Source organism: Triticum urartu, chromosome 5A, assembly GCF_056163025.1.
Source record: "Triticum urartu cultivar PI428250 chromosome 5A, HENAU_Tu73, whole genome shotgun sequence".
In the NCBI taxonomy this organism is placed as follows: domain Eukaryota; kingdom Viridiplantae; phylum Streptophyta; class Magnoliopsida; order Poales; family Poaceae; genus Triticum; species Triticum urartu.
In genome coordinates, this window is record NC_141877.1 from 678,468,494 (window position 1) to 678,539,300 (window position 70,807).

The 70,807-nt window shown below is 46.1% G+C and overlaps 5 protein-coding genes and 1 long non-coding RNA gene across 6 annotated transcripts; 2 read left to right on the forward strand and 4 right to left on the reverse strand.

The window, feature by feature from the left end:
* Nucleotides 1-4,998: 4,998 nt before the first annotated feature.
* LOC147974062 (xyloglucan endotransglucosylase/hydrolase protein 31-like) lies at nt 4,999-6,616 on the forward strand. Its single transcript, XM_087522353.1, has 3 exons — nt 4,999-5,345; nt 5,491-5,591; nt 5,690-6,616. Exons 1-3 carry the CDS (start codon nt 5,093-5,095, stop codon nt 6,263-6,265), a joined length of 930 nt encoding a protein of 309 aa, XP_087378479.1. The 5' UTR covers nt 4,999-5,092; the 3' UTR covers nt 6,266-6,616.
* A 1,680-nt stretch (nt 6,617-8,296) lies between these two features.
* Nucleotides 8,297-10,186, forward strand: LOC147974063 (uncharacterized). Its single transcript, XR_015603719.1, has 3 exons — nt 8,297-8,634; nt 9,751-9,796; nt 9,889-10,186. It is a non-coding gene; the product is annotated as an uncharacterized LOC147974063 (long non-coding RNA).
* Nucleotides 10,187-14,052: 3,866 nt separating this feature from the next.
* LOC147974064 (uncharacterized) lies at nt 14,053-24,867 on the reverse strand. The gene is made up of 5 exons (XM_087524897.1): nt 24,281-24,867; nt 23,920-24,130; nt 14,913-15,584; nt 14,606-14,797; nt 14,053-14,256 (listed from the first exon to the last, which is right to left on the reverse strand). Exons 1-5 carry the CDS (start codon nt 24,865-24,867, stop codon nt 14,053-14,055), a joined length of 1,866 nt encoding a protein of 621 aa, XP_087381023.1.
* Nucleotides 24,868-32,932: 8,065 nt separating this feature from the next.
* Nucleotides 32,933-44,400, reverse strand: LOC125530527 (F-box/LRR-repeat protein 13-like). Its single transcript, XM_087525159.1, has 4 exons — nt 43,799-44,400; nt 34,189-34,509; nt 33,869-34,085; nt 32,933-33,232 (listed from the first exon to the last, which is right to left on the reverse strand). The coding sequence occupies exons 1-4, from the start codon at nt 44,398-44,400 to the stop codon at nt 32,933-32,935; spliced, it is 1,440 nt and encodes a 479-aa protein (XP_087381285.1).
* Nucleotides 44,401-46,887: 2,487 nt separating this feature from the next.
* LOC147974065 (uncharacterized) lies at nt 46,888-48,584 on the reverse strand. Its single transcript, XM_087524898.1, has 2 exons — nt 48,015-48,584; nt 46,888-47,010 (listed from the first exon to the last, which is right to left on the reverse strand). The coding sequence occupies exons 1-2, from the start codon at nt 48,582-48,584 to the stop codon at nt 46,888-46,890; spliced, it is 693 nt and encodes a 230-aa protein (XP_087381024.1).
* A 20,013-nt stretch (nt 48,585-68,597) lies between these two features.
* On the reverse strand, nt 68,598-69,423 carry LOC147974066 (uncharacterized). Its single transcript, XM_087524899.1, has 3 exons — nt 69,362-69,423; nt 68,989-69,272; nt 68,598-68,896 (listed from the first exon to the last, which is right to left on the reverse strand). Exons 1-3 carry the CDS (start codon nt 69,421-69,423, stop codon nt 68,598-68,600), a joined length of 645 nt encoding a protein of 214 aa, XP_087381025.1.
* Between the last annotated feature and the right edge of the window lie 1,384 nt (nt 69,424-70,807).

Sequence of the window (70,807 nt, forward strand, 5' to 3'; positions counted from 1 at the left end):
CCCCTATGTATTAACATTCCGGACACAAAGAAAGAAAAATACTTTACCCGGTTTCGAAGAGCACATCGGATGGTTAGAGTAAGTACAATAGTGGGCTTATAGCCCACTCACATGACACTTTTGACTATACGGAGGAGACAGATGTGAAAAGGTAAAGGGAGTGGACTCTCATGCAAGAGCCTAGCTTAAGGAATGGTTGGTGACCCCCTCTCGTGACCCCGCCGCGACCTCCGTGTCGCCTTCCCCGGCGGCAGCAGCGGAACCCTAGCCGCGCCGCCGCGGCCCCCTCCCCACCTCGCCCCATCTCCTTGCCGCCGCCTGAGGCAGCCGCCGGGCAAGCCCGGGGCGCCAAGGATGGTGGCGACGGGGTCTCGGCTGCCCTGCCTCTGCATGGGGAGTCCCAGATCTGGAGCGGCGGCTCCTTTGGCGAGGCACGGCAGGCTCCGGCGAGTAGCCGTGTGGGCGGTGGATCTAGCGTCCTGGCCGCACGGGTGGCGGGATCCCGGTGGTCGTTGGCGGCTGGCGGCGGCTTCTGTGGCGGTCGGTGCGCGCGATCTGGCGCCTCCCCTCCTCGCCTGTTCAGCGTGCGGGCTAGCCTGGTCAGGCCACACTTCCCTTGATCGCCGGTTCTGTATAGGAGGCGCTGCTGGTGGCGGGGATCTAGTTCAGACAAAATCCCTGGTCGGCCATGGCTAGCCGCGCCGCCGCCGCCACCTTGGGCATTGTTCCCCTCCTTGGAGGCGTCGGTATGGACTGATCTCCTCACTTCCCCTTCCCTAGGTCTCCCAGTGAAAGCCCTAACTTTGTTGGGTGGCGCCGGCGCTCACGGCGTAGTTCCCTTCTTGAAGGCGCCGCTTTGGGAACCTTGGGGTTGGGTGGCTCTTGTGGGTGGTGGGTGACGGCGGTGGTGTAGACCTATCCTAGCATGGATATACGTCTGTTGCTTGGAGATGGAGTCGCGTAGGTGGAGGTCGTCGTTTGGTGTCGTGGTGGCGTCCATGGCGGAGGACCTACCAAGGCTCATGTAGGTGGAGGTCGTTGTTTGGTGTCGTGGTGGCGTGGATGGCGGAGGACCTGCCAAGGTTGACACCTCAATCTGCTCTAAAGATGGACCAGTGGAAGATGGCGACGACGACACATGTGAGTGCGTCAGACTGGTTTGTGCCCCGGACCCGGTAGATGGCTCGGTCGGCGCCTCCGGCTTTAGATGTTAGGCTTATGTGAGAGGTCTGGGTATGTGGCCTGGCTTGCACCCCTTCATTATATGGATATGAGTAGCGGCAGATGTTGCCAAGATGGCGGATTCAGGTATATTGTTGTTTTGCTTTGTAAGCTCCTCGAGAATAATCAATAAAATAGCCGCATGCATCTCCCAGATGTAGAGGCCGGGGGTCATCCTCTTTTTCTAAAAAAATGCAAGAGCCTAGCTATATACACATTCCTAGATAAATGTAATAAATGTGAAAAAGGTGATAGGGCCAGTTCTTTTGGGTAATTTTCCCAGAATTGACCCCCTCCACAGCTTCTCCCAGAATCGCCACTTAATTTTTTTTACAATTCCTAGCTAGTTAAGGTCTAATTAGGTAGGAATTGCAAAAAAAAGTGGCAATTCTGGAAGAAACTGGGGAGGGGGTCAATTCTGGAAGAATTGGCTAAAAGAACTGGCCCATAGAAAGAAGATGAAAAAGTACTAATGTAATAGCCAACCTCTCGAATTAGGCTTTCGTCCCGCTTTATAGATAAAGAAAACATCCGTACATCCAAGTAGCATCCATGAAAACAAAACCGATGGCTGGGGCCATAGCACAGTCAAACCCAATAAAGAGAAAAGAAACAGAAAAAAGCTACCTGGTGGCGACCTCCAGAACGATCCTGTGGCGCGGACAAACGACGCGCAAAAGCCATAAGCCCATCCAACATCGCCCCAAGGTGGTCACGATCCCGCCGTCTAGCAAGCGGGTGTCATAGCTGCAAGAAGGCAAGAAATTTGAAAAACGCGTCAAAGGTCCGTCTCGTTGTATGAGTGCATATAGATGATGACTAAAGATAACATGGCGGTTCCTTATAGCCATGAGCTGACTATATTATTAACCATGCTCTTATTAGTGTCGACTTCGTCCAGTCGCATGAGAAATACTTCCTTTAATCTATGAATTGTGGTTGATTTAGTATAAAGTTATACTAATGCTGCAAGATCTTAGGGAGTAACCAAAGTGTCGTAACAAACTCAGCAAGTGGGGAAGCCAGCCCATGTCGTCGTACATAGTGGGTTGATATACCAAATCCTAGGTAGGTAGGTTGTCAGTTAGGTTCGGTTAGTTAGTTGCATGGCATGGCAAGCATGTGCAACGGCTTTTGCGTGCGCTCTACCTTGCAGAAAGGGATGATTGACGAAGCTGCACTGCGCTGCTGCACATATAGTTCCATCTACAATGTAATTATTGGGCACCAGAAAGTGGTGGTGCTACCTTTAATTTAGGAGGGAGGTCATTGTCCAAATCAGTCAAGTACCCACCCGCTAGGTGCCGTGCGGGTGTACGTATACATATATGCATGTGGATCAAGCAATTAATAGCGAGGAAGAATTCCCACTACAATTTCTATAAAATCATTTAAGCATATGAACGTACAGGACGGATGGAACTACAATTTCTATAAAGCATTCAAGTATATGCACATAAATCTCTGATGGAACAACAATTTCTATAAAATCATCCAAGTATATGTATGTACAGGGCGGGTGAAAAACCAATTTCTATAAACTCATTTAAGGATATGTACGTATAGAACGGATGGAACTACAATTTCTATAATATCATTCAAGTATCTGCACGTACATGACGGATCACAGATGGAACACCAATTTCTACCAAATCATTCAAGTATATGTAGGTACAGGACGGATAAAACTACAATTTCTATAAAATCATTCAAGGATATGTGCGTACAGGACGGATGTAGCTAATAAATTAAACACAATATTTCGGACTTGATTTGACACGCATCAATAAAGAATGGATGTCCATACATGCACAGTGCATGGCAGACACTTCAGAACAAAACACACAATACATGCCGACACAAATAGGTAAGTACATCAATGAAGCATAGTTTAAAAAACCAAACCAGCAACCGAAATGGTGAGGCTGTTGGTTCAGGATTTTACTGATCGGACCGGCCGTTCACCGGTTCATTTGCGACAGAAGTTCATAATATTTAAGATAATTTTTCAACAAATTGAGCTCACATGAAATGGAAACATATAATATTGGACGCAAACCAATAAGAATCATATATTGTTATCTTTGCAAAAAAAGAATCATATATTGTTAGTTATATAAATGGTCAAAGTTCAAATAAAAATATGAAAGGGCCAATAAAACTGAATCGAGGAAGTAAATATTAACATGCGTTGTTAGTGCCATATATAATACTAATATTGTGTACGGTCTGCGCCGCTAGCACTGTACATAAAGAGGCGGTACATCTGCATATGGATGGTCGTGGCTCATCCAACGTCGGTCATACTAGTACCAGCTTATAGGTAGGGTACTAGCTAGATCGATGATGAACATGGTCTATTGGTACGACTCTCCTCTAATTTCCACGCTAGCGACGTGTAGCTAGGTGCATGTGATGGGTGTGACCACGACGCGCCACCACGGCGCGCCAACACATTCATTAGCTTCAATTCAATTCAGATGTTATATACTACTCCCTACATTTCATAATGTAGTGCGCCTGCGTTTTTTAAGATTCAAATTTGAACGTAAATTTAACTACCGAAACCGACTGCGGCAGGAGCAAAAATTATATCACTGAATTCGTATTTCCGATATGAACTCAGTGATATAATATTTGCTCCCGCCGCATTCGGTCTCGTTGGTTAAATTTACAGACAAATTTGGATCTCCAAAATCGCAGGCTCACTACATTATAGAATGAAGGAAGCAGTTTCTTTGTTTGTAATTAGTTAACGCTCAAATGAATGTATCTAAATGTATTTAAATGCTAGTAGTATTTTCGTTTGAGCGTCAACTAATTTCGGACGAAGAAAATAGTAATATTTGCTAACTAATTATATATTTACTAAATTTAGATGGAGTACATGCTAGTAACAATGGATGTTTCTTCTGCCAGAAGCGATGCCACGCTAATGGAAAAAGTCCAAATTGGTGGATCAAGCAGCTGATTAATTCCGGCGCGCGTTTAAGTCTAGCGTAGGCTCCATTGCACAAAAAAAGGCACAAAAAAGGTCCAGGCTAGGCTAAGGTAGTGCAGTACTCTTGTATGTACCGGCCGGCCACTAACCGAATTTCAGCCGCTCAGGTCAGCCAGGCCTTAACCAGCAGACAAGTTAGGTTGGCCACTTGCAAAAAAGTTTTTGCCGTCAAACCAGCATTATTAGCTGCCGAAAACATGGGGATTGGATCCTGTGACTTATTTGCATATATTCTTTTCGCGAGGAGGAGGCAATCCTGCGATTTGCATACGATGACAGTTCCTTAATTTGGGATGGGTGTTTAAAATGGTCAAATGTTCAGGCCAATTCCCCTGAATTTGGTCCATCTAGGCAAATTAAAATTACATTAGCTGGAAAGTATTCCCTCCGTCTCAAATGTAGTACTAAGACGGTTTTTAGGCTTAGACTAAGCCTCAAAAAATCAAGTTGGCGCAATTTTTTGGTCGATTGAAGTAATATTTTTCTCAATCATCCTAGCTAGCTACTTTTACAATAGACGATCTTGCAACCACTGGATTGTCTTTTTCTCTAGAGTAGCAGCAAGATCATCACACCCGATTCTGCGCGTACCATCCATAAAATAAAATGAAATCCTCATGCGTCAACTAGTAATAAATGAAAGCTCATCATCAGTCTCAGCGATCACAAGTGTATAACTAACTCCAATTAGCAACCAACCACTCCTGAGATTAGCACCCATGCGGGGCCCACCCCACTCCTACAAACATTACATATAGCCCCATGCGTGAAGGCAGCTCAATCGGAGTAGAACCACACACACACACACACACACACACACACACACACACACACACACACACACACAACTCCACTCCACTGGAGCAGAAGATGATGACGATGATGATGCAGATTAGGCCTCATATTGCCATCTCTCATCTCATGGTGGTGGTAGGAGCCGTGATGCTGCTGCTGCTGCAGCAGGGTCGTTGGGCTGAGGCGCAGCCCTCTCCCGGCTACTACCCGAGCTCCAAGGTGAGCTCAATGCCCTTCTCGCAGTGGTACAGCAACCTGTGGGGCGCCCAGCACCAGTCCCTCTCCCCAGACCAGACCTCCCTCACCCTCTGGATGGACCGCAGCTCGGGTCAGTCACGATGCACTAATGTTTTTTGCATGATTACTCATATGTACGTAGTCCTCAAGTTTGCAATAGTTGGATGATTGATTAATCCATTTCACCTAACAAATCATGCTGCTAATTAGTTCGTTCTTCGTTGCCGATTTCTCAGGGAGCGGGTTCAAGTCGAAGCGGGCGTACCGGAACGGCTACTTCGGCGTCTCCATGAAGGTCCAGCCCGGCTACACCGCCGGCGTCAACACCGCCTTCTACGTCAGTATATACCTCCCTTCTTCCTCCCCTCCGACGACCATTTTTCCTTGTTGGATCGATCTTAAGTTCTTAACTGATGCAAGCAAAAATGCATGCAGCTGTCCAACAACGAGGCGTACCCGGGGTACCACGACGAGATCGACGTGGAGCTGCTGGGCACCGTCCCCGGCGAGCCCTACACGCTGCAGACCAACGTGTACGTCCGCGGCACGGGCGACGCCCACCCCATCGTCGGCCGGGAGATGCGGTTCCACCTCTGGTTCGACCCCGCCGCGGCCTTCCACCACTACGCCGTGCTCTGGAACCCCGACGAGATCGTCTTCCTCGTCGACGACGTGCCCGTGCGCCGCTACCAGAAGAAGGTGGAGGCCACGTTCCCCGAGCGCGAGATGTGGGCCTACGGCTCCGTCTGGGACGCCTCCGACTGGGCCACCGACGGCGGCCGCTACAGGTCCGACTACCGCTACCAGCCCTTTGTGTCCGGGTTCAAGGATTTCAAGGTTGCCGGCTGCGAGGTCGGCGCGCCGGCGTCGTGCAGCCCCGTGCCGGCGGGCCCCGGAGGCGGGCTGAGCGCGCAGCAGACCGCCGCCATGAGCTGGGCGCAGCAGCGGGCCATGGTCTACTACTACTGCCAGGATAGCTCCAAGGACCGCTCCAACTACCCCGAGTGCTAGCCTGCTAGCTTATATATACATATAAGATGAGGAAGCTCCGAGTTCGAGCCAGCGGCAATGGTGGCGCCGCGCTGCCCTTCCATTCTAGTGATGGTTGAGGCGTACCCGTATGTATACGGTCAGTATACGGTATACGATGTATAGTGTGATCGATACGGTGATTTCTGTCACGTATGTGTGTGAGAGTCTGAGTGCGAGCAGCTGCTGCAATCAATTAAAGTCTAGCAGGCTGACAGCGTACTCTGTCTAAGTTATTGCTATTTGTGAGACACTTGTCCAACTATGGATGATGGACATTTGGACCTGTAATCTGCACCTTTTGATACAGAGAAAAAGGTTCGAATTTTAGTACACCACCTTTTGACGTATACTATGTATCGTTTTAGTACCACGTTTGCTATTTTCAGATGTCTGAATTCTTCCTCTCTCACTCGATTTGGATGGCTTGTGCTTTTGGTGGCTGGATTGGTTACCTTTTGTGCCAGACTTCTTTTTGTGCCAGACTTCTGAGTGAAGCAAGAGGTGGAGTTGAAGCAAGAGGTGCTTCACATGAAGAAGCATGGGAAGGGAGTGCGTGTGGGAAAGTATCTGCAGAGGGGCCGCCTTCTTTTCATTCTTTTAAAATGATGAAACTTTAATTAGCTCACAGACAGACACACAAACATTTGGATTCGAATCCGAAACATTGCTCCAAAAACAGAAATTACAAACTTGCTGTCAATAGCGAGATAATGGGCCAATTTAAGCCCAACTTACATTAGACACTATTCAGTGTGAGATTTGTTGATTTTTCTATCGACTCGTGTTACGAATTTTAATTTGAATTTTCATGACAACGTAGATTCATGTTGTGTCAAAGACTGTGGATGCATGAATGATACTCCCTCTATAAAGAAATATAACAGCGTTTAGATCACTAGAGAGAGTAGAAAATACAGTCCGCCCATGTGTCACTCGTACTTGGCAAATTAATGCATAACTTGTAAAATCCCCAATGTATATTCATAAGGAACATCTGGCTTTCAGCAGACAAATAATACTCTTCTATGCAATAATGTAAGCATGTCTTAATTCCCATGCCACATGAAAATGATTTAACCACATAAAACAGACATCTGAGTACACCAATTCTAAAGGCAACGACTAAATGATGATGACTGAAGCAGCGCTTGTCACGGGGATCCCGTCGTGGTGCCGCCAAACAACCCAGAAAAGCTACCATGGAGAAGCAGGCGAAGAGCACCAGCAGCAGCGGCGTCATCGTCGTTCCAGAGAGGTCGGCTGGTGTGCCGGAGGAGCTCGCTCCCATGCCGCTGCCTGTACTAGCCGACGCAGGGTATTGGCAGCTTCCGGAGCCTGCCAGATCAAGTTTGTCAAGGCAAACAACCGTGCGATCAGATCAAATAGGGTAAGACGACCGACGTGCAGGTTAATTACGGTAGATGGAAGAAGAGGTTACTTGGGTCTGTGGAGGTGAGGGCGCCGCTGGCCTTGGCCATGGCGTTGTGGTAGTAGCTGTTGCCTGTTGGTGGCATAGGAGCAGCGCGTCGCCACCGTGTCCGTGTCGGTGTGGCAGCTCTAGTTTGCACACGTACCAGCTGCTACCTGCAGCCGATGACGCTTCCACCAAGAGCAGGAAGATCGAGAGTGCTGGAGTCGCCGCCATGGATCGGTTTTCGGCTTCTGCTGCTCGTAAACTTTTTGGTTGATTATGTAGTGCACGGGCTCGAGGCGAACTTGCCTGCTTGCTCCGGGTCAGATTCAATCTAAACCCAAATACTTGAGAGTGCACGCGCACTATCTCGGCGAAACGAGCGGCCGAACACGAGCCGCTCGATCAGCCCAGATCGTGCGGTCCTCGGCGTCAGGTGGTACCTGGTCGGGAGGCGATCGAACGCACACGTGGCTGGGCCCGCCCGCAAGCGCCGCTCTCCTGCTCCAGACGGTTCGCGTCGCGTAGGAAGCACCCTTGGCACGGGCCTCTGTCTACTTCCCTGATCCATTTCCCTCTCTCCTCGCCCTGTTCGTTCCCCAAATCTGACGGCGAGAAACAACCGCTGCCGCGACGCAGCCGAAGACGGGGGCAGGGAAGGGGAAGGGCTGGAGCGCGGCGGGGACCCGCTTCTCCCCATCGCCGTTGTTCCCCACCGTCGTCGACGGGATGCGACCGTCGTCTACTTCCTCTGGCTCCGACTGAGTCCACTGCGTCCCAGATGGCAGGGGTGGAGGATCCTCTGGTCGCGGTGGCGTGTGATGTGGGCGTCACACGATGGCAGAGATGGGGCAACCTCCGATGGTAGTCTGATATGAGCGTCTAATGTGGTCTTTCCGGCGTCATGATCTGTTGGGCCTAGGTGCAGCAATGTCAGGTACAGACGCCGGCAGCGTTTCTGGGCTGATTCGGGCAGAGGGGTCCCATGGGAGAGCGTTGCATTCGCTCGGCTGCGAGAGCTTCTCGTCAGAAATTCTTTGCTTGGACCGTCATATCCTAGCAATATCTACTGCGAAAGCACAATGTTCAGAGGCACCGGTGTATTTCTGGGTGCCTGCATGTTAATACAATCTAGTACAGTATAGTAGTATTTTGCTAGTAAACCTGGCACACAAGTCTAGTTTGTCTTTACATCTTTAATTAATGTTTAATTTCCTCTTCTAATTTAGTGCTAGTCTGCTAGAGTACATGATGATAGTTGCTGAAGCAAACCAATCCAACTCTATATATGTTTCATCTTCCTTGCAAAAACTTATCAATGAGTGGATGATTGGGTGGTGAAATTAGTGTTTTTTTAGTCAGCTAACGTTCAATGATTGGGTGGTGAAATACGTGTTCTCTTTAGTTGGCTAACACTGTGACGCTTGTATGTTCTATAGATTATCAATCTTGAATTTTTTGAAGAGCATAGAAAGAGTTGCACAATCATATTTTCAGAGTTGCACATTGACTACCATGCAGTTGGTCGAGGATGTTATCAAAGTTGCACATCCTATTGGAAGGAGTTGCTTAAGTCGATCTATTTTTGCTAGTCACACTTTTCTGTTGGCATCTGCAGTATTGTAGTTGCACATATAGTAGTTTTCAGTTGGATATGACCATTGAAAACTTGTACAACACTAATGTAAACTAGAAGCTTGTCGTCCTACAAGTAGGCCTCATCACTCACCTTTTTTGCAACTAGGCAGGTCCCCTTATCCAATTTGTTTTGATTGGTTTGCCAACCAAGTAGTATAATTATTTCTGGATGGCAGTTTTTTCGCTCAAGAAATTCATGTGCAACTTTCTTTTTGATTCTTGTGTAACTTGTTACCTTGAGTTGCCAACTTCATATGAAGAGTAACCATTTTTTCATTTTTTTTCTACCCGTGTGCAACTTGTTAATTTAAGTTGCCAACTTCATATGTAAATGTAGCCTACCCACCCCCATTTTGTTGCCACCAGTGCAATCTTGTTAATTTTGACTAATATGTTTATTCTTTCTGTTTTGCAGAGACAAAATGGTTGGTGAAGGAGATGTGCCTGGCAGTGAAACAGAGGTTCATATTTTATTTTAATTTTATCCTATGACCATTTATTATGCTCCTTTCTTTTCTCCTCTCAACATTTCAATCTTTTTTGTTCACTGTAGGGTTCTCCAAATAGGACCTCTCGGTGGAACTCAAAACGGGCTGCTAAGCGGCAACTATGTGGCGCTGATAATGACGGGGATGGAGAGGATGATGACGTATCCCAAAGAGTATCTAAATGAGCTGGCATCCTCGGGCTTTTCTAGTTGCACAAGAGTACCTGATTAGTTGGCATCCTCAGTATTTCTAGTTGGACAATTCAATCCAACTAGTTGACATCCTCAGTCTTTTTTAAGCTGCGTTGACACCCTCGGCATTTTCTTCTAGAAGCCTGAAACCTGAATGTGCAATTCTGATTAATCATGCAAGTGCTGAATATTTCATTTTTCAAGAGTATCTAATTAATTGGCATCCTCAAGATTTTTAGTTGCACACGGGTATTCAATTAGTTGGCATCCTTAGCATTTCTACTTGCACAAACAGTATCCAACTAATTGACATCCTCAACCTTTCTAGTTGCACAAGAGTAACTATTTTTTAGTCCCATCTTCAAATTTTTGAGGGTTGCCCAAGAGTATATAATGACTTGGCACCCTCAGCCTTTCTAGTTCCACATGAGTATTTAATTAGTTGGCATCCTGAGCATTTTCTAGTTACACAATAGCATCTAACTAGTTGACATCCTCAGCCTTTCTAGTTGCACAAGAGTAACTATTTTAGTTGGCATCCTCTGCATTTTGTAGTTGCACGACTAACATAATATCAAGTTGGCATCGTCGACCTTTTTTATCTAGTTGTTCTGAAGAACAACAAATATTTTGTATGTAGTGTTAACTAATCACCTTTGGCACCTTATGTTTGCAAAACCTCAGGTGATCACGTCGGAATGTGATCACCTTTGGGCTTTGGCACCTTTTTCTAATGACAGAAATATAATTTCATCTTCTTTTCTGTTTCACTTTTAGTATATAAAACATCCTATATAGCATATTTCCCCTATTGCAATTTGTGTGAGACAAGACTATTTGTACGCTCGTTTTTAATACTGTTCTTGTGCTTTTTCTAGTCTAGTTTCTTTGTTGCACACATTTACAGCAAAAGTTGGCTTTGGATACAAGTTTACTGGCACAATCACATGTTTATATTTGCACAGACAGCAAATTCAGTTTTTTTTAGTTTCATCTAGTCTGTGTGTTGGTTGCACACATTTTTTGCAGGAAAAGATAGCCTGAATGTAGTGTCTATGCAAATAGAAGCCCATATTTGTGCCAACTAAACATGGATCCAAAACCATATTTTCTTGCAATATGTGCAACCAACAGCCAAAAGACTAGAACATATGGACTCTAGTCTGGGCTGTATTGTTGCACACATTTGCATAAAAATGTTGGCTTGGACCCATGCTTAGTTCCACAAATATGTTCTTTTTGCAGAAACACTACACCCACTTCATCTTTTTAGTTGCACAAATATGTGCTTCTTTTTGCACAAACAGTACACCCAGTTCATCTTTCTAGTCCGGGCTGTTTGTTGCATACATTTTGCAGGAAAGTTGTCCTTGGATTAATGCTTAGTGTGCACATATATTTACTTTTTTATAGTGTTCGTTGTTGGTTGCACACATTGCAGGAAAATTTGGCTTGGATCCATGATTTAGTTGCACAAATATGTGCTTCTATTTGCACAGACACTACATCCACTTCATGTTTCTAGTCTAGGCTGTTTTGTTGCACATTTTTTGTAAAACTAATCCTTTGTATCTATTTGCACACATCCAGGCAGAAGTTGGTTTTGCTACTGGGTCTAGTTGCACAGGGTGGTGTTTAATTACAGAGACATCATATTACTATTGCTACTCCCTCCAATTATGGAGAAGACCGGTGGAAGATCCAGAGGCAAAGGGGAAGGGAAAGTACAGAAGGGAGGATCAGGAGCCAGAAGTGAACTTACTTTGATTGATGCTACCTGGTATGCTTCTTCTCCTCCCTCCTATTACCACTTTAGTTCTTGTCAAAAAAATCAGCTTGTTTGGTTTGCCATGGCAGCTCTGTAGGTTTTTGGATCCAGGATGGGATCCCCTTTCTTTCATGGAGAAGGAGATGCCTTGGAGGAGGAAGTGTAGTTGAGGGAGGCGTGAGAGGCTTCTGGAGGGTAGTGGGGTCATGTGATAGCCACCAGGCCTTGGGTTTATGTTTCCGTTTCGTTGTTTTTGCTGGTTGGAAGCACACATCCATGTCTGTGTGTGTTGGTTGCACACATTTACAGCAAAAGTTGGCTTTTGGATCCATGATTAGTTTGCACATCTCTTTTCTAGTCTTGACTGTTTGGTTGCACACATAGCAGGAAAAGTTGGTTTTGGATCCATGTTTTAGTTGGCAGAAATATAGGCTTCTATTTGCACACATGGCATAAAAAGGTTTCTTTGGGAACCCATGCCTTTTTAGTTGCGCAAATATGTGCTTCTTTCTGCACAAACAGTACATCCAGTCCATATTTTCTAGTATTTTGGCTGTTTGGTTGCACACATTGCACAAAAAGTTGGCATTGTTGGAACTGTGATTAGTTGCACAAACAGGAACATCCGGTCCATGTTTCTAGTTTGGGCTATCTGCAAAACTACTCCCTTGTGTCTATTTGCACACATCCAGGCAAAAGTTGGTTTTACTACAGGGTCTAGTTGCACAAAGTGGTGTTTAATTAAACAAAGATCAAATTTTCTCTTTTTTTGTTACTTCCTTGTGTCTATTTGCAGACATCCAGGCAAAAGTTGGTTTTACTATAGGGTATAGTTGCACAGAGTGGTGTTTAATTATACAGAGATCAGATTTTCTCCTTTTTTTGGCTTCTTGGTTTGCTACTCCCTCCAACTATGGAGAAGATCGATGGCAGATCCACAGGCAAGGTGAAGGGAAAGTGGAGAAGAAGGAGACCCGTGGAGGAGGAAGTGTGGACGTGGGGGCGTGGGGGGATTTTTCTAGAGAGTACTGGGGTCACGTGATAGCGACTGGGCCTTGTTTTCTGTTTGGTGGACTTGTCTGGCTGACGGCCGCTTGCGAGCGCTACTGAGCCAATGGATTTTGCGGGTCGGAAGGAGGCCTTCCTTTCTCAGAACGGGGGACATAATTTTCCTTTTCTGGCTGGCCGCTAGCTACTGCTAGCGAGCCAACGGCCGCCAGCCAGATGCGTCCCAATCTAAAACGAGGGTTTAGAGTCCAAGCACATAATGGATTGGATTGTTTTATTTGGAAAAACGCAATTCTGAAACAAGATACAACGCGATCATGACCATAGTATGCCAATTTGAGTTGGAAAAATCTTTTTAAAAAATAACACATAGACAAGACATGAATCCATGGTGTCACAATAATTTGAAACATTGCTTCGAAAACAAAAAATACAATTTTGCTGTCAGTAGCAATAATGGGCCAAATTCCAAGCCCAATTTACATTAGAATCACTATTCATTGTCAGATTTGTCAATTTTTCTCTCGACTTGTGTTACGAATTTTGATTTGAATATATTACAGCAGATTAATGCCGTCTCTACGTGCTAACTTTTGTTCATGGTTTTTTGAAAAACCTTCAAAAGCATTTCTATTATTTCTTTCTGTGATGTTGTTAACTGTGGGTTGGTTACATCAGCATCCCATATGAAAACCAAGCTTTCGTGATTAAAAAACACGAAAATCTCATCTCAATCATCATTTGTCGCTGCTTCTGATTTAGCAGTGAGTTCTTTGGCTTGGACATGATATTTAGTTCATATCCGCATCTCAAAATACTAACTAATGATAGTCCCCACATGTTCTAAGATTTAGTTTATGAAACTTGGTAGATTTTATCGTTTATTTCTACTAAGTTTTATAGTAGTCATTAAACTTAGTGAAGTTTTAAAAACCCGTCAAAATGTATTTCTAATGGATCTTATTTCAAAGCCCTCCTCACAAGAAACACAAATATCCAAACAAAACTTAATTTGAACTTTTGGTTCAAAAGATACAAAAGATTCAAATGTGAAATAAAAAAAGGAGTCGGTGCCCCCCGCCCCTGCGTGCATCAAATCATCTCTCAAGACGATCCCTTATTTACAAGTAGTGCTTGATCAGACATAGCATTTTTAGTGTTCATTCTCTCAACATGAAACCGTTTGAAATTGCGGTGTAACAATAGCAACAAGGTAGTTGAATCCATATGCTAGAACAGGAGTGGTGAATGCATGACTACCATTAGTAAGGGTGTCGTATCAATCTCACATTTGTACTTTTAAGCATTGGCGAGCATTTGAATATCATTGTTACAAAATCGTGCTCATGATCCTCCCCAGTGAAGCCATGGATTTCCACTTCTTCAAGACGTGTACAGAAGACACTTTGGCATCTCCAATTCTCGGGCATATGACAAGGACAATTTCCTTTGCATGCTTCTCTTGCCTATAGGAAATGATGAGCATGGCAATATATTAATTAATTACTCTGCACTAGCTTCTCGGTTCTGACCTTATCACAAACACTGTTCAAGATATCTTTCGATATTTCGATAAATCGTCCGATTTATCGCTTACCGGTGTCTGACCGATAAGATAAATTTGCCGATAAATTAGTCGATATGGTGATAAATAGGGCGAGATGCCGATAAACTGGGCGATTTACCGCTTATTATGGGTCGACCGATAAGTTACCGATAAGCGGTATCCCCAACATTGATCACAAACAGCGTAGAGAAATTATGTCGACCATGCATTATCTATGTATAAGATGTATAAATACGGCGAAGAATTACCTTGGAAACCCTTGGCAGGACGACCTTAAGCTTTTTCGTAGCGGCACGAATCCGATGCATTCGAAGGAGTTGTAATACAAGTGCTCCGTAAACATGGCATGCCCGTTCAAAATTTAGCTCCAACGCAGAGAAATTGGTGACTGGAAGTTTCTCTATCTCTTCAGCAAAGTCCATCTGTGGATCCAAATGATTCTACGAACAAATTGGGAAAAGATATCATGCATGCATGCAGAGAACCAACTAAAGTTTGGTGCGTAAATCTATCACTAGTAGTTTGAAGTTTGAACTGAACAGATAAGAGGCATACCCCATCATTCAGGTTCAAGCGGAGCTCATGTTCCCGATTGTCTACGTCGCTCTTCTCTATGGTATGTACCCTCATCTCCTGTAAACGCCAAGAACCATAAGAAAGAGGCACTGCATAGCAGCTCCGCCAAAAGAACTCCTCTAGCACTTCCGCCGAGATGGAGACACCGGTGTCCCTACCAGCGCAGACATTCAGATGCAGTTGCTTGAGCACAGGAGCTACAATGTCAATGTTCTGACATTCTATCCGGACATCCAAATTCACAGTAAGTTTCTGCAGCGACGGCGAGTGGACCGTGATGTTGCCCGTAGCTGTGGCTATGTTGATCTTTAGCACGCGAAGGCGCGGGCAACGCTTGACCAAGCTACCAACATCGATGGTGCTGCAGCACCCAGTTAGGGACAGATTCTTGAGCGCGGGGAACTCATACATCGGCAGCGATGTGAAGCGTACATGTTGCCAGCTCATCTCGATGGAGGTGGTATGCCCGAAGCAGGGAAGGTCCGCATTTATCTGTTTGTTAGCACACGCCATGCTGAAGCTATCAGCGAGGACGAGCTCCTGCGGCGACAGCCTCGCTGTGGTTTGGAGAAGAGAGGCTAAGGAAGCGGCGTTGACATTGTCCTCCCAAGGAATGCTGATGTCGAGGAGGGACACTGGTAGAAAAAGGGCCTATAGTCCCGGTTCGTAAGGGCCTTTAGTCCCGGTTCCGGAACCGGGACTAAAGTGTCGGTACTAATACCTTCCCCCTTTAGTCCCGGTTCAATCCAGAATCGGGACTAAAGGCCCTCCACGTGGGCATTGCGCAGAGCCCAGTCAGAAGGCCCTTTGGTCCCGGTTGGTGGCATCAACCGGGACAAATAGGCATCCACGCGTCAGCATTTCTGTGGCTGGGGTTTTTGTTTTTTTTTTGAAAGGAGGGTTGGGGGTTTTGCGGGGTTAATTTAGGTGTTTCATATATTGTGTTAGCTAGTTATAATTAATAGAGAGAAGTGTCCTCTCTTATGTCCGTGCTTAGTCGACGCTACGTACTATACATACGTATATAGAGAGGACTAGACACGCTAGCTAGCTAGTAAGCAAACGAAGGAAACAGAAGATCGTCATGAACATATATGCATATATACAGAGAGAAGTGATATCGACCACCTCTCCTTCTCCGAGAGATTGGTCGAACAACAAGTTCTCGTATATTTATCTGACACTACCGGCTACATATATACAATAATTATCTCTTACAAATGTAATCATACGAACTCAGGGTCCACATAGAATTCTCCGTCTTCAGGGATCACGTGGTCAAGAAAGAATGCCGCCAATTCCTCTTGAATTGCTCGCATGCGAGCTGGTGTTAGGAGTTCATCCCGCTTCCGAAACATCTAATTTGAAGAAGGGGGTCAATACATATACATATATATATATATATATATATATATATATATATATAAATGAATGAAACTCAACACAAATGATGGTAATAAAATAAAATTGTGAATGTTGTTATTTACGTACTTCATATTGTTCGTTAGAGTACCCGCCCCGCTCACAGGTCGTGTGGCGAATGGACTCGCAGATGTAGTATCCACAGAAATCATTCCCTTGTTCCTGCCACAACCACTTTACAAGAAATAGAGGTCAATCAAACTGATAAGTAAGAATGCTAAATGGTATTGATGAAACTAGCGCTTGAATCACTAGGAGATGCGCGGAACATGCTACTATAGTACTTACTTTCGGGTGTCTAAATTCCAGCTCCTTCGGCAGTCCCGGAACTGTTTTGGTGAATTTTCTTCAAACCCTGCCGGACAAAGAAAACAATTACTTGATATCAGGAAATGAACAAAGTTGCTGATATGGTGGATAATGATCGATTTAACTTACTTCTTGAGGATTTCAGTCATGTCCGCATACTCCTTGGGATCTTTTCGTTTAGAGTCCAAGACGGTTACTACTCCCTGCTCAAGCTTAATCTCTAGGAGAATATAGTGGTAACTGCACACACATGCATAACTCATCAATTACATTACTATAACCTTGACTAATATATAAGGGAAACCGAATACGCACAAGACAGTAACACTCACCTGAAGTTGTAAGGAAAGAGTATTATATCTTTGTTTTGATTTATTACGAACGATCGTAGCAAGCTGGCCTCGGTAGCTGTGGCATGAAGTTTAACCTAAGTTGCATCTATGAGATATGTGTTAATGAACCCAATATCACCGACTTGTCTTTTCTTTAATTCGATGATCTTCAATCTGCATAATATAGTGAGGATGATTATAAATACATGCAATGAAAGAGCTAAGCTATATAGAGAAACTTAATGACAGAAGTAGTACTACTTACAGACAGTAGCAGGCGACCGTTATTTTATCGAGGGCCAATTGATTGAAGAACTGATAGAACTCCTCAAATGGAACAGGCAACAGATCAATTCCAACGAGGTCATGCTCCGGTTTAACTCTCGCATACAAAGTACTCCTCCCCCCAGAGTCTCTGCAGATTTTCAAGTACCAATCATGCAATCTTCGCATCATCGTTGATAGAGATCTTTCATCTTTGACGAGAGGCTTCCCGTACTCGTATCTTTGTATTTGAACGTCCATGGGTTCATAATGTACTTCGTCGGGCAGGTAATCTGCAAGATTGCTATAACCGGGCACCATCCTCGGATCATTATCGACGTTGTGGCTAGGCACCTTGAGCGGGGGGCACGATTGCTTCGCTTGTTCGCCGAGCTGGGCAATTTGTTTCCCAGCTCGTCGTTCTTTCAGCCTTTCATCACTGACAGTACTTCCCGACCGCTCCGCTTCGGCAAATTCCTTTCCAATAATGCGATCATAGTTTCCTTTCGGCGAATCAGACTTCGGTGGTTTTGTCAGGGCAGCCAGAGTGCGCTTCACTTTCACCCGATCTACCTTCTCCTCCGGAGGTGGATGTTTCTTTGCTTTCACCCCTTCAAAGAATTTCTTCACTTCTTCTCGCGCGATCTTGGCGTTCTCCTCCTGGGTCCTCTCGTATGGTAACTTCTCTGGAGTCTTCAAAGAAGGACCGAATCTGTATATCCTCCCACCTCTGGTTGTACTGCTAGACGCCGACCGAGCAGACGTAGCGGTTGTCTTCTTTACTTGCTTAAGAGGCGGAGGAGAAGGACTACGACGCGCCGGAGCAGCTGGAGCGGCGGCAGGTCTCTTCCACCCTTGCTGACGAGGCGGAGAAGGAGGAGGCTGGCTGCTCGGGCGCGTCGGCGCAGGTGGAGAAGGAGGCGGAGTGCCGCCGCGCGCCGGAGAAGGAGCCGGCCGAGGGCCCTGATCGTCACTCGCCGGAGGAGGAGGCGGTGGAGGCGGAGTGCCCTGACTCGCCGGAGGAGGAGGAGGAGGAGGCGGTGGCGTCCAGTTCGGAAGGTTGATGAGCTCCTTCCGCCATAGGCATGGAGTCTTCAGAGTAGACCCCAGCCGAGTCTCCCCTTCACCGGTAGGGTGGTCAAGCTGGAGGTCCTCAAATCCCTCCGTTATCTCATCCACCATCACCCTAGCATATCCTTCTGGAATCGGCCGGCAGTGAAAAGTTGCGCCGGGTTCAGTAGGAAAAACAGAGCCAACAGCTGCCTTGACCTTCAAATTCATCTATTGCGTCATAAGGTGGCAATTTTGAGACTCTATTATAGCATCCATGGGATAGCTGGCAGGAGCCGTCAAGTCATGCTCTGGCTGAAGCAGCTCGGTGGAAGCCACGCTGCTTCTGCGCTGAGATGGCGGGGTAGCTTCGGGGGAGGCTTCGACAGTACGTTTGCTGCGATTTGCTTCTCGTTCCTCTATCGCGTCTACCCTTACTTGCAGCGCCTGCATTTGGGTCTGCTGCACTTTTTTCCTCCTCTCATGGGATTTGTAACTGCCTGCGTCCGGAAACCCAACCTTCCACGGAATGGAGCCTGGCGTGCCTCGTGTCCGTCCAGGGTGCTCAGGATTCCCGAGGGCCATTGTGAGCTCGTCGTTCTCTCTGTCCGGAAAGAACGTCCCTTCCTGCGCTGCTTCGATATACTGCTTAAGCTTACTGACTGGTATGTCCATTTGATCGTTCGTCCAAATGCACTTCCCTGTTACAGGGTCCAGTGTTCCGCCAGCCCCGAAGAACCAAGTCCGGCAACGGTCTGGCCAGTTAATTGTCTCTGGTTCGATCCCTTTATGAACCAGATCATTCTCAGTCTTGGACCACTTAGGCCGGGCTACGAGGTAGCCACCTGACCCCGTGCGATGGTGAAGCTTCTTCTTCGCAGCATTTTGCTTGTTTGTCGCCAACATCTTCTTACTCTTTTCCGATGTCTTGTGGGCCACAAATGCGGGCCAGTGATCTCTGATATTCTCATATCTGCCCTTAAATTCTGGTGTCTCATTATTTTCGACAAACTTATTCAGCTCTTTCTTCCACCTCCTGAATAGTTCTGCCATCCTCTTCAGAGCAAAAGACTTGATTAATTTCTCTTTAACTGGGTTCTCTGGATTATCCTCAGGCGGTAGGGTGAAATTTGACTTCAGCTCAGTCCAAAGATCATTTTTCTGCATATCATTGACATAAGAGACCTCAGGGTCTTCTGTAGCCGGCTTAAACCATTGCTGGATGCTTATCGGGATCTTGTCCCTAACCAGAACCCCGCACTGAGCAACAAATGCGCTCTTTGTCCGGAGGGGTTCAATAGGTTGGCCGTCGGGTGCGATTGCTATGATTTCAAACTTTTCATCCGAGCTCAACTTTTTCTTCGGGCCTCGTCTCTTTACCGAAGTTGTGCTCGATCCGGAGGGCTAGAAAAAAGAACAAAGACTTAATTAATATGTGTACATACCAAAACAATGAATGCATCAATCAGCTAGTCAGCATAGGCTTAACTAATATATATACCTGGCCGGACTCGGTTCGGTCACCGGAGCCGTCCTCATGTTCTTCTTCTTGCACCGGCATTAGGTCACCGTAGCCAGCTTGTTCACCCTCTCCTTCCAGACCATCGGTTTCGTTGAGAAACAACGAGATGGCATCACTTCCTTCTGCGATTATGTCCCTCAACAACGCTTCTTTTGTTGCTTTGTCTAGGGCAGTGTCCATAGTTTCTACAAATATTTACAACATGGCAATTATTATTCAAACTATATAGATGGATATATTAGTGCCAAACGTAGAACTAGCTACCTAATCATAGTAAGCTATCGGGAGGGGGTATATATCGACAACGACGACACTACATCTATGTCCCTCGACGACCCTCGTTCCCGATAAAAAAAAGAGGAAGAAGAAGAAAAATAAGAGGAGAAGAAAGAATAGAGGAGAAGATCTCCTCTATTCTTTCTTCTCCTCTTTTTTTCTTCTTCCTCTTCTTTTTTTATCCTCTTCTTCCTCTCATGTTCGATAGGATCGCCGAGGGGTCGGGAGGTTGCGTAGTGTCTCAGGATTCAACAAAACCATGTCTTCATCATTAGGCGAAAGTAACATGTGCATGATGGTACGAAGCTCTTCAAAGTTGTTCTGGAACGGACTCCCAGATAGGATAATCCGCCTTTTGGTACAAAGTTCAGCAAGAGCCTTCCGAATATCGCTATTTGGAAGGCCTTTGCTGAATTGGTACCAAAAGGCGGATTATTCTATCTGGGACTCCATTCCAAAACAACTTTGCAGAACTTCGTACCAAAATGCCCTGGTTACTTCCGGCTAATGATGAAGGCATGGATTTCTTCAATCTTTGACACTAGGAAACCTCTCTCTACTTCCGGCTAATAAGAATAATTAGAAGAAGAAGAATAAGAAGAAGAAAAGAAGAAAAAAAAGAGAAGAGGAGATCCTTCCGGCTAATATATTCTATTTTCTCTTTTCTCCACTATTCCTTTCTTCTTCTCCTCTTCTTTTTTCTTCTTCTTATTTATTTCTCCTCTTCTTTTCGGTAGAGGAAACCCTAAATAGCTAGCAAGTTTCGTGGGTGTGAGATACATGTGGCCTTCGGTGTCGGACACTACATCCACGTCCCACAAGTGACGTGGGCGTCGAAGCCCGCGCCACTTGTGGGATGTGGGTGTAGTGTCCGACACCGACGGTACATGTATCTCACACCGACGATACTTTCTATTTAGGGTTTCTCCTCTACCACTCCTCGACCTCTCAACGACCCTCGTTCCCGATAAAATAAAGAGGAAGAAGAAGAAGAAAAAAGAAGAGAAGAAAGAATAGAGGAGAAGACTTCCTCTTCTTCCTCTCCTCTTCTTCTCCCTCTTCTTCCCCTTCTTCTTCGCCTCTCTCATGAATGTCCGACGTTCTCGACCCCCCCCCACGTGTCGAAGAAAAATAAGAAGAAAAAAAATAGGAGAAGAAGAAAGGAATAGAGGAGAAAAGAGAAAATAGAATATATATTCTATTTTTCTCTTCTTCTCCCCTATTCCTTTCTTCTTCTCCTCTTCTTTTTCTTCTTTTTTCTTCTTCTTATTTATTTCTCCCCGTTTTCCTCTCCCCTCTCGGCGACCCTAGACCCCCTCTCGACCCTCGACCCCTAGGCGACCGTCGACCCCTCTCTTTTTTTTTTCTTCCTCTTCTTTTTTATCCTCTTCTTCCTCTACCGCTCGGCGACCCTCGACGACCCTCGTTCCCGATAAAAAAAAGAGGAAGAAGAAGAAAAAAAAGAGGAGAAGAAAGAATAGAGGAGATCTTCTCCTCTATTCTTTCTTCTCCTCTTTTTTCTTTTCTTATTCCTCTTCTTTTTTTATCCTCTTCCTCCTATCATGTTCGACGACCCTCGACCCCTCGGCGACCCTAGACCCCCTCTCGACCCCCTCTTCTTCCCCTTCTTTCCCGCCTAAAATGACCTAAAATGAAAATAACCTAAAATTCACTAAAGTTATCGATGATCCTCTCGACACACCCACGAATAAGAAAATATATCATCTTCTTCATCTCCTCTTCTTTGCATATTCACATAGCCACATACACATACATAGCCACATACATATAGAACTTTTCGGAACATATATATATATAGCCACATTCATATAGAACTTTTCTGAACATATATAGATGATTTTCTAAAAAAAGTAACTTTTGCATATATGAACAGAGAGCAGCGGCGGCAATGGGTGGCATCGTCGGCGACGGGGATGGGAAAGGGGGGAGCTCACTGGGGGCGGGCGGCGACGGGGAGAGGAGGCCAGCGACGGGAAAGGAGCTACGGCGGGCTCGGGGATGCCGGCGACGGGGACGGCGTGCGCCGGGCGATGGGGAGACGGGGACGGCCGCGGGCTCGGGGCGGCACACGGCGACGGGGACGATCGAGGAGGCGGGGCTCGGGGCAGGGCGGACGGCAGCGAGCTCGGGGCGGCACACGGCGGCGACGGGGACGATCGAGTAGGCGGGGCTCGGGGCATGGCGGACGGCGGCGACGAGGAGGACGATCGAGGAGGCGGGGCTCGGGGCACGGCGACGGCGACGGCGATGGGGCAGGGCGCAGCGACGGTGACGAGGAGGACGAGCAGCCGCCGGGCGTCGGCGATGGGGAATGGAGCAGTTGGTGAAAATTTCGCAAGGGTTGTATATATAGCCAGAGCAATGGTCCCGGTTTGTGGCACAAACCGTGACCAATGCCCACCTTTAGTCCCGGTTGGTGCCACCAACCGGGACCAAAGGCCGCCGCTTCCTGCCCTTTGGGCTGCTGAAAATTGGCCTTTGGTCCCGGTTGGTGGCACCAACCGGGACCAAAGGGGGGCATTGGTCACGGTTGGTGCCACGAACCGGGACCAATGCCCCCTTTAGTCCCGGTTGGTGCCACCAACCGGGACCAATGCCCTTGTGCTGCCAGTGCCCAAAAGTTTAGTCCCACATCGCTAGCTGAAGGGCGCCGGCACTGGTTTATAAGCCCTGCTGTGCCTCCCCATTCGAGCTCCTCTCTAATGCAGGCTTTCAAGCCTAAACTTGCTACTGCCTGTGGGCCTATTGGGCCTCTGCGGGCCTGAATCCTGGCCCATGTAGGGTTTCTAGTCGTATTCAGGCCGTGGAGGCCCAGTAGGAGGGATTTTTTTTTGGTTTTTTCTTTTTTTATTTCTACATTTTTTTGGTTTTTTCTTTTTTTATTTCTACTTAAAACTAAATATTTATAGTTTTTTAGTGATTTCTTTTTGCTTTTAGGTCACAAAAATTATAAACTTTCTGTTAGTGCCATTAGTTTTAAGTTTTGAATAGTTTAAATTTGAATTTTTAAATATTTGTGTGAATCACTAGTTTATGAATAACTTTACTATAAAAATAGAATTTTTTTTTCTATTTATTTTTTATTTATACTTACAACTAAATACTTATAGTTTTTTAGTGATTTCTTTTTTGCTTTCAGGTCACAAAAATTATAAACTTTCTGTTAGTGCCATTAGTTTTAAAATTTTGAATAGTTTAAATTGGAATTTTATAAAATTTGTGTGAATCACTAGTTTATGAATAACTTTACTATAAAAATAGAATTTTTTTTCTTCTTTGCTATTTATTTTTTATGGAGCTTGGAGGTCGAGCTTCGAGAGGAGAAAGTTTAAGTAGTGTGGCTCGGGCATTCCATCGAACACCTCATGTGCATAGGAGGTGAGCTAGAGCACCACAAACCCCTCCCCTCGCCGGCCAGAGAAAAACAGAGCATTGGAGTGCTCTGCTCGCGGGCGAGGGTATATATAGGCACCTCATTGGTCCCGGTTTGTGGCAAGAACCGGGACTAAAGGGGAGCCTTTGGCCCCGGTTCAGGCCACCAACCGGGACCAATGGTGGTGGGCCAGGAGCGAGGCCCATTGGTCTCGATTCGTCCCACCAATCGAGACCAAAAGGTCCAGACGAACCGGGACCAATGGCCCACGTGGCCCGGCCGGCCCCCTGGGCTCACGAACCGGGACCAATGCCCACATTAGTCCCGGTTCTACACTGAACCGGGACTAATGGGCTGAGCCGGCCTGCACCATAGCCCTGTTTTCTACTGGTGGGACAATGTGAGGCCAGGCGATGCTGCTGCCTCTTCGAGCGTGACGAGCGCCGCTTTGATGGAACGGAGCGGCATCCCACGGAAGGTGGCGCTGAGCATGCGCAGACATGGGCATTGCTTGAGCAAGGTGCCAAGGTAAGCGATGTTGCCGCAGAGGGACAGCTTCTCGAGTCTGACGAACGGGCCGGCGGGTGGCAGCGTGAGCTCTTGTGAGTCGAGGTGGGTGACGCTGAGGCTGAGCACGCGCAGGCACTAGCAGCCGTTGAGCAAGGAGCCAAGGCCGGCGATTTCTCCTGTGAGGGACAGACTCTCGAGCATAGGGAACACGCTGTTCGCCGGCAGCGTGATGGGGATGACATGCTTGTGTGGGGAGGTGATGCTGAGCGCACGCAGACGGGGGCAGCGGTTGAGCAGCGCGCCAAGGTTGAAGATGTAGCACGAGAGGGAAAGCCTCTCAAGCGAGGTGAACTCGTGATCGGGGGTCAACGATGGCACGATACGGACACGTCTGAAACTATAGATGCCCAGCTCGATGGAGGTGGTGCAGTCAAAACAGGGCAGCTTGATGTCGGCCGACTCTCCCATGTTCATTAGACAGGTGAAGACTAGCTCCCTCGGCGAGAGACGTGCGGCGGCGCGCAGCAACGAGCTGGCGAATTTGGCGGTGTAGTGTTCCGTTGGAAGGCAGATGTTCAGGGTAGACATTGCCGGTGTCGAAGCAGCGAAGCGGGCGAGCGCAGCTGTGATCATGGCGGGCTTCTCGAGGCCGCGGAAGGTGAGGTCGGCGAGGCCGGTCCAGAGGCCGCGCCATCGGCGAGAGAGGAGGCCGGTCTGCACGGCGGTCCGGACGCAGCGTAGGCGTGCGAGGATCAATAGAAGTATCTCGTCCGGGAGGGCGCTGATGAGATCCATGCACCGTTGCTGCGGCAGCGGCGTCGAGTGTTGGAGATCATGCCCCGATCGCAATTCCATCGGGAGTTAGGAACATAATAAATACATCGACACCCAGGTTTTATGGCGTCACCCAGCCCAGCCCAAGAGAGCCCAACTATGTCTAGCCCGTTGTGAACTCGTGATAGAATAGGATGTTTTTTTTTTTGCAAGGTTGATAGAATAGAATATGAACTTTTTTCGTTCCGTGAAACAGGGAGCACATCTACAATCTACGACTATAAAAAGGCTGTCTGCTACGAGTACGAGGTCAAAGCAAAACAAAGTAATGCTTAGAAAAATAGTTCGTTTACACGCAGAACATCCTCGCACAATTGGACCCAGAACCATATAAATTTTAGACTTTTTAGAATAGCAATTCGCTTGTGATAGCAACGAGTGTAATAGCTTATGGAAAGCTCGAAGTAATGTTTGTTTTGAGAATATATTTTTCTTTATGATCCAGCAAAGTGTATCTGACTAGTTGGTGACCGAGATTATCCTGGGGATTGATGGATGAATGGAGTAACGTTGAGCTTGTTGGTGCTGCTGGTCGGTCTACATGTTCAAAATTCATGTAGAGTCATGTTTGTCTTGGATTGATGGACGGTTTGTTCACGTTTTATCCTCGTTTTGGTTTGTCCGTGATGCATGTTGTTCTGGCTAGATTGTCTGCAAAGTGAGGCTTTTATGGGGATGATTCGGGTGTGAAATATTTTGCTGGAACAGTGTCGGATGTGGTCCTGTACTTGGTGTTTCATCAATCTCATTGAGAAAATGAAATTGGGGAGGGGGGCACATAATTCGGAAAAGAAAATCATGCACAACCCGGGAATCTACATGCTGATGAATTTTGATGCATTTTTTGAGGTAGCGTATACAGCTGGGGTAAGCCAAAGTGCATGCCAAGCAATACAAATGCCACCCGTAGAAAAAAGAATCGGAATACCATGTTCTACATTAACAAAACTCTGACAAGATCTAGAGCTATGCAAGTCTCAGCTTTTATAGGTAACGTGTGCAACTATATAAGTCACTGTGATACTGCATCTCTTTAGATTTGACAATACCACATACGGACAACGATTCATAGCTACATCTCCCTTACAGGAAACATCCTTGTTGCATCAAGGAGCATGCTTTAACCAGATGCTCGCGGAACAAGTTCACCAGTGCTGTTATAAACATAGCAATTCATGGAACGGTGTGCCAAGAAAATGTTGTAGATTTTCATGGGGCAACCTCTAAACTCGTGTACCAGTGTCAAAGTCACTCTCTTAAGCATTGGTGCGCTTCTCAGTATCAGCCTTAAGAAATCATGCTCGTGATCCTCTGCATTGAAGCCTGTGATTTCCAACTCTTCAGGACATGTCAAGGAGATACTCTGGCTTCTCCAATTATTTGGCTCATCACAACGACAATTTTCTTGGCAAGTTTGTCTCACCTAAAGCGAATCATGAGTATTACAATGCATTATTTATCTATGCCGATGAGTACTTACAGAAGTTTGATATGTACTATGTACGTATAAACAATATACGTAAGCATGGTGAACACAATTACCTTGGGGCACAGCCATTGAATGACCTTTAGCATTTTTGTAGAGGAGTGGATCCGATTTATTTGAAGTAGATGCATCACAAGTGCTCCATAGACGTGGCCAGACGATATAAATATAGCTCCAACACAGGGAAGATGATGACCGGAAGTTTCTGTATTTCTTGTGCAAAGTTCAGCGCTGTGCGCCCAAATGATTCTGGGAACAATACAATTTGATTGTCAGTAATATCGTACATAGAATTTTTGCTCGTAAATCGAGTACATTGAGAAGGACAGACAGGAGACGTACAGGAGTAGAAGATATGCGCAAGCGTAGGACATGAAAGCGCGAGAGCTTCTGAACCGGCGAACATGTGTCATTTCCGGTATCTATATATCTCTCTGTCGTCTCTATGGCTAGGCTCTCGAGCGACCAAAAACCAACCGAAAAAGCCAACCTTGGATAAGAACACTTCCATGATACCTCCTCCGCCATTGGTGTCGTGACGGACACACCTATGTTGTTCCAGTTCCAACTGGCATGGAGATTCAGCTGTAGTTTCTTAAGCACTGGTGTTACGACGTCAATGGTCAATGTTGTAGCATGCCGTGTCATGATCGCTAGATATATCAAGCTCCTGCAGTGTGGCTGAGTGAACCATGATGTCGGGCGTTGATCCGATCACCTTTAACACGCCCAGGTGTGGGCAGCGGTTGAGCAAGATGCCAAGGTGAACCATGGTGCCTGCGAGGGACAGCTCCTCGAGTGCGGAGAACGCGCCGGCGTAGCATTCCTCGGGCGGCATGATGCGGTGGGAATGCATGTCCAGCTCGATCGATGTGGCGCAGTGAAAGTAAGGCAGCACAACGGTTTCTCCGCCTCCATTATAACACCCCTGGATGGTGAAGACCAGCTCCTGCGGCGAGAGCCGCACGGCGGCACGGAGCAACGAGCTCATGTGGGCGGCATGCCTTGCTGAAAGGCGATGTCGACGATGGACACCGGCGGCGAAGAAGTGAAACGGGTGAGTGTAGCATTGAAGAGTGTGACTGCAGCTTCGATTCCGGAGGGTTCGAGGTCGCGTAAGGTGAGATCTGTGAGACCGGTCCAGAGGCCACGCCACCGGCGGGAGAGGACGCTGGTTTGCGCGGCGGCACGGACGCTGCGTAGACGCACGAGGACCAGGAGAAGCATCTCATCTTCTTACACCACTTCTTCAAAGAACCTGCCAAGTTTACGTGTTAATCAATTTTGCCGAGGTTGTTGTAGTTGATCCATGCATGCTATGAGTTGGTTCTTGCCATGGTTAGCTACTTGAACATGTCTTTTTGCTGAGTGTGTGCTTAGTTTGTCATGCAATGCCTTGTGGTGAGTACATCGAGCTCGCAAACATGCCTACGTAACTCTGTTTTTGACACGTCCAGTTTTCTGCTAAGTCTGAATCTGTTAACGAAACTGGGGTAGCAGTTTCAGTAATCTTTCTACTAGCCGCAAATGAAGCCAAAGAGAGACAGTCTGTGAGGAAGGTCGGCTGGCTGATGTTGAGACATTTAGCTACTTTTGCAGCCAAGAGAAGAGCAAACGCTTCAGCCTGCAGAGGAGTACTTGTAATTGAGGTGGAAGCTTGAATCTGCACGCTGACTTCCTTCTGATCATGCGGCAAAGAAATGTAGATACCAACTCCAGTGGCTGCTGTTCCTGCAATAAACCTGGAATTTTTTTGCACTTAAAAGATGCATCAGTATATACTTTCGGTCCCGTGATAAGAAGATCTGATTTAAGCGTTTGTCCCTGCAAGGGAAGTTGATTAGTATGGGTTAAGATACAACTGGAGTTTTGAGGCTGATGGTGTAAAGAACTGTTAAGCAGATCACAGAAATCATTAGATAGAGAAGTAGCAGCAATATTAACTTGGTGAGGGGTAGCTTTCTTTCTATTAAAAAGATAATCATTCCTCGCTTTCCAAAGACACCACATAAAATTTAGAATGTTGACAACAGAAGCATGCGGATGGTTCATATTAAGTAAAGCAAGAATAATACTATGGATATTAGTATAGATCTAAACTAAAGCATCTGTTCTGATGAACCAGGGATGAGAAAACCAAGCAGCTCTAGCGAAGTCACAAAGAAAAAACATATGAACCTCATCCTCTTGCTGACCACATCTGCAACAATATTGAGAAATATGTACGGAAAAGCGCCCAACCCTTAAACCTGTGGGAAGAGCTTTCCGAAGGAGTCTCCAAGCGAAAGTTTGAACTCTGGGGATCATCAAATTTTGCTTCCAAATCAACTTGAGAAGATTTTTCATCTGCAAAGAAACTTGGGAAGGAGTATTTCTTGGATTGGCATGAATATCCTGCAAACACAATTTATAAGTGGACTTGGAAGAACAAGTACCATTAGGAGTTAGATCCCAACATAATATATCCGGGCAATCTTGGTGAATAATGTCAGTTTGAACGATAACAGAGGCTAGAGGCTGTTGAAAGAGAGAGTTAATGAGGTCATTGTTCCAGACTTTCTGACCCGGTATCCAAAGGTCCTTAACAAGAGAAGGATATATGTATCCTGAAGGCTGAATAATAAGATTGTCATGAACAGAAGCCCAAAGGGAACACCAAGGGGTACTACAAAGAGAGATATTCCCTTGCGTGAGTTGGTAAAAAGAGTGATCTTTCAGTTTAGGCAACATTTTTAAAATGGATGACCAGAAAGCAGATTTTGGAGTAGTAGAAATAGCAGTCCAAATAGAGGCATCATGGAAGTATTTAGATTTGAGCACAAGATGAAGGTGGGAGGAAGGGTCTTTAGCAAGCCTCCAAGCAGCTGCAAGAAGTAAGCCCTCATTAATTGCTTGCAAGTTCCTAATGCCAAGACCACCTTCCTGTTTGGAATTGCAAATGTCCTTCCAAGCCCTAAGACAAAGGCTCTTGTTAGAATTATTCTCTCTGATTCCTGTCCACCAAAAGTTCCTTATAATAGCAGTGAGTTTGGCTATAAACTTCTTGGTAAACAAAATATTAGACATGTAGTACACAGGAATAGCAGAGAACACAGACCTAATGAGCTCAAGCCTAGCAGCATGAGAGAGCATATTAGCTTTGTAAGCAGGCAATTTATTTAGAAAGTTATCAATAACAAAGTTGTAAGCAGCAGTTCTATTTTTAGCAGGAAGAATAAGCGGATGACCAAGGTGGATGAAATTGTTATCCATGATAGAAACAGGAAAAACTTGCTTAATCTCTTGAATAGTGGTTTGACTAACATGAGTACTAAAAAGAATAGCAGATTTGGCCCAATTTGGTGTTTGACCTGAAATATAACAAAAGTGATGGATGAGTTGAGCCATAGAATTTGCTTCCTGCATAGTGGCTTGACCACAAACCAACAGATCATCTGCAAACAACAGAGAATGAATAGAAGGGCAATCTGGACAAGTGAAATACCCTGGAGATGATGAGCAGCTAGAGCTTCATTAAGAGCAACAGATAATTCATTGATAGCAATAACAAACAAATAAGGCGACATGGGACAGCCTTGACGAATACCTCTGAAACTTTTAAATTTATGAGAAGGCTGCCCATTAATAAGCACAGAGAAAGTAGGAGAAGAAATGCAAGCATGAATCAAATTAATGAAATGACCATGCAGACCTTTACGTGCAAGAGCAGACACAATGAAACTTCATTCAAGACGATCAAAAACTTTAGCAAGATCTATCTTGAGCATGAAAGCATGATGATTCCACGATTTTAAAGCGAAGGAGTGAGTAATCTCTTGAGCAATAATGATGTTATCGCTAATTCTTCTACCCTCAATAAAGGCTTGTTGTGCCGGATCAATATAGTCCGGAAGATGAGGCTTAATCCTATTAGCCAATGATTTCGCAATGATTTTGTAGACAACATTACAAAGGCTAATGGGACGATAATCCATAGGAACTTGAGGAACTAACTTTTTGGAATGAGAGCAATATTAGTGTCATTGATATGAGGAGGTAAAATACCAGTTTTATAAAAGGTAGTCACAAGTTGAGTAACTTCCTCGCCAATCCAATCCCATGCTGCCAGATAAAATTCAACATTAAATCCATCCGGACCCGGAGAAGCATTCAACTTCATATCTTGGACTATCAGGAAAGTTTTAGCTGATTTCTTCTGCTACTCTTCAGACCTTCAATCTAGAGTGTTCCATATTTCCAGGGAAATTAATAGAATTGCTCACAACGTCGCTCATCAGGTTCTTACATCAAATGTAGAACCTGACATATGTTGTTTTGCTTCGGCTCATAGGAACATGGCTTGCCCTGTAGTTTCTCTCCTCTCTAATTTCGAGTTTGAGAGCTTTGTAATTCATGCTGTACGTTGCTATTGAGCTGAGCTGAATGGAAAGTTTGGCGCTTCGTGCGCCTTTTGTTGTTCAAAAAAAAAAATCACGATTCCATCGGAACTACAATCGTGAACCCGTGCAAAACGCAGCAGCTCAGCCGTCCCGTAGCGTCACGCAGCCCAGCTCATTATAGCCCAACTCGAAACACCTATCTTTTCTTTCATCCCTAGACTAGACATAGAAAACGTATCCCTCACCCAAAAAAAACCTCTTTCTTTTGCAGAATCAACTTCACCCATCTAACTTCATCTCAAACAAATACCTCAGAAAAAAAAGGTTCACCTAAGAAAACTAGCCTCATAGTTTCCGTTATTTTTCTCATGTAAAAATTTGGGTTTCGTTTTTTTTCCAACAAGATATAGATTTTGATTTTTCACCGTGTGTTATATAAATATTTGACCATTCTTAATATAGATTTATTTTAAGAAAACTAAATTTACACTTTAGTTTCAAGAAAGAGGAAACACTTCTCAGACTTTTTCGAATTAAAAAGAAATCCAACTTGTGTGACACAAGGTAAAAGGAAAAAAACGTAATGAAGAAAATTAGAACATACACTCACCAAATTTGGAAAACTATAATCCTGGTTCTCAATTATTCTATAGACAATGTTTGGTCCCTCGGTTTTAATATAAAAATTTCTAAGCCCCACATGTGTCAAAACCGTTTAGATCGGATTAAAACAAAAAACAAGTCAGGAAAAAATATATTAAAGATTCCAGGAATCTTGGGAATGAAAAAAAAATCACGACTATTTGAGGAACATTCAATTTGGTAAATTTACCAAAGGTTAACATAATAAATGTAACAATTTCCTGTTTTTCTAAAATTTCTCCATTTTCCTTAAAAAATTTCATTTTTTTCAAAAGGTTGCCACATGTCCCGGCCCCATCATTAAAAATAACAGAATGAGGAAAATGATTGACCATATATACCCAAGTAGTTGATCCTTGTTACTTCTATCTCGATTTGCACACATTTCACCTCATCAAAGACCGATTACAACATGCATTGAAAAGATTTTCCATTATTAGTTGACCACCACTATTCTAAATATCTTAACATGCACACATTCATGAACCAACCTGTGCTTAGATGGTTAGGAGGACAGTAGTACCCCCTGCCCATCAGACTTCAAGTTCCAGACATGACATTGGTGCTCGCATTTTCCTGAATTTATTTCAGGCTTCCGGCGATGTGCGTTCAATGGCAGGAGACGTTCTCGTCGACTACGAATGCGTCCGTGCGACTTTGTCAATATCAAGATTATGTTCCGGCTCAGTTTCTTACAGGTGCTCATAGAGATAGGGTGTGCATCCATGTGTTCATAGGGATGGGTATATGCATGTTTGTATGAGCGTCTACGTCTATACCAAGTTAAAAAAATGCATACATTCCACCTCATTAAGTAAATACCACAACATGAAAAATGTTTTCCATTACATTATCTTACGTATATTCAATATTGTTTTTAACAATACAATAGATAGAATATGTATTTCTAGTTATAGTTCATACGTTATTAATCCACCCGGAGCAAAAGATCAATTTTCTCTTCTTCCTCCACAGTTTCTTACATAATCATCCTTTGGAACCATTGGGTGCGCCATGCTCCCTGGGTCTCAATCCCAAGTGTTGTGGTATCTTCACCTTCACACACGCGTCGGTGAAAAGCTTAAATAGTGGAAAATGGATAGAACAGTTGTTGTTGGCTAATGTTAAAAGAGTGTGGCGAACGTCTGGCACCTACCTACCATGAGCAATGGCTTTCAAGGGCGTGGTTTCAGTGAGGAGAGCATGTCCATGAGCTAAGCAAGAATCTGAACATGCTAGTTGTGTGTGACTATGAGGACATCCTGTTGCACTCATCTTTTTAGGTGCATACAGAAGGTCGCTCAAGAGCGTGCCAACAAATAAAAAAATGGAAAGGAATACTTTGTTCGAAACTAAGAATGAAAGGAGCTGAACAGAACTATATAATTATCAGCTTTTGTAGGTAACATATTCCAAGTCATTGCATCAGTATTGGTTCTGATAGTGCCCATGCAAGGATAAAGATTACATAGTTGCATATTTTTCACTTAATAGATACAAAATATGAGATTAGGATAACAAAATATAGTGTTGTATCCCCGTCACTCAAACAATCTTGTTGCATTATGGAGCATGCTAGCTAATCAGATGGTGGCGGAACCAGTTCAGCGGAGCTGAAATAGACATAGCCCTTCACAGGAGGATACGCCAAGAAAGTGCTGTAGATTTTCTTGGTGCAACCTTGAAAGTTAGGTACCAATTTCAGATCCACTCTGTTAAGCATTGGTGAAGATCTGAATATCAGTTCTAAGAAATCATGTTCATGATCTTCTCCAGTGAAGCCGTCGATTTGTGCTTCTTCAAGACGGGTCAACGAGATACTTTGGCATCTCCAATTCTTTGGCTCGTCACAAGGACAATTTTCTGGGCATGTTTGTTTCTCCTGAAGAAAATGAAGAGTATTAACATGCATTTTCTTTATGCCCCAGAGTTGAGACATTATCTCAAGGCTACCTTGTCCTGGATTTTCTATGCGTTTTCGCCCGTCCCAAATTACTTGTCTTGGATTTGTTTCAATACGGATGTATCTAAAACTAAAACTATATCGATGCAAAAAAGAAAAACCATATGTACTATGTATGCCTCTGTCAAAAAGGAAAAAAGAACTTGCAACGTAATGTCTAGGCATATCCCAAGAAAAAGAAGAAAAACCATGTAATTTGTAATGTGTATGTCTATGAGAAAACAAAAAAACATCTAGGGTGTAATGTGCACACCTCCCGAAAGAAAAAGAAAAACAAGTATACTGCATAATGTGTACACCTCCTACAAGAAAAGAAAGAACATGTACTGTATAATGTGTGTGCCTCCCACGAGAGAAAGAGAGAGAGAGAGAGAAACAGAACATGTACAACCTCTGTCCCAAATTACATGTCTTAGATTTGTCTATACAAAGACAAATCTAAGACAAGTAATTTGGGACGCAGAGAGTACCATATAATGTGTATGTCTCCAACAAGAAAACCCTATGTGCATACCATGTTTGCAAGATGTAGAAGCAGGGGAGGAGAATTACCGAGTTCCAAGGAGCTATGTCGATTATTAGCCGTGTCGCAGCGGCACAAATCTGACGCACCCCAAGGAGACGCCACACAAGCGCTCCGAAAACATGCCCACCCGTATCAATATATAGCTCCAACACAGACAAGTTGGAAACTGGAAGGTTCTCTATCTCTTGTGAAAAATCCACTTCTTGTGCAAGGTCCAGGTAATCATACAATTGATCCCGCAAAACAAAAGAATGTGGCAGGCTATGATGCATATAAAACGAATAAAACCATGAAGGGGTATAAATTCAGTACATTGGGTAAGACAGATAAGAGACATACAATGACAGATATATCCAAAGAGAGGACATGAACAGAAGGGACGTCTGTAAAGCTGTCTGCTGGCCCTAAGTCCATGCTCGCGAGATGCCAAAAACCAAACAGAAGACTTGTCTCTGAAAAATAGCGCTTCCACACGACCTTCTCCACCATTGGCGCTGAGATGGACACTCTGAGGTCTGTGTGGCCGTCAATTCTCAATTCCAACTGCTTAAGGTTAGGTGTCACGATATCGATGCTACTGATCCGTACGAGGTGGCTACCGACATCAATTGTCTGCAGCGATACGGAGTGGACCTTGATGTCGGATGTAGGTGCGACCACTACCGGACTCGCGGGCTATGCCTACGGCCACGGGCCGTCGGCATAGGCCCCTAGGCCGTCGGCATAGATCTATGCCTACGGCTGCCGTCGGCATAGCCCCGTCGGCGTAGATGTCGTCAGCGTAGTTTGTCAGACCGTCGGCATAGTATAGCCGTCGGCATAGGGGCCTATGCCGACGGCCTGCCGTCAGCCGTCGGCATAGTATAGCCGTCGGCAGTGTTTTTCGTCTGACGGCAACGGATGGCGCCGTCAAAAGCGCTGATGAATCACGCAATGCCACGTCGCAGGGCTATGCCTACAGCAAAGCCGTAGGCATAGATGAATCTATGCCGACGGCTTTGCCGTCGGCATATCTCTGCCACGTGGCAGCTCCTGGGTTCTCCTGGCAGCAGGGCTATGCCTACGGCAAAGCCGTCGGCATAGATTTTGATATATGCCTACGGCTTTGCTGTAGGCATAGATGTGCCACGTGGCAAGCCCTGGTAACTCCTGGGCGTATATATGCCGACGGCTTTGCCGTAGGCATAGTTTTTTCCCCCTGTTTTCTCTTTTCCAATTCATTTGACAGCATTTCAAAACAGAACAATATGAAATTATGCAGAAATATGACAATTCATCATGTAAACATACTCAAGTTCATCTAAACATACTCAAGTTCACCATCATCATCTAAACATACTCAAGTTCATCACATCATCTAAAGATCATCACCGACGGAAGTTCATGAACATAAAAGTAGTGCAAGACATGAAACATGATAAAAGTAGGAATATGAAAGGCATGGCACGATGGCCACATGCACGGAATCATCAAGCAAGAGCACCTCCGCCAAAACCACCACCACCACCTCCGCCAAAACCACCACCACCACCTCCGCCAAAACCGCCATCACGACCACCACCACTCTGCCAGATCGGAGTGACTGGGGTCGACGGAGCAGGAGTCGAGCCACCGGTCCCCTACATGTTTCAGAAAAGATTCTAACAGTAAATATGATATGATAGTGTTTCATGAACGAGAACTAGTTTGCTAGTAGTTAGGCAAATGTACTAACCGGACCATCACTGCCTAGTGCCACCCATTCATCAAACGTGGGCACGTGTGGGGGTTCTCCCGCAGGTGGTGGTGGGGGTCCCATTTGTGTTGGATCCATGCGGTTAGTCCAAGACGCCAACATAGCCTGAATGTTAGTTAAACAAGCAAACTAGAAGATCAGAAGGAATGAAAGTGCAAAAATTTAGCTTGGTTTTAAGAGGGCAAAACTAACCGTCATCATCTGACGGTTGTAATCATCGTTTGCCTTCACTCGTTTCAAGTACTCCCGCACCTCGAGATTCCTATGCTCGACAAACTCCTTATATGCCTACATAATTTAGGTTGTTTCTAAGTGAGCAATGCTGAAAATAAACTGAGAATGCAAGATAGAAAAAGATAAAGAGGAAGTACTTACAGCATGCTGGCGGGCTAAGGGAGTCTGTGAACGCCCTGTACTCTCTAACTGGCTCTGGTTGGTAGCCCGAAGCTGTGTGTACGAGATCAAAGGAGTGATCAAGCCATCGAAACACGGATACCGGCCATTCTTCTTCCCCTGGATGGCCACCACCGCCGTGTCGTCGATCTGAGACTGGGCGACCTCAGCAACAGGAACATCCGGATGCAACTCCTGATAGTGATGAATGTAAGACCCCAGGTGCTCCTCGGTCTTGCCGTAGTACTGGCTCTCGCCCTCCTTGCGATGACTCCGCTCGCGGGCCAGCTTCCACGACTCCATGTCTGAGAGCGGCCTCTTCAACTTGTCCTCCTACAACGTCAAATAGAAGTCAGCCATACATAAGAACATGACGTAAAGAAGAACAAAACTGCATCATGCACATAGATATACCTTCATGGCCTTGAAGCCCTAGTGGTTCCTGTTTCCTTGGCCGTGTGTCCCGTCGTCTCCACGGTTAGCCCGGGCCTTGATGCTCTTGGCAGCAAACTCTCCATCGGCGCCGAGCCACCTATCCACCAAACTCGCCCATCCGTCATGCCTTCCATAGCACCAACGAGGAACAACCTATGCAAATTTTGGAAGCATGACATGTGAGCACGAAACATATAGTTGACTGCTTGAAACAATGAAAAGTTAGTAATAGTTACCATCATGAATTGCTCCTTGCTCAAGGTAAGTCGTAGCTTCTACGCTTGAGTTTTGGTCATCTTTTGGTGCAGGTAGTAGTGGTAGTACTGCGAGACGGCAACCCAGCGCACCTCGTACTGCAACTGACGAGCTTTCTTCTTCGCAGCCGCAAGCAAGACCACGTTGGCTCTGGCCTTGTGCTCGTCAAGAACTCTATAGAGTTGCTGCAATCATGCATAAACCAGAAGCAAACAAGGCATGAGTTGAGTGATTCAATGATAAACTATGAACGAAACTGAAGACAAGTGATTCAGAAGAGAACTTACCCAAAATTTGGTGATCACGGTCTTAGCGGTCGTCCCGTACTCCGCGTTGCTGCAAGCCTCGTAGTGGGCCCAGCTCGTGGCCAAAACCTGCTGCTGCGGGTCCCTGTCTGGCCGCGGGCAGAATAGGCCAGGCCAAAACTCCTTCAACAGGACAGTGATAAGGCCGTTCGGTTTACGGCCCTTTCCGCGAAGGATCCAGTTTCTGCAAAAGAATCAAATGATTGCCATGTGTACAATAAGAAAATGTTGTCATGTGTTGAAAATATGATTGAGAGGCACTTACTCTGTCCCCACAGGTTCAATGAGCCACTTGTGCTCCTCGATAGAAGGTGGTGTAGGTAGTCCGGCATTACCACGCAGCCACCCCTGCGAAGAACCCGGTGGCAAGTCATCCCACAACGCGGGATCAACCTCCCCTCCACCCTCCTCGCCCTCCTCCTCACCCTCCTCCTCGGCCTCCTCCTCCTCACCCTCCTCCTCGGCCTCCTCCTCCTCGCCATCAGGAACATACTCCTCCTTCTCAGACTCAGAAGGTGCCTCTGTATAGGAGGGCATCGAAGAAGACCCTCCTATTTCAGACACAGCCCGGAGTTTTTTGCCCCGGTTGCCTCTCCCCCACCACCTCCTCCTCTAGGGGCTCTCCCCCCACCGCCTCCTCTAGGGTCTCCTCCCCCGACCCCTCCACCTCCCTGTGAGGTGTCATCCTCGCATAGTCGGGAGGGAACCTTGTGGGCTCGTCCACTCCGAGTAAGTCCTTTGAATTTACTGAGGAAAATGGCGCCGCTGGACTTGCCCATGATTAGCAAACCTGCATTGAGAAGAGGATAAACAATTAGTAAGGATATCAAATAAACAAGCATACAGGAAAACATTAATAACAAAAGAGCACATTGTGCACTTAACATAGTAAAACTACACAAATATCCATTCATCTAACATCTATCTATCTCACATTGTGCACTTAGTTTTTTTCCACATTTATACTCTCTTCCATTTCATTCATCTATCAAAAGTGCATGTATATCAAAAGTGCTCATGATGGACCTACCCCCTGTTTTGACTTAAAGATGCCTATAATAATCTCTGAAACTACAATTAAGATGCCCACATATTAACCAAAGATGCCTACAAACAAAAATGTCAGAAATTCTACAATTGAAAAGATGCCTACAATAATGTCTAAAAGTACAATTAAGATGCCTACGTATCACCCAAAAATGCCTAAAAAAATGTCTGAAAATCTGCAGTTGAAAAGATGCCTGCATATATCCAAAAATGCCTACAATAATGTCTGGAACTACAATAGTTCCTTGGAGATAAACTGAGGCTGCTAGGTATGAAAAGGCCAGCCCTACACTTACACATGCTCATTTACTCTCAGAGAGAAGTGGCTATGCTCAAGTACCGCACTTTGCTAAATCTGCACATCTACTGAATTAAAAAATAGATTAAAAAATAGAAAAACCAGAGCAACCCTACTATTGCATGATTTCATCTAAGAAACCTTCGCTAAATCTGTACGACAACAGATATCTGAAGCAAAAAGGTAGGAACAAATCCAGCAGAGATTATAGAGCAAACTTTTGACTGAACTTAACTGATTTTTTAGCAGCACTAAGAATAGCATGAGGGGATTTGCAGAAAAATAAAGACTTGTACTACCACATATTGTAGAGATATTATTTGTAACTCCCGCTTAGAGTAACAGATCAAAAAGCTAGAAGAACACATCGTATTGCCTGGAAAAACATATTCTATTGCCTAGAAGATGGCAGGTGCTCTCTTTGTTTTTCTTCAGTTGATATAAAATGTAGGCAAGCACAGCGGACATAATTAGGAAAAATAGAAAAACATGCACCCCACACTTGACCTAATTTCATACACAGCCTGATTTGTATCTGCTGTTGTTGTTTGCCAGCATGAAACACACTCTAAAAACAGCCTATAAATCCACTATTATTGCCTAGTTTTAAATCTTCTATTGCCTAAAAGTAAAAACACTGCATACTATTGCCTACATCCCTGGGATCTGATGGGATGGCGACATGAATTGTTGCCTACCACCCCAAAATCCAAGCAACTATGAGCTGCTGCACTTCCTCCCTCTCAATGACTGTGTGCTGCTGCACCTCTAATCCGTCCCTAATCCAAAATGGTGGGGTGAGGATTTGTGCGTGGGAGACATATCTAAGACCTCTAGCTGTTGATTGTCTGTCGGAATTTGAGTTTTGCTCTGAAAATTTCTCGATTTCAGCAGCCATCGCCCCTCTGTATTTCCAGATATCTGAGAATTTGGCCTAAATGAGTGCGCATTCGACAATATTGCCTGCTAAATGCATATTGACTGCACAAAAACAAGATCCTAATTATGTTGCCTACTGAAAAAACAAGTGGTGGGTTCTAGTTATATGATCACAGATATTGCATCATTTTTCTTACTGAAGGCGCATATATATGCTGAACAAAAAGCTACTATGAATGCAGATAGGTTACAGTATTGCCTGCTGAAAACGCAGATATTGACATGCTAAGATAAAAGCTATATGAACACATATATCACACATAATTTGCCTACTGGACACACATATGATGAAAATATAATGTAGTATTTTTGCCTCTTATCTCTCTGTGTGTTGCCTACCAAAACAAAGACTCCTCTGTAAATTGTTGCCTACAACCTGAAACATTTATAGTGTGTATTTCCTAAGCTCATGCATCCATCAAACCCATCGTGAAACTCTAATCCTTTTCTCCCTTGACTAGCAAATCTCAAACCCATGCTCCAGTAGAGATTTTTCCCCGTGGATGCAAAAATTGGTGCGCGCAGACAGCAACTCGATGGCCAAAGCGCTAGAAAACTCACCTCTGTTCGCGCACTTAGCAGAGAGCCTCGTCCCCCGTCGGCCGCTGCCACGCCCAACTTCCTCTTCTCCCTGGTTGCGCGCGCGAGCAACTCACCACACCCACCACCACCCCCCCTACTGGACCCGTGGGCCGATCGAGCTGGCGTCCATGCAGGGCGGGCCGGGGTCGAGGAGGGAGGGGCGGGGGCGGCTGGAGCAAGGGAGGGGCGGGGACGGCTGGAGCGAGGGCAGCGCCGGCTGGAGCGAGGGCGGCGCCGGCTAGAGCGAGGGCGGCGAGTGGGCGGCGGCAGGGGGCGGGGGCGAGTGCGGCGGCGGCGACAAGGGGCGGGGAGTCGGCGGCGAAGGCAAGCAGTGCATGGGGTCGCGGCGGGGAGCTGGGAGAGAATGAGTGGAGCAGACGCTACGCGAGGGGATAAGGCAGTCTATGCCGACGGCTGCCGTCGGCATAGACGCCACGTCACCGATCCGCGTGACACGTCCCCTATGGCCGCAGCTATGCGGCATAGTTATATTTTTTGTTTTTTAATGTTTTTAATAGTTTATGTTTTTTATGTTTTTTATTTCATATAGATTTTTAATGTTTTTTATAGTTATATTTTTCCTTTTTTATGTTTTTATGTATTATTATTTCATATAGATTTGTAATGTTTTTTTAACCGCTCGGCCCTCTCCTCTCCCGGAACCACACAGAGGGGAGGGGAGGGGAGGCGCCGAACTCGAGCAGCTTCGTCCGCCGAGGCCGTGGGCTGGTCGCGGGTCTGGGAGCGCATGGCCGCCGCCTCGCGTGCTCGATCTAGAGCTTAGTAGGTCAGCTGAGTGAAGGGTGAGGGGGTCGTCAACGGTGGGGGTGGGGGTGGGGGCGGCGGCGGATCCAACTCCGTCGGAGGGAGATGGTCTGCGCGGGGACACCTGGGAGCAACATCCGGGCCAAACCCACAGCTACATCACCTCCGTGTAGACCCGAAGTGTCCGTTTCCCCCCTCCACGTGCCGCCGGCGGCGGCGGCCGTGAGGGGGGCCACACCCCGGAGACGCGTGTCGCCTCTTCGGACATGCCACAACACCACCCCGCATGTACGAGGGGCTGGTGCGACGCTCCGGTGGCATTGCTACCCCCAGGGCCCCCGTCCCGCCTAACCCTGGAGCGGTTGACCACGAGATCTAGCCCTTTGACTTCCCACGGGCGGGCTTTGACCAGTGGACCTCTCCACCCGGTTGTGTCAGGTCAGCACAGAGGGACACCTGGGAGCAACATCCGGGCCAAACCCACAGCTACATCCCCTCCATGTAGATCCGACACGTCTGTTTCCCCCCTCCAGGTGCCGGTGGCGGTGTCGTCCGTCAGCTGGGAGGCCACGCCCCAGAGACGCGTGTCGGGCGTTTGCAACCGCCACAACACCTTCAGACTTGTGAGAAGCCATGTACGCAAGATTGGCGGCATGCTAGCCCATGGAGGCCGCCGGCCACAGTCGTAGACATGCGAAGGGCAATCTGCGTAGAGGGAAGTGTTCAGATACCTCTCCATCACCAAAAATTATGAAAAATTACCATCGTTCCTATAGCACATGTGCCCACGTCATGTAAAAAAGTCATGATTTTATCGCGATCCGAGTATTTAATAATATTCACGCCGCACTGTTACCGTAGAACGTCTACTACTGTGTCATCACCGTCTGTGAGGAGGGCCACACCCCGGAGACGCGTGCCGCCTCTTCGGACATGCCACAACACCACCCCGGATGTATGAGGGGCCGGTGCGACGCTCCGATGGCAGTGCTACCCCCGGGCCCCGTCCCGCCTAACCCTGGAGCGGTTGACCACGAGATCTAGCCCTTTGACTTCCCACGGGCGGGCTTTGACCAGTGGACCTCTCCACCGGGTTGTGTCAGGTCAGCACAGAGGGACACCTGGGAGCAACATCCGGGCCAAACCCACAGCTACATCCCCTCCGTGTAGACCCGATGCGTCTGTTTCCCCCCTCCAGGTGCCGGCGGCGGCGCCGTTTGTGAGCTGGGAGGCCACGCCCCGGAGACGTGTGCCGCCTCTTCAGACATGCCACAACACCACCCCGCATGTATGTGGGGCCGATGCGACGCTCCGGTGGCATTGCTACCCCCAGGGCCCCCGTCCCGCCTAACCCTGGAGCGGTTGACCACGAGATCTAACCCTTTGACTTTCCACGGGCGGGCTTTGACCAGTGGACCTCTCCACCCGGTTGTGTCAGGTCATCATAGAGGGACACCTGGGAGCAACATCCGGGCCAAACCCACAGCTACATCCCCTCCGTGTAGACCCAACGCGTCTGTTTCCCCCCTCCAGGTGCCGGCAGCGGCGCCGTCCGTGAGCTGGGAGGCCACGCCCCGGAGACGCGTGCCGCCTCTTCGGACATGCCACACCATCACCCTACATGTATGAGGGGCCGGTGCGACGCTCCGGTGGCATTGCTACCCCCCCCCAGGGCCCCCGTCCCGCCTAACCCTGGAGCGGTTGACCACGAGATCTAGCCCTTTGACTTCCCACGGGCGGGCTTTGACCAGTGGACCTCTCCACCCGGTTGTGTCAGGTCAGCACGGAGGGACACCTGGGAGCAACATCCGGGCCAAACCCACAGCTACATCCCCTCCGTGTAGACCCGACACGTCTGTTTCCCCCATCCAGGTGTCGGCGGCGGCACCGTCCGTGAGCTGGGAGGCCACGCCCCGGAGACGTGTGCCGCCTCTTCGGACATGCCACAACACCACCCCACATGTATGAGGGGCCGGTGCGACGCTCCGGTGGAATTGCTACCCCCAGGGCCCCCGTCCCGCCTAACCCTGGAGCGGTTGACCACGAGATCTTGCCCTTTGACTTTCCATGGATGATCTTTGAAAAGTGGACCTCTCCATCCGGTTGTGTCAGGTCAGCCCCGAGGGACACCTGGGAGCAACATCCGGGCCAAACCGACAACTACATCCCCTCCGGGTAGACCCGATGCGTCCGTTTCCCCCCTCCAGGTGCCGGCGGCGGCACCATCCGTTAGGGGGGGGGGGCACTCCCCGGAGATGTGTGCCACCTCTTCGGACATGCGACAACACCACCCGGTTGTGGTAGGTCATCCCATAGAAACACTTGGGAGCAACGTCCCCTCCGTATAGACCCGATGCGGCTGTTTCCGCCCTCCAGATGCCGGCGGCGGCGCCGTCCGTGAGGGGGGCACACCGCGAACGTGAGGCGGTCACACTCCGGAGACGGGTGTCGGGCGTTTGCAACCGCCACAAAACTTCTGTCGGCATAGCTGTTTTTGATTTTAATAAAATATAAGGACCTATATTCAAAAGAACATGACGGCCCATTATTAATGTGCTCGAAAAAAATACAAACTATATATATATATATATATATATATATATATATATATATTCATAATCTATGGAAAAAATTACAAACTACATATATTTTCATATAATACATAAAAAAGCATAAAAACATATGTAAAAAAATGCATAAAAACATATGTAAAAAAGCATAAAAACATATGTAAAAAAATTAACTATGCCGACGGCTTTGCCGTCGGCATAGAGACGGCAGGGTTTAGGTGGGCGCCGTGCCGCGGATCGGTGACGTGGCGCCTATGCCAACGGCTGCCGTCGGCATATCTACGCCGCGGATCGGTGACGTGGCGTGCGGAGATATGCCGACGGCCGCCCGTCCAGACCGTCGGCATAGGTTTGACGGCGTTAGCCGCTGGTCACGGGCGGGGTCGCCGGGCCCACAGGTATGCCGACGGCTGGCTTATGCCGATGGCTGCTGTCGGCGTGTCTGCATCTAGGTCGACGGCTGTTCTGTGCCGACGGCTGCCGTCGGTGTAGATCAGGGTAGCCCGACGGCCTGGATAAGCCGACGGCCACGAGTAGGTTGTCGGCATAGCTCCAAGTAGGCCGACGGCAGCCATCGGCATAGTTTTGGCCGTCGGCATAGGACCGTTTTCCGGTAGTGGACCATGCTGAGCACACGCAGACGCGGGCAGCGGGTGAGCAGGATATCAATGTCGACGATGGCGTCCCTGAGGGACAGCCTCTCAAGCGCGGAGAACTCGCCAGCCGGCAGCTGCGTGAAGCAGATATTGTTGGCTGAGTTGATCTTGATTGATGTGGCGCGCGGGAAGCAGGGCAGGTGCAGCTCCGTTTTCTTGAACCTGTCATGTTGGTAACTGAAGAGGAGCTCCCGCGGCGAGATCCTAGCCACGACGTCGAGGAGTTGGCCCAAGCGACGACCATCATTAGTACGGTGGATCGGAGGGATGTCGATGTCGAGCGTGGCGGGCACCGAAGACGAAGAAGCCAACCGGGCGAGCACGGCCTCGATCTTGACAGGCGTGACGCCACGGAAGGTGAGATCGGGGAGGTAGGTCCAGAGGCCTCGCCAGCGGCGCGAGAGGATGCTGGTGCGCGCGGCGCTGCGGGCGCAGCGTAGGCGCGCGAGGACCATGAGGAGCATGTCGTCGGGGAGGGCACTGAGGGGGTCATCAGCTCCTCCGCATGGACCACGCAGGGAGCGAGCCCGACATGGCTGCGACGAGCGCCGGGCACGACGCCCCGATCGCAGCTCCATCACGCGAAAGCGATCCGTCTCCTCCGCCATGCCTTCACGATCCGGCGGCTTGGTATCTTCCATGGATGATCTGTACGTGAGGAACCCTAGTATAGGGGGAAAAGGGTTTGGTCAAATTCAGAAGTGACGAACACTTGGATTCTTGTAAGTACCTAGGGCAAAATCCAAGTCTGATTTCCCTTATAGGAGTACCTAACTAAAGAAAAGTTTGGTCCAAAAAAAAAACTGAAGAAAAGTTTGATCCAGCCAACTCCCAAGGCGATGAACACTTCGATCCGGTTTGATCCAGCCAACTCCCAAGGCGAAGAACACTTCGATCCGAAATATAGGGTGCTACTGCCACGGTGGCTGGATCTATCTTCTATTATATACTAAAAGAAAAACACATATTAAAAATAGAGAAATATCCTAGAAATTGCCACGATAATCAGAAATATCGGACCGTCTATTTGATACATCAACGAACCACGGCCATCCATCTTTGTAATTTAATTTTAGACACTAAGGTTAAATAAAATGGAAACATTAACACCCACACGTGTGGGCGTTTGCATTTCGCCCACATGCGTGGATCTACGTCCGTTTGTGGGTGCACGAATCTTGACATGTTTGCGATGCCACGTAGAACTGGGCTCGTGTGTGTGCATTCACCCGATCGCCCACACGTCTGTTTCATCATACAGAGGGGCCGGTGTGTGAGCGTTTAGCAGTTCGCCCACACGCCAGTTTTTACTCACGTACAAGGGCTGGTGTGTGGACATTTGCCATCTGGCCCACACGCCCGTCTTCTTTCCCATACCCAAGCTGCCAGTTGCCATGCGTTTTGCAGTGTACATGACAACTGCCTTAGTGTGCATGTAAGTAGATGTCAACTCTCTCTTTTTTTTTATCCGAACATGTCAGTTGCCATGTGTTTTGCAGGGTACACGACAACTTCCCTAGTGAGCTTGTAAGCAGATGACAACTCTTTTTTTACCCGAACATGTTGTTTTGCCATGTCTTTTTGTAACGCTACACGGCAACTGCCTAGCGTAGGTGGCAACTCCTAAGGTTTTGAAATCATGACAACTGTAGTAAACCAGACAATACATGGCAACTACTTAGTGTTAGTAGGTGGCAACCTCTAAAGTTTTCAAATCATGGCAACTATAATAAACCAGACCATACATGGCAACAGCTGCAGTTGTCCAAAATGGCATCTGGCACTTGACCTGAGATGGCAACTGCAATTGAGCAGCCATGACTACTGTAGTTGTCCGACATGGCAACTGTAGTTCAGCGACATGGCAACTGTAGTTAAACGGACATTGAAGAGGGCCCGGACCATGACAACTGCAGGAACGCGTGATGACTGTCACGCGGGGCGTGCGGGGCTGTGAGGTAGGTGGCTGAGAGATGTCGTGTGGGCGTTATGCATTTTGTCCACACGTAGGCGTGTGAAAGGGACCGCAAGGAAAAAAAGCGTATGGGCGCTAGTTATTTTGCCCACACATAGACGTGTGGGCTGGTCCTCTTAAACACCACATAAAACGTGTAGGCAGACCCCTTAACGCCCACACGTGTGGCAGTTATCGTCGTTCAAATAAAATTACTCACCTTTGCCACTAAATAAAATAACCCTTTATTTCACGTCCAAAAACCTTTTCTAAAAATCTTCAGATGCAACCGAGTCATCCCCAAATCGTTGCGTTCGCCTAGCTTCTTCTCAGGCTGCCGCCGCTGCGTTCGTTCATACCAGCCAATTGATCGACTGGGAGTCCACTGCTTGCCGCGTTAGCCTAGCTTCTCCTCATACTAAGATCGCCACCGCAATTCGTCCGAACCTACGGCTGGTCGATCAGGCGTCTAAGCGTGCGCAGATATTTTCAAAGCGGGGAGCTACGCAGGCGATCTGCAACGGCGGAAATAACTGGGCAGGCCAAGGGCCACTACGTCGAGGACGCAAACACCCACGTCGGCTTCCGATCAGGCAGCGGAAATCGGTCAGCCTGGTGCGTGATTTTATCGCAGGTACGCACTTTGATCATCTCCTCTCCTGTCCTTTTTGTCACGTACGGGAGAATGTTAATTTGGAGCACCTACACTAACTAATTATGCATACACGAGAATGCTCTCATACCGATGTGTGCATATGCAGCATGCATGCATTTCGTGTTTTGCGGTTTACGCACGCCTGCATTCTATATGCATGTATGCATCTCTTCTCTCAGTTTTTATGTTCACCAAAATCGTTTATTAGGTATAGCATAAAAAATACAAAAAGGATGAAAGACATGTTATTATATTATAGGTCGCTTATACCGATTCGCCCCGCTTTATATTATATAAAGCAAACCGCCCAAGCCAACATCCAACAAGGTTCACACACACACACGCACACACATAAGTCTCAAACACAAGTACATAAAAGGGGGATACTGCTGAGGGCACAACTCAACAAGCCCTGGAAACAGAAAAACAACACACTCACGCCCAGCAGCCCGAACTCTAATCGGGCTCCGGAGGAGGGGGCGGCAGCGGGGGCGCCATGCGGACAGCCATCGAGCGAAGGTCGGCGAGGAGGGTGTTGATGACGTCTAGGTCCTGGGGGCGGCTAACCGGCCGCCAGAGCTGCAAGAAACCACACATTTTGAAGACAGTATCAGTCGCACGTCGAAGAGGCACTTTCTGAATGACAAGCTTGTTGCGGATGGTCCAAAGCGTTCAGGCGAGAACCCCGACGCACAACCAACGAATGTGGCGGTAGCGAGGGGGGGGGGAGGCGTGAATCTCAGAAAGTCAGGGAAGTTGGTATTACACCACTGTCCACCAACCGTCTCGCGGAAACATGTCCACAGGAATTGGGCTGTGGAGCAAGAGAAGAAGATGTGGTTAGCATCCTCGACCGTGCCACACAAGGGACAAATCCCATCTCCTGGCCCATTACGTTTGAGGACCTCAACCCCAGAGGGAAGGCGTCCCCGGATCCACTGCCACAGGAAAATCCGGATCTTCAAAGAAAGGCGAATGTCCCAGATTAGACTAAAGGGCTCAGGAGCCGTCGAGGGAGCGATGGCCGCGTATAAAGATTTAGTGGAGAAGCAGCCAGAGGGCTCTAGACGCCAAGAGATGGAGTCAGGGGCATCCTCGACGTCCATTGGGAGAAGCGCAATGTCCCGGAGGAGGGAGTCCCAGGCGGCCACCTCATGGGGACCGAACGAGCGCCGGAAGGCGAGACGCCCTAAGTCAATAAGGCCCGTCTCAACAGAGACCGGAGGGTCAACCGCAATGGTGAATAGTTCCGGGAAGCGAGCGGCCAGGGGGGAGTCCCCTAGCCAATGATCGAACAAGAACATGGTCGACGGCCCAGAGCCAACCGAGATGGATGTGCCAATGCGGAGCATGGGAAGAAGCTGGATCACAGCCTGCTAGAACTGGGAGCCGCCAGAGCGCTGGTAGAAAGCAAGGGGTTGGCCCCGGAGATATTTATTCCTGATGATGGTGAGCCAGAGGCCTCCTTCCCCATTGGCGATACGCCAGAGCCATCGGGTCAGGAGAGCAATGTTCATGCGCCGAGAAGACAAGATCCCCAGACCCCTCTGGTCCTTGGGTTTGCAAATGTCGGGCCAGCTCACCATATGGTACTTCTGCTTGTCTCCCTCGCCTGCCCAGAAAAACCTGGACTGGTACTTGGCGATCTCCTGATGGAGCGTCTCATGGAGGCTGTAGAAGCTCATGAGAAACCATAGGAGACTAGCAAGCGAGGAGTTGATGAGGATCACCCTGGCGGCCTTCGAAAGCCACCGCCCCTTCCATGGCTCCACCCGGTGTTGCATCCGGGTCATAGTCGGGCGCAGGTCAGCCACGATGAGTCGCGAGTCACTAATGGGGATCCCCAAATAGGTCGTGGGGAAAGTACCTGGTCGACAGTTTAGCCGGTCAGCAATGGCCAGGGCCTCCTCAGGAGGGTAGCCAAGAATCATCACTTCGCTCTTATCGAAGTTGATTATGAGTCCAGACATCTGCTGGAAGCATAGGAGGAGGAACTTCAGGTTGACGATGTCGGAGGCAGAGCCCTCCACCATTATTATGGTGTCGTCAGCATACTGTAGGAGGGAGACCCCTCCCAGGTGAGGGACTAAGCCGCGGATATGGCCAGCAGATTTGGCCTTATCCAGGATAACAACAAGGGCATCGACGACCATGTTAAACAGAAAAGGGGAGAATGGGTCGCCCTGGCGAACCCCACATAGAGTGGTGAAGTAGGACCCGATCTCGTCATTAATGTTAACCGTTGTCCGACCGTAGGAAACAAGTTGCATCACTCTGGTCACCCACCGGTCATCGAAACCCTTGCGGAGCACACTACAAGAAATATGTCAACTTGTGGCCACCACTATTGGTCACTGAATGGTCACAGTTTTCCATTTGTGACCTTTTTGTGACCAAAAACATAAGGTCAAAAGCTGGCCGTCGTAAACTGACATTAGCGACCTTTCTTCTGGAATGGTCGTAGACGTTTATGACCAAAAAAGAGGTCGTAGATTTAGCGACCAATTATTTTGGTCACTAGCAATCCGACCACACCACGTCAGATCCACCGTGGCAAACTGACGTGGCAGAATTACGACCAAATGAAAAGGTCGTAAAATAGAATCAGCCCGGTCCATTTCAGCCGTCTACATGGGCCAAGCCCAATAATTCATCCAATTTAATTTTTCTCTCTTTATTTTGCTTATCTGCATGGGCCTGGCCCAATAATTTGGCCTTTTATTTTCTGGGAATGGAGCCTTTTTCTAATGATTTTTTATAGCCCACTATTGTTTTGGGCCACAGCCTTTTTAGTCTAGTTCTAATTTGGGCCTTGGCCTTTTTATTTTCTGTTATGTAGCCTTTTATAAATTTTTTCTTACAGTCATTTCTTTTTTTAGGCCCAAGCCTTTTTAGTCTAATTCTTGTTTCGGCCTCGGCCTTTTTAGAGCCCAGGTTCTTATTTTGCATAACTATAAACAGAAAGGCCCAGGTGCACAAGTGATCCACAAGCCCAGGTTCAAACAGCAAGGCCCAGGTGCACAAGTGATCCACATAACTTCACAAAAAATAAACACAGGTTCACAAGATCACATAACTTCACAGGTTCACATAACTTCACAGGTTCACAAGATCACATAACTTCACAGGTTCAAACTAGGCAGCAATGCAACAAAATGCTCAAAGACAAACTGCACAAGAGGTTCACAGCCATCAAACAACCATCAAACTAGGCAGCAATGCAACTACCTTAGCACAACCATCAAACTGCCTTAGCTCCAAAGAGAGCCATCAAGTGGGCTAACTTCTCTTCCTGCTCTTGATACTTCTTGCGCAGTAGCTCAAGTTCCTTGTCACGTGCAGCTTCAGATTCTTCCGCCTTCATCTTGATTGCCGCCTATTCTTCTTGCATCACTTCAGCTTGAAGCTCAGACCTCTCCAGCTTCTGCTCAAGGTCACAAACATGAGTAGCCACTTCAGTAGTTGCTTTGCCGGAGTTGTTCCTAGATGACTAGAGCCCAACATTCCTGAGGAATGTGCTTTGCTTGACTTCGGTCTTGAGCACTTCTTCGACAATTTCAACAACAGAGTTTGGCTCTTCACCTTCTGGTACCGACGTGTCCTTCATTTTTTCCATCTCAAGCTAGCATATGGAGGAAAATGATAGGCATTACTGGGAGATCTATTTCACATTTTGCAAAACCAAACCAAGCAAGAGAAACCAAACCAGCACACAAATGGATTATTTGAAGTAACCAAACCAGCACACAAAATCTATACAAGAAGATGATGACTAGTGACCTGGAGACATACAATTGGAACAATATGATCGCTTCATTAAGCCTAGAATGGTGGTTCTATATAAGATGGCTTCCCGAGTGAGCCGATCATCAAACTAACATTCAGATCAAGTTTTATCATATCATAAAAAATGCAACAAATAGCTACAGCAAGTTCTGATATCTTTGTTGAACTATCAAACAGCATCAAAGCATGGAACATAGCGTGTGTTCTTGACTGGCTCCGAATCAAACATCATCAAATCATCAAAGCTGGCTGGGAATCAAACAGGGCAAAACATGGAGTGACTTACTATAGCAGTCTTGACTGGCTCCGAAAACCCGTGCTTCTTGCTATTGTGGGTGGCCTTAAACAAGTCAATCGCAGTCAACTCCTCACCCTTACGCTCTTCTTTCTGAAATGTTTTTCAACAAAAATCAAAATGTTATTCAGCAAGAATCAGAAATGTTATTCAATGAGGATCAAACGGTAAGGTCTCTAGAGAAAAGTTCTCACAGTGGCAAAAATGTGTGCTGTGTAGTGCCTGGACTAGTTCTCTGATTGTACATGACTTTTTCTCGATTCATCTTGTTCGACACACAAGTTTCCTACAAAAAAGCATACTGTCAGCATGATCTAGCACTAGCATATCATGTGCAGAACATAAAGCATCAAATAAAGCAGAGACAAACCTTGTGTCTTGGGGTAGACCACATCTCCACCAGAGCTTGCCATTCACCATCCATCAGATCAGGCACCGGAGACTTAATGCTGACTTTATTTGCGGCTACGGTATCAAAATACTTCTTCTTGATCTGATGGCGTCTGTTCTTTGAATTTTTCTGCAGAATATCTTTGCACGCGGTCTTGATGGTCTCCGAGTCCGTGTTCATCTCAAAATTTTCCTACCAAGATAGCAAACAAGGTAGGAACAATATTAGTGATCATGCATAGGTGTAACAGAAAATAGATAGCACATTAACTATGAAACAAGTAGCTTACAACAACTTTCCCAATGTAGTTCTCCAATAGACTAGCATTTTTTTGTATAGCTTGAAGTGAGGAAGAATCGCAAGATGGCTTCTTGCAACGAGTCCACACTCAGAAGCAAGCTTTGCTTCCTGCAGAGGCTTCTCTGTACGCTTCATCCCTTCGGCAATTTGGATAGGCACCTTGCTACCAAGCGACTTGGTGATCCTCTCTAGACCTTTGCCCTTTCTAAGTCTAGTCTTGGTAGTCATTGCATCTGAAAATGAAATTGAACTCATAAATTAGAATAGAAATCGACAAATGCAGGAATCGACAAAAGCATACATGATCATTCCATTTGGAAAATGCACTAGTAAAAGATAGCATTGCAAAGGTCAACTTGCCTGATTGAAGCACAAGCTGCTGTTCTTCTTCATTGATGACAACATTCCTGTTAATAGAAGGTGCAATAGGGCTAAGGTCTGTGTGGACAGTGCCTGCTTCATCAATGCAGATGGTTCCTCCTTCATCTAGGCAGACAGTGCCACTTCCATCCATGCTGAGAGTGGTTCCTTCATCCATGGGTGGCGACTCATCATCCATTTGCATCGAGGTCTCAGAGTCCATGCGCAGCAGACTTTCCTGATGGTCCATCGCAGTCACCATCTTTGCTTTCTTCCTTGTGACTCTATCAAGGGCAGGTTCATCAGGTTCCAGGATCCTCTTTTTTTGTCCTAGAGCTGGGGCCATCACCCTTCCTGGAGGCATTGCAGCAGATGTTTCTGAGCTCTTCTTCTTCTTGCTGACTGTCTTCTTAACACCAGGCCTCTTCTTCCTAGATTCCTTCAGTGCCTCGTATAAACAGCACGGAAAAAAGCATTAGATCACAAGAGAAATATGTGAGCACAAGGAATAACATAGCATAAAAGAACCCCAACCCTCCAAGCAAGACAGAGTTTGCACCTTAACAGTCTTGTTCGCTACAACATCATCCACTTCCTCTTCATCAATAACTTCATCCTCCTTAGGATTGTACTCTAGGTCATCATTGATAACTCCACTACCTTCTTGAACCTCATCACTTCTACCTTCTTGTACACCATTTGTTTTCCTAATCATCGACGCTATTGCACCGATGCCAAGGGACTGGAACATCCGATTGTTCCTCATGATATTTCTAGCCCTAACCTTCTCGTACTCGGTGAGAGGCTCTTCTTTGCATGATAAAGGAAACGTAACTATTAGGTGAATGTTTGAAATGCATGGACAGACAGCCAAACATATCTTATGAAATTTTATTATCATTTAATCATAGTTATTCAGGTAAGGAAGACTAACAACACACATGCACAATTAAGCCAGCTTATTCAGATTGCAGCAATACATTTCACTTAGCATATTAAGACATAGATTTTGTGAAGCTAACAGTATAACCACAAGGAGCAAGTTGCATACCAACGGTTGGCCTCATGTTTGACCTTGTCATCCTTGCCATGGATGATCTTGAGGTGTGTTGGGTTTCGTAGTAATTTCAAATTTTTTCCTACGCACACGCAAGATCATGTGATGCATAGCAACGAGGGGGGGGAGTGTGATCTACATACCTAGTAGATCGACAACGGAAGCGTTTGGTTGATGTAGTCGTACGTCTTCACGATCCGACCGATCAAGCACCGAAACTACGGCACCTCCGAGTTCTAGCACACGTTCAGCTCGATGACGATCCCCGGACTCCGATCCAGCAAAGTGTCGGGGAAGAGTTCCGTCAGCACGACAGTGTGGTGACGATCTTGATGCACTACAGCAGCAGGGCTTCGCCTAAACTCCGCTACAGTATAATCGAGGACTATGGTGGCTGGGGGCGCCGCACACGGCTAAGGAATAGATCACGTGGATCAACTTGTGTGTTCTAGGGTGCCTCTGCCTCAGTATATAAAGGACCAAAGGGGGGGGGGAGGCTGGCCGGCCACATAGGGCGCGCCAGGAGAGTCCTACTCCCTCTGGGAGTAGGATTCGCCCCCCCCCCCCCCAATCCTAGTTGGAATAGGATTTGTGGAGGGGGGAAAAGAGAGAGAGGGGCCGGCCCCCTCTCCTTGTCCAATTCAGACCAAGGGAGGGGAGGGGCGCGCGGCCCATGTAGGGCTGCCTCTTCTCTTTTCCACTAAGGCCCATCATGGCCCATTTAGCTCCCGGGGGGTTCCGGTAACCTCCCGGTACTCCGGTAAAATCCCGATTTCACCCGGAACACTTCCGATATCCAAACATAGGCTTCCAATATATCAATCTTTATGTCTCGACCATTTCGAGACTCCTCGTCATGTCCGTGATCACATCCGGGACTCCGAACAACCTTTGGTACATCAAAATGCATAAACTCATAATATAACTGTCATCGTAACCTTAAGCGTGCGGACCCTACGGGTTCGAGAACAATGTAGACATGACCGAGACATGTCTCCAGTCAATAACCAATAGCGGGACCTGGATGCCCATATTGGCTCCTACATATTCTACGAAGATCTTTATCGGTCAGACCGCATAACAACATACGTCGTTCCCTTTGTCATCGGTATGTTACTTGCCCGACATTCGATCGTCGGTATTCCAATACCTAGTTCAATCTCGTTGCCAGCAAGTCTCTTTACTCGTTCTGTAATACATCATCCCGCAACTAACTCATTTAGTTGCAATGCTTGCAAGGCTTTAAGTGATGTGCATTACCGAGAGGGCCCAGAGATACCTCTCCGACAATCGGAGTGACAAAACCTAATCTCGAAATACGCCAACCCAACATGTACCTTTGGAGACACCTGTAGTACTCCTTTATAATCACCCAGTTACGTTGTGACGTTTGGTAGTACCCAAAGTGTTCCTCTGGTAAACAGGAGTTGCATAATCTCATAGTTATAGGAACATGTATAAGTCATGAAGAAAGCAATAGCAACATACTAAACGATCGGGTGCTAAGCTAATGGAATGGGTCATGTCAATCAGATCATTCTCTTAATGATGTGATCCTGTTAATCAAATAACAACTCTTTGTTCATGGTTAGGAAACATAACCATCTTTGATTAACGAGTTAGTCAAGTAGAGGCATACTAGTGACACTTTGTTTGTCTATGTATTCACAAATGTATTATGTTTCCGGTTAATACAATTCTAGCATGAATAATAAACATTTATCATGATTATAAGGAAATAAATAATAACTTTATTATTGCCTCTAGGGCATATTTCCTTCAGTCTCCCACTTGCACTAGAGTCAATAATCTAGATTACACAGTAATGATTCTAACACCCATGGAGCCTTGGTGCTGATCATGTTTTGCTCGTGGAAGAGGCTTAGTCAATGGGTCTGCAATATTCAGATCCGTATGTATCTTGGAAATCTCTATGTCTCCCACCTGGACTAGATCCCGGATGGAATTGAAGCATCTCTTGATGTGCTTGGTTCTCTTGTGAAATCTGGATTCCTTTGCCAAGGCAATTGCACCAGTATTGTCACAAAAGATTTTCATTGGACCGGATGCACTAGGTATGACACCGAGATCGGATATGAACTCCTTCATCCAGACTCCTTCATTTGCTGCTTCTGAAGCAGCTATGTACTCCGCTTCACATGTAGATCCCGCTACAATATTTTGTTTAGAACTGCACCAACTTACAGCCCCACCGTTTAATGTAAACACGTATCCGGTTTGCGATTTAGAATCGTCCGGATCAGTGTCAAAGCTTGCATCAACGTAACCTTTTACGATGAGATCTTTTTCACCTCCATATATGAGAAACATATCCTTAGTCCTTTTCAGGTATTTCAGGATGTTCTTGACCGCTGTCCAGTGATCCACTCCTGGATTACTTTGGTACCTCCCTGCTAGACTTATAGCAAGGCACACATCAGGTCTCGTACACAGCATTGCATACATGACAGATCCTATGGCTGATGCATAGGGAACATCTTTCATATTCTCTCTATCTTCTGCAGTGGTCGGGCATTGAGTCTTACTCAACTTCACACCTTGTAACACAGGTAAGAACCCTTTCTTTTCTTGATCCATTTTAAACTTCTTCAAAATTTTGTCAAGGTATGTGGTTTGTGAAAGTCCAATTAAGCGTCTTGATCTATCTCTATAGATCTTAATGCCTAATATGTAAGCAGCTTCATCGAGGTCTTTCATAGAAAAACTTTTATTCAAGTATCCCTTTATGCTATCCAGAAATTCTACATCATTTCCAATTAGTAATATGTCATCCACATATAATATCAGAAATGCTACAGAGCTCCTATTTACTTTCTTGTAAATACAGGCTTCTCCAAAAGTCTGTATAAAACCAAATGCTTTGATCACACTATCAAAACATTTATTCCAACTCCGAGAGGCTTGCACCAGTCCATAAATGGATCGCTGGAGCTTGCACACTTTGTTAGCTCCCTTTGGATCGACAAAACCTTCTGGTTGCATCATATACAACTCTTCTTCCAGAAATCCATTCAGGAATGTAGTTTTGACATCCATCTGCCAAATTTCATAATCATAAAATGCGGCAATTGCTAACATGATTTGGACAGACTTAAGCATCGCTACGGGTGAGAAGGTCTCATCGTAGTCAATCCCTTGAACTTGCCGAAAACCTTTTGCGACAAGTCAAGCTTTGTAGACAGTAATATTACCGTCAGCGTCAGTCTTCTTGAAGATCCATTTATTCTCAATTGCTTGCCGATCATCGGGCAAGTCAACCAAAGTCCATACTTTGTTCTCATACATGGATCCCATCGCAGATTTCATGGCTTCAAGCCACTTTGCGGAATCTGGGCTCACCACCGCTTCTTCATAGTTCGTAGGTTCATCATGATCTAGTAGCATGACTTCCAGAACAGGATTACCATACCACTCTGGCGCGGATCTTACTCTGGTTGATCTACGAGGTTCAGTAGTATCTTGTTCTGAAGTTTCATGATCATCATCATTAGCTTCCTCGCTAACTGGTGTAGGTGTCGCAGAAACAGTTTTCTGTGATGTACTACTTTCCAATAAGGGAGTAGGTACAATTACCTCGTCAAGTTCTACTTTCCTCCCACTCACTTCTTTTGAGAGAAACTCCTTCTCCAGAAAGTTTCCAAATTTAGCAACAAAAGTCTTGCCTTCGGATCTGTGATAGAAGGTGTATCCAATAGTTTCATTTGGATATCCTATGAAGACACATTTCTCCGATTTGGGTTCGAGCTTATCAGGTTGAAGCTTTTTCACATAAGCATCGCAGCCGCAAACTTTTAGAAACGACAACTTTGGTTTCTTGCCAAACCACAGTTCATAAGGCGTCGTCTCAACGGATTTTGATGGTGCCCTATTTAATGTGAATGTAGCTATCTCTAGAGCGTATCCCCAAAACGATAGCGGTAAATCAGTAAGAGACATCATAGATCGCACCATATCTAGTAAAGTATGATTACGACGTTCGGACACACCATTACGCTGTGGTGTTCCGGGTGGCGTGAGTTGCGAAACTATTCCACAATTTTTCAAATGTACACCAAACTCGTAACTCAAATATTCTCCTCCACGATCAGATCGTAGAAACTTTATTTTCTTGTTACGATGATTTTCCACTTCACTCTGAAATTCTTTGAACTTTTCAAATGTTTCAGACTTATGTTTCATTAAGTAGATATACCCGTATCTGCTTAAATCATCTGTGAAGGTGAGAAAATAACGATATCCACCACGAGCTTCAATATTCATCGGACCACATACATCTGTATGTATGATTTCCAACAAATCTGTTGCTCTCTCCATAGTTCCGGAGAACGGTGTTTTAGTCATCTTGCCCAAGAGGCACGGTTCGCAAGTACCAAGCGATTCATAATCAAGTGGTTCCAAAAGCCCATCAGTATGGAGTTTCTTCATGCGCTTTACACCGATATGACCTAAACGGCAGTGCCACAAATAAGTTGCACTATCATTATCAACTCTGCATCTTTTGGCTTCAACATTATGAATATGTGTATCACTACTCTCGAGATTCAATAAGAATAGACCACTCTTCAAGGGTGCATGACCATAAAAGATATTACTCATATAAATAGAACAACCATTATTCTCTGATTTAAATGAATAACCGTCTCGCATTAAACAAGATCCAGATATAATGTTCATGCTTAACGCTGGCACCAAATAACAATTATTTAGGTCTAATACTAATCCCGAAGGTAGATGTAGAGGTAGCGTGCCGACCGCGATCACATCGACTTATGAACCGTTTCCCACGCGCATCGTCACCTCGTCCTTAGCCAATCTTCGCTTAATCCGTAGTTCCTGTTTCGAGTTGCAAATATTAGCAACAGAACCAGTATCAAATACCCAGGTGCTACTGCGAGCATTGGTAAGGTACACATCAATAACATGTATATCACATATACCATTGTTCACCTTGCCATCCTTCTTATCCGGCAAATACTTGGGGCAGTTCCGCTTCCAGTGACCAGTCTGCTTGCAATAGAAGCACCCAGTTTCAGGCTTAGGTCCAGGTTTGGGTTTCTTCTCTTGAGTAGCAACTTGCTTGCCGTTCTTTTTGAAGTTCCCCTTCTTCTTCCCTTTGCCCTTTTTCTTGAAACTAGTTGTCTTGTTGACCATCAACACTTGATGCTCCTTCTTGATTTCTACCTCCGCAGCTTTTAGCATCGCGAAGAGCTCGAGAATAGTCTTGTTCATCCCTTGCATATTATAGTTCATCATGAAGCTCTTGTAGCTTAGTGGCAGTGATTGGAGAATTCTGTCAATGACGCAATCATCTGGAAGATTAACTCCCAATTGAATCAAGTGATTATTATACCCGGACATTTTGAGTATATGCTCACTGACAGAACTGTTCTCCTCCATCTTGCAGCTATAGAACTTATTGGAGACTTCATATCTCTCAATCCGGGCATTTGCTTGAAATATTAACTTCAACTCTTGGAACATCTCATATGCTCCATGACGTTCAAAACGTCGTTGAAGTCCCGATTCTAAGCCGTAAAGCATGGCACACTGAACTATCGAGTAGTCCTCAGCTTTGCTCTGCCAGACGTTCATAACATCTGGTGTTGCTCCAGCAGCAGGCCTGGCACCCAGCGGTGCTTCCAGGACGTAATTCTTCTGTGCAGCAATGAGGATAATCCTCAAGTTACGGACCCAGTCCGTGTAATTGCTACCATCATCTTTCAACTTTGCTTTCTCAAGGAACGCATTAAAATTCAACGGAACAACAGCACGAGCCATCTATCTACAATCAACATAAACAAGCAAGATACTATCAGGGACTAAGTTCATGATAAATTTAAGTTCAATTAATCATATTACTTAAGAACTCCCACTTAGATAGACATCCCTCTAATCCTCTAAGTGATCACGTGATCCAAATCAACTAAACCATGTCCGATCATCATGTGAGATGGAGTAGTTTCATTGGTGAACATCATTATGTTGATCATATCTACTATATGATTCATGCTCGACCTTTCGGTCTCCGTGTTCCGAGGCCATATCTGTATATGCTTGGCTCGTCAAGTATAACCTGAGTATTCCGCGTGTGCAACTGTTTTGCACCCATTGTATTTGAACGTAGAACCTATCACACCCAATCATCACGTGGTGTCTCAGCACGAAGAACTTTCGCAACGGTGCATACTCAGGGAGAACACATCTTGATAATTAGTGAGAGATCATCTTATAATGCTACCGTCAATCAAAGCAAGATAAGATGCATAAAAGATAAACATCACATGCAATCAATATAAGTGATATGATATGGCCATCATCATCTTGTGCTTGTGATCTCCATCTCTGAAGCACCGTCGTGATCACCGTTGTCACCGGCGCGACACCTTGATCTCCATCGTAGCATTGTTGTCGTCTCGCCAAGTTTGTGCTTCTATGACTATCGCTACCGCTTAGTGATAAAGTAAAGCATTACATCGCGATTGCATTGCATACAATAAAGCGACAACCATATGGCTCCTGCCGGTTGCCGATAACTCGGTTACAAAACATGATCATCTCATACAATAAAATTCAGCATCATGTCTTGACCATATCACATCACAACATGCCCTGCAAAAACAAGTTAGACGTCCTCTACTATGTTGTTGCAAGTTTTACGTGGCTGCTACGGGCTTAAGTAAGAACCAATCTCACCTACGCATCAAAACCACAACGATAGTTTGTCAATTTGACTCTGTTTTAACCTTCGCAAGGACCGGGCGTAGCCACACTTGGTTCAACTAAAGTTGGAGAAACTGTCACCCACAAGCCACCTCTGTGCAAAGCACGTCGGGAGAACCGGTCTCGCGTAAGCATACGCGTAATATCGGTTTGGGCCGCTTCATCCAACAATACCGCCGAACCAAAGTATGACATGCTGGTAGGCAGTATGACTTATATCGCCCACAACTCACTTGTGTTCTACTCGTGCATATAACATCAACATATAAAACCTAGGCTCGGATGCCACTGTTGGGTTTCATAGTAATTTCAAAAATTTTCCTACGCACACGCAAGATCATGTGATGCATAGCAACGAGGGGGGGGGAGTGTGATCTACATACCTAGTAGATCGACAATGGAAGCGTTTGGTTGATGTAGTCGTACGTCTTCATGATCCGACCGATCAAGCACCGAAACTACGGCACCTCTGAGTTCTAGCACACGTTCAGCTCGATGACGATCCCCGGACTCCGATCCAGCAAAGTGTCGGGGAAGAGTTCCGTCAGCACGACGGCGTGGTGACGATCTTGATGCACTACAGCAGCAGGGCTTCGCCTAAACTCCGCTACAGTATAATCGAGGACTATGGTGGCTGGGGGCGCCGCACACGGCTAAGGAATAGATCACGTGGATCAACTTGTGTGTTCTAGGGTGCCTCTGCCTCAGTATATAAAGGACCAAAGGCGGGGGGGAGGCTGGCCGGCCACATAGGGCGTGCCAGGAGAGTCCTACTCCCTCTGGGAGTAGGATTCCCCCCCCAATCCTAGTTGGAATATGATTTGTGGAGGGGGGAAAGAGAGAGAGGGGCCGGCCCCCTCTCCTTGTCCAATTCGGACCAAGGGAGGGGAGGGGCGCGTGGCCCATGTAGGGCTGCCTCTTCTCTTTTCCACTAAGGCCCATCATGGCCCATTTAGCTCCCGGGGGGTTCCGGTAACCTCCCGGTACTCCGGTAAAATCCTGATTTCACGCGGAACACTTCCGATATCCAAACATAGGCTTCCAATATATCAATCTTTATGTCTCGACCATTTCGAGACTCCTCGTCATGTCCGTGATCACATCCGGGACTCCGAACAACCTTTGGTACATCAAAATGCATAAACTCATAATATAACTGTCATTGTAACCTTAAGCGTGCGGACCCTACGGGTTGGAGAACAATGTAGACATGACCGAGGCATGTCTCCAGTCAATAACCAATAGCGGGACCTGGATGCCCATATTGGCTCCTACATATTCTACGAAGATCTTTATCGGTCAGACCGCATAACAACATACGTCGTTCCCTTTGTCATCGGTATGTTACTTGCCCGAGATTCGATCGTCGGTATTCCAATACCTAGTTCAATCTCGTTGCCGGCAAGTCTCTTTACTCGTTCTGTAATACATCATCCTGCAACTAACTCATTTAGTTGCAATGCTTGCAAGGCTTTAAGTGATGTGCATTACCGAGAGGGCCCAGAGATACCTCTCCGACAATCGGAGTGACAAAACCTAATCTCGAAATACGCCAACCCAATATGTACCTTTGGAGACACCTGTAGTACTCCTTTATAATCACCCAGTTACGTTGTGACGTTTGGTAGTACCCAAAGTGTTCCTCCGGTAAACGGGAGTTGCATAATCTCATAGTTATAGGAACATGTATAAGTCATGAAGAAAGCAATAGCAACATACTAAACGATCGGGTGCTAAGCTAATGGAATGGGTCATGTCAATCAGATCATTCTCTTAATGATGTGATCCCGTTAATCAAATAACAACTCTTTGTTCATGGTTAGGAAACATAACCATCTTTGATTAACGAGCTAGTCAAGTAGAGGCATACTAGTGACACTTTGTTTGTCTATGTATTCACACATGTATTATGTTTCCAGTTAATACAATTCTAGCATGAATAATAAACATTTATCATGATTATAAGGAAATAAATAATAACTTTATTATTGCCTCTAGGGCATATTTCCTTCAAGGTGGTGCTTGCAAAATAGAATAAACAACAATCAGATACAACAGGGATAAAGTAAAATGATGCACTTGTATTAATAAAGGAAAGCATTTGGACCATCATGCACATAGAGTGATGTACTGTTATTAATTAAGTAAACATGTAAGTGCACTAAACAAGCATGCATGTAGAGTGGAAATATATGTACACTAAACAAGCAAGCAAGCAAAGTGCTATTGATAGAAACAAGCAAGCAATGAAGGAAATTGAAAAGAAGCAAGCAAATACTATTGATACAAACCCTAATTAATAAGCAAGCAAGTAGCTTCTTCTCCATGTGCTACTGACACAAGCAAGTACTGCTGATGGAAACCCTAATTAAGCATGTATGCTTGCAAGCAACATGTATGTTAGCAAGCAAGCAACATGAACTAGTGAATTAGTGTCATGTACACATGCTTAGACAGTCTGACAGCAAGCTAGATGAGTATATCATGAGGACCTTCAAAACAACTAGATGTTTCCACTAGTAAAGCATGAAACAACAGTACTTGCAGAAGTACAAAAGCAGATGAAAAAATTATTCTCAACTGCTCAATAAAGTTCCCGGTCTTTGCAACAACAACAAAAAAAGGCGAGAGGGCCACATGGGACAACCTCTATGCTGATAAAGAAATGCTCATCTGAATCATGTAATTCCACTATAGCTTGGTGACTGAACACAGAACCGTCTACTTAACACAGATTGCTTTTGTGTTTGAGTACAGAAAGAATGCCATACCCGCAAAAAAGGACAGATCGTGGGTAGCCATAGAACGATATTACAACATCTTGGGCCAAAACAAGGCATCAGTTTCGATGAAATCAAAGGGAAATAAACTTCTGGTTTCATAGGGGTGAATCGTGATGATGACAGCATTCACTTGGCCATACATCTCATCAGAGAGATACGGCATAAACATCAGGTTTAGAAACATCAGTGACACAGCGCCCCGCTCACAAGAGCGGTAAACACGCCATGAACCAGACCAACGCACAAGCACAATATAACCAAACGCACAGCAAACCCACCCATAACCTCAAAACAACAGGAATGGGTAGCATGAGAGGCCCTGAGGGGCACCTTCTCCAAGTGCTACTAACACAAGCTAAGTAATTAAATCATACACAAGCAACATGAACCAGAGGGAGGTCTTCCTTAAACCTCATCCACTTCCTCATCCATCCCCATCCCCTAAAATCACGCACTTCCTCTCCATCAACATGAACCCTAAACCATGAGGGGGATCAAACAAACCACCAGGAGCTCCAGGAGTATCAAACAAGCATTTTTTTAAAGATTATGACATGAAAGATCCAAACAAATAAACAATATATCTGATAAACGGTGCAACCTTTTAAATAGTAATAATAATAATCATAAAAAGCAATGTTTTGTAGGACGTGCAATTACTGTCAATTGGGCATTTATAAACAAGCAGATTTGTGCTTGGCTGAGAAGGATACTCCACTCAATCAGTTGCCATAAGCATCTGCTTCCAATTCTACATTGCCACAAACGATCGGATCAAACTAAGAACTACTAGATGAGATCTAAATTCCCATAAGCGTCTGCTTCCAATTCTCAGTGCCTTAAACCACCAGCACTACAAGTGCACAAGGACATGCATGCAACATAACCAACTGTGACCCAAGCCAAGCACCATGAGTGAATCTGGCAAGCACGTTCTGGATCAGAAGGGTTCGAGCAGGGAGGGAGGAGCCGACGCGCGAATCCTAACCCTAGATCGACATGAACAAGAACAAGAACCAGGAGCTCGATGAACATGAACAAGTTGTCCGATGAACATGAACAAGAACCACCAGGAGCTCGTAGATCAACAGAATCCTAACCCTAGATTGACCGAATCCTAACCCTAAATCGACCGAATCCTAACCCTAGGTCGACCAGGAGGGGGATCTACCGAACCCTAGAAGATCGAGGGGAGAGGGGAGAGGAGAGGGGTACCTGTCGCCATCGTCGATCGTTGATGATGTGGATGATGTAGCCACCGTCACCGATGTACTCACTGTCGTTGATGTAGTCGTAGCTCGGGCGGTCGATGTAGCCGTCGTCGAGGGGAGAGAGAAGGGTGGATTCGTCGTCGGGTTGGGCGGCGCACTATGGCGCGGCGTGGCGGGGCGGCACGGAGCGGGCGGTTTGTCGGGGCGGAGCAGAGGAGGGGCGGCGCTAGGGTTGCGGGGTGGGGAATGGGAGAGGGAGGGGAAATTTTGGGAGGGGAGGGGAGGGGATCCCGCGTGTTAGTGGGAGAGGGAGTGGTGGGTCCCGCCTGGTAGTGGGAGAGGGAGTGGAGGGAGTGGAGGGAAATTTTGGGAGAGGGAAATTTTGGTGTGGGAGGGAAATTCTTTTGGGTTTGGGGGTAGAAAAAAATAGGGTTTTTTTTGTAAACTTTGTAAAAATCATGGTTAAAATCATACCGAGTAGCTCAAGAAAAAGCTGATATTGCAAGTTTAGTATTTTTGCTAGTTGGTAGGCCACATTTGATGATGTGACACGGAGGTCTCCCATTTTTTTTGAATTTTTTACGGTGTTTTCAAAAACCGGACGATTTCGCCGCGGCGGCCATCCGTGGCAAGGGTTTGAGCCGTGCAAATCTGTTGTCAATTCTGTGATGAAATGCCTACTTGTGAAGCTAAAAAGCATTTTTAGTGAAAATAACGGGCAAGCTATGGAGGACCCGCAGTTCAAATTCCAGCCGGTTCCAACTGAATCGGCCGAAGGTGGTCTGAATTACCGGGAGTAGCTACGAGGGTCGGAAATGCATGCTTTTTGGCGACCGTCCGTAAAATAGGGTCTACTTTGAGATAGACATGGAATGGCACCGTTTGGGGTGACCCTCCTTGTAGCCGCTTCACGAAAAACGCATGTCTTTAGCATTCAAAAAATGAAAAACAGTTTTTTTGTTAAACAAGTTGGAACCTCGCTTTGGCAACATTGTTTCCCATCACAAGACGGAGGCATGCGCCAAATTTGGCATATTATCAGAAACTATTCAACGGATGCGGCCATATCATTGCTAGTTTGGCTTGAAAGCCATGAATCTTCGTTCATGGTAGGTCGTTTTTGAGAACACTTTTTCAAGAAAACGCCGGTATTGCAAGTTTAGTATTTTTGCTAGTTGGTAGGCCACATTTGATGATGTGACACGGAGGTCTCCCATTGTTTTGAATTTTTTTGAATTTTTTACGGTGTTTTCAAAAACCGGCCGATTTCGTCGCGGCGGCCGTCTATGGCTAGGGTTTGAGCCGTGCAAATCTGTTGTCGATTCTGTGATGAAATGCCTACCTGTGAAGCTAAAAAGCATTTTTAGTGAAAATAATGGGCAAGCTATGGAGGACCCGCAGTTCAAATTCCATCCGGTTCCAGCTGAATCGGCCGAAGATGGTCTGAATTTCTGGGAGTAGCTACGAGGGTCGGAAATGCATGCTTTTTTGGCGACCGTCCGTAAAATAGGGTCTACTTTGAGATAGACATGGAATGGCGCCGTTTGGGGTGACCCTCCTTGTAGCCGCTTCACGAAAAACGCATGTCTTTAGCATTCAAAAAATGAAAAATGGTTTTTTGTCAAACAAGTTGGAACCTCGCTTTGGCAACATTGTTTCCCATCACAAGATGGAGGCATGCGCCAAATTTGGGCATATTATCAGAAACTATTCAACGGATGTGGCCATATCATTGCTAGTTTGGCTCGAAAGCCATGAATCTTCGTTCATGGTAGGTCGTTTTTGAGAACACTTTTTCAAGAAAATGCTGTTATTGCAAGTTTATTATTTTTTCTAGTTGGTAGGCCACATTTGATGATGTGACGCGGAGGTCTCCCATTTTTTTGAATTTTTACAGTGTTTTCAAAAACCGGCCGATTTCGTCGCGGCGGCCGTCCGTGGATAGGGTTTGAGCCATGCAAATCTGTTGTCGATTCTGTGATGAAATGCCTACCCGTGAAGCTAAAAAGCATTTTTAGTGAAAATAACGGGCAAGCTATGGAGGACCCGCAGTTTAAATTCCAGCCGGTTCCAGCTGAATCGGCCGAAGGTGGTCTGAATTGTCGGGAGTAGCTACGAGGGTCGGAAATGCATGTTTTTTGGCGACCGTCCATAAAATAGGGTCTACTTTGAGATAGACATGGAATGGCGCCGTTTGGGGTGACCCTCCTTGTAGCCGCTTCACGAAAAACGCATGTCTTTAGCATTCAAAAAATGAAAAACGGTTTTTTTGTTAAACAAGTTGGAACCTCGCTTTGGCAACATTGTTTGCCATCACAAGACGGAGGCATGCGCCAAATTTGGGCATATTATCAGAAACTATTCAACGGATGCGGCCATATCATTGCTAGTTTGGCTTGAAAGCCATGAATCTTCGTTCATGGTAGGTCGTTTTTTAGAACACTTTTTCAAGAAAATGCCGTTATTGCAAGTTTAGTATTTTTGCTAGTTGGTAGGCCACATTTGATGATGTGACGCAGAGGTCTCCCATTTTTTTGAATTTTTTACGGTGTTTTAAAAAACCGGCTCATTTCATCGCGGCGGCCGTCCGTGGCTAGGGTTTGAGCTGTGCAAATCTATTGTCGATTCTATAATGAAATGCCTACCTGTGAAGCTGAAAAGCATTTTTAGTGAATATAACGGGCTAGCTATGGAGGACCCGCAGTTCAAATTCCAGCCGGTTCCAAGTGAATCGGCCGAAGGTGGTCTGAATTGCCGGGAGTAGCTACGAGGGTCGGAAATGCATGCTTTTTGGCGACCATCCATAAAATAAGGTCTACTTTGAGATAGACATGGAATGGCGCCGTTTGGGGTGACCCTCCTTGTAGCCGCTTCACGAAAAACGCATGTCTTTAGCATTCAAAAAATGAAAAATGGTTTTTTTGTTAAACAAGTTGGAACCTCGCTTTGGCAACATTGTTTGCCATCACAATACGGAGGCATGCGCTAAATTTGGGCATATTATCAGAAACTATTCAACGGATGCGGCCATATCATTGCTAGTTTGGCTTGAAAGCCATGAATCTTCGTTCATGGTAGGTCGTTTTTGAGAACACTTTTTCAAGAAAATGCTGTTATTGCAAGTTTATTATTTTTTCTAGTTGGTAGGCCACATTTGATGATGTGACGCGGAGGTCTCCCATTTTTTTGAATTTTTTACAGTGTTTTCAAAAACCGGCCGATTTCGTCGCGGCGGCCGTCCGTGGATAGGGTTTGAGCCATGCAAATCTGTTGTCGATTCTGTGATGAAATGCCTACCCGTGAAGCTAAAAAGCATTTTTAGTGAAAATAACGGGCAAGCTATGGAGGACCCGCAGTTTAAATTCCAGCCGGTTCCAGCTGAATCGGCCGAAGGTGGTCTGAATTGTCGGGAGTAGCTACGAGGGTCGGAAATGCATGTTTTTTGGCGACCGTCCATAAAATAGGGTCTACTTTGAGATAGACATGGAATGGCGCCGTTTGGGGTGACCCTCCTTGTAGCCGCTTCACGAAAAACGCATGTCTTTAGCATTCAAAAAATGAAAAACGGTTTTTTTGTTAAACAAGTTGGAACCTCGCTTTGGCAACATTGTTTGCCATCACAAGACGGAGGCATGCGCCAAATTTGGGCATATTATCAGAAACTATTCAACGGATGCGGCCATATCATTGCTAGTTTGGCTTGAAAGCCATGAATCTTCGTTCATGGTAGGTCGTTTTTTAGAACACTTTTTCAAGAAAATGCCGTTATTGCAAGTTTAGTATTTTTGCTAGTTGGTAGGCCACATTTGATGATGTGACGCAGAGGTCTCCCATTTTTTTGAATTTTTTACGGTGTTTTAAAAAACCGGCTCATTTCATCGCGGCGGCCATCCGTGGCTAGGGTTTGAGCTGTGCAAATCTATTGTCGATTCTATAATGAAATGCCTACCTGTGAAGCTGAAAAGCATTTTTAGTGAATATAACGGGCTAGCTATGGAGGACCCGCAGTTCAAATTCCAGCCGGTTCCAAGTGAATCGGCCGAAGGTGGTCTGAATTGTCGGGAGTAGCTACGAGGGTCGGAAATGCATGCTTTTTGGCGACCATCCGTAAAATAAGGTCTACTTTGAGATAGACATGGAATGGCGCCGTTTGGGGTGACCCTCCTTGTAGCCGCTTCACGAAAAACGCATGTCTTTAGCATTCAAAAAATGAAAAATGGTTTTTTTGTTAAACAAGTTGGAACCTCGCTTTGGCAACATTGTTTGCCATCACAATACGGAGGCATGCGCTAAATTTGGGCATATTATCAGAAACTATTCAACGGATGCGGCCATATCATTGCTAGTTTGGCTTGAAAGCCATGAATCTTCGTTCATGGTAGGTCGTTTTTTAGAACACTTTTTCAAGAAAACGCCGGTATTGCAAGTTTAGTATTTTTGCTAGTTGGTAGGCCACATTCGATGATGTGACGTGGAGGACTCCCATTTTTTTGAATTTTTTACGGTGTTTTAAAAAACCGGCCGATTTCATCGCGGCGGCCGTCTGTGGCTAGGGTTTGAGCTGTGCAAATCTATTGTCGATTCTATAATGAAATGCCTACCTGTGAAGCTAAAAAGCATTTTTAGTGAAAATAACGGGCAAGCTATGGAGGACCCGCAGTTCAAATTCCAGTCGGTTCCAGCTGAATCGGCAGAAGGTGGTCTGAATTGCCGGGAGTAGCTACGAGGGTCGGAAATGCATGCTTTTTGGCAAGCGTCCGTAAAATATGGTCTACTTTGAGATAGACATGGAATGACGCCGTTTGGGGTGACCCTCCTTGTAGCCGCTTCACGAAAAACCCATGTCTTTAGCATTCAAAAAATGAAAAATGGTTTTTGAATTTTTTTTACGGTGTTTTCAAAAACCGGCGGATTTCGTCACGGCGGTCGTCCGTGGCTAGGGTTTGAGTCATGTTTTTAGCATTCAAAAAATGAAACTTATATTGTTTCATACATGAGCATGCACAAAAACCCATAATTTTATCTTTCATCCATGAGCATGCATAAAAAATTTCAATTCCCATCAATTACCAAACTGAATATTCATTGTTAAGAAATTGACATGTTTAGATGACACTGTCATACAGCATCCATGAGCATGCACAAAATTAAACCTGACATACTTAACATTGACATGTTCAGATTACACTAACAAGCTTAAACCTAACATGCTTAACATTGCCACTTCATTTTCTTAACATCTTCACTCCTCCTTCTTCTCCTTCATCAATCTGATGCGCTCAGAGTGGAGAATCCCAACGCGGATGTACTCCTCTACCACAATTGGCATGCTCCTGTTGCCAAGCTGTGGGATTGCAGGCGCCACCACCATCGCGAGGTCATCGTCCGCCACCACCATAGCAAGGTCGTCATCCGCCACCACCATAGCAAGGTCGTCGTCCGCCACAACCATAGCAGGGTCGTCATCAGCCACCATCATAACATGGTCGTCATCAGCCAGAATAGGCTGCTCCTCGTCATCCCCGCTGCTGCTCCCATTGCCTGGCCGAATGCAACAAAGTGTGAACATGGTGTTGTCGTCGTGCAGGTAGAGGAAGCCTAAAGGGCATGAAGAAGAGAGGCAGAGAGCTTACTGGCATCGTCGTCGTGCTGGTAGTACATGAGGCACATGGTGTTGTCGAACATCTTCATGGTGAACATGGCATCGCCGTCGTAGCGGAAGACAAGGAAGTATCTGAGCTGTAGCTCATGGGCGTGGGCGAAATGCTCCCAGCCGGGCCCTAGGTACATGTGGCCTTCACCATCGAACACCACCAGCACGTCCCACAACCTGTGAAGCCCACTGCCGGCCTCCCGCAGCTTCACTTTGTGGGGCTCACGGCCGGCGAGCATCTTCGCAAACGTGTCAGGCAGCCTCCGCAGCGAGGGTCAAACAGTGGTTAATTGTGGCAATCAAGCACTAGACATCAGAGTGATGATAAAGAAATGAGTGATGATAAATATACCTGCCTACTGCAAGATTTCTCAATTACGATCTCGAAGAACTCGAAACCTTCCAAGCCAGCCATCTCACTTCTCTGAAAAGCAGCATTGTAAATAAAACAACAGGACTGGACAGAAATAGGAAACAAGCACTTCAAAACAGTATAATAATTACTACATGTGTTTGCCAGGGCCTCAATTTGGAATACTACTATAAATGGCAATGGCCTCAATTTGCTCCTACTATAAACAAGCACATCAACGTCAATAGCATAGTAAACTAACACAACAACAACAACATCATCAGGTGACCACCAACAACAATAACACTAAAATCTACTATAAATTGACCAGAACACAGCAATATAAATTGACCAGAACCATATCTACTATAAATTGACTAGAACCATATCTATTATAAATGGACCAATAGTGTACAGCAAAACAACAGTTTCAATATTACAATAGAAAGAAGTCTCAGGTTTATCAAGCACAACAAAACAACAGTGTGACTGAAGAAAATTATAGCAGGAAATACTTCATGCATCATCAAGAGATTATGATCATTTCTGACACTGGCCTTTCTCAACCTTTTGAGCCAGCATGATCACATTATATGATGCACACATATGCAAACTTCTATGAATATAACATCAAAACAGAAACAACAAGAGACCAAGAAAATCTTAGCGGTGCAAACACCTAGATAGAATTGTATTTGTACACATCAAAACATAAGCACCAACATAGCAGTGCTTAGCATGATCACATTGTATTTGCACACCTACATAGCAGTGCTTAGCCACTCGGGTAAAACATTACAAGAAGAAAACAAATTAGAACACACTAGTGTCTCACTGCCTCATAATGCTCATACTTGCTGCATATCAAATGGCACAGAACATTCTACAGCTCATACCAAGTGTCTCATACATCTGTACTTATCTAATTCCTTAACTGAATCCTTAACTGAATACTTGACAAGAACCCTTAACTGAATAATCCTTGACAACATACTTCCCACTCTTATCAAAAGGCACAAAGCATACTTGACAGCATAATCCTTAACTGAATCATTTCCCACTAATCAAACACTAATCTAATCCAACCCTAATCTAATCTAATGCAGTCCGAATCAAACCCTAACCAAATCAAACCCTAATCTAATCCAATCCCTATCTAATCTAATCCAATCTAGGTGATGGCAAGAACCCTAATCTAACTAGTAGCAGAAAACTAATCCAACTAGGAAGGAGAGAGAGAGAGAGGAAGGATTCATACCTCGGGAGAGAGAGGAAGGAGTCGGCGGCGGTGGGAGAGGAAGGAGTCGGCAGCGGTGGGAGAGGAAGGAGCCGGCGGCGGTGGGGAGGCCGGCGGTGGGAGAGGAAGGAGCCGGCAGCGGTGGGCGGCGTCGTCGATGCAGAGGAGGAGCGGGTCGAGTGATGAGGAGAAGTGGGAAAAGAGAGGGAG

Bases quoted from the DNA above. Each gene is read 5' to 3' on its own strand.
- LOC147974062 (XM_087522353.1), top strand. From the start codon at position 5,093: ATGATGACGATGATGATGCAGATTAGGCCTCATATTGCCATCTCTCAT. The intron at 5,346-5,490 runs GTCAGTCACGAT...CCGATTTCTCAG, and splicing joins CTGGATGGACCGCAGCTCGG to GGAGCGGGTTCAAGTCGAAG. The intron at 5,592-5,689 runs GTCAGTATATAC...AAATGCATGCAG, and splicing joins GCGTCAACACCGCCTTCTAC to CTGTCCAACAACGAGGCGTA.
- LOC147974064 (XM_087524897.1), bottom strand. From the start codon at position 24,867: ATGGAATTGCGATCGGGGCATGATCTCCAACACTCGACGCCGCTGCCG. The intron at 24,131-24,280 runs GCTCAGCATCAC...GCGCGTGCTCAG, and splicing joins CGCTGCCCCCGTCTGCGTGC to CCTCAGCGTCACCCACCTCG. The intron at 14,798-14,912 runs GTATGCCTCTTA...ATTTGTTCGTAG, and splicing joins GCTTGAACCTGAATGATGGG to AATCATTTGGATCCACAGAT.
- LOC125530527 (XM_087525159.1), bottom strand. From the start codon at position 44,400: ATGGAGCTGCGATCGGGGCGTCGTGCCCGGCGCTCGTCGCAGCCATGT. The intron at 34,086-34,188 runs TGTCATTGTATG...ACATTCTTTTGT, and splicing joins GTCCTCTCTTTGGATATATC to TTTGCGGGATCAATTGTATG. The intron at 33,233-33,868 runs GTAATTCTCCTC...TTTCTTCAGGAG, and splicing joins ACATAGCTCCTTGGAACTCG to AAACAAACATGCCCAGAAAA.
- LOC147974065 (XM_087524898.1), bottom strand. From the start codon at position 48,584: ATGGTCGTCGATGCCCTTGTTGTTATCCTGGATAAGGCCAAATCTGCT. The intron at 47,011-48,014 runs GTGAGCTGGCCC...GGTTTCTTGCAG, and splicing joins ACAAGCAGAAGTACCATATG to CTCTGGCGGCCGGTTAGCCG.
- LOC147974066 (XM_087524899.1), bottom strand. From the start codon at position 69,423: ATGGCTGGCTTGGAAGGTTTCGAGTTCTTCGAGATCGTAATTGAGAAA. The intron at 69,273-69,361 runs GGTATATTTATC...ACCCTCGCTGCG, and splicing joins GAGAAATCTTGCAGTAGGCA to GAGGCTGCCTGACACGTTTG. The intron at 68,897-68,988 runs GTAAGCTCTCTG...GCATTCGGCCAG, and splicing joins CCAGCACGACGACGATGCCA to GCAATGGGAGCAGCAGCGGG.